The following is a 72,089-nucleotide window of genomic DNA, read 5'->3' as shown; positions in this document are numbered from 1 at the left end:
AGCATTTCCCACAGTCAGAGCAGAAGTAAGGCTTCTCTCCTGTGTGAATCTTCTGGTGAACTTTTAGCTCAGTTGATGTTTTAAAAGGTTTTCCACAGTCAGAGCAGACATAAGGCTTCTCTCCTGTGTGTGTATCTCTGATGTGTTTTTAAGGTGCCCAGATGAGAGAAACTTTTCCCACAATCAGAGCAGAAGAAAGGCTTCTCTCCTGTGTGTGTTCTCTGGTGAACTTTTTGCTCATTTGATGTTTTAAAACATTTTCCACAGTCAGAGCAGGAGTATGGCTTCTCCCCTGTATGTATACGTTCATGTGATTTTAAGTGGGAAAGTTGAGAGAAACTAGTTCCACAGTCAGGGCAGAAGAAAGGCTTCTCTCCTGTGTGTGTTCTCTGGTGAACTTTTAGCTGAGTTGATGTTTTGAAGCATTTTCCACAGTCAGAGCAGACGTAAGGCTTCTCTCCTGTGTGTATACTTTGATGTGTTTTTAGCTTTGATAGAAATGGGAAAATCTCTTCACAATGTGGGCAGTGATGAGACCTCTTAGCTCTCTGATCTTCCTGCTGTTGCTCTCTGGATGTTGAGAATGTCTCAACATGGTCTCCTGTGTGAACATCAGAAAAAGCAGTCAGTTGGTGTGATATAAATGTTAACAAATGTATTTTATGAATCCTTTTTACATCAGTAGTTGTCACAAAGTGCTTAACCTGTCTGCTCCCACCTCGACAACAGCCGGTGAAATTGCAAAAATTCAAAACAACAGAAATCCCATAATTAAAATTCCTCAAACATTCAAGAATTTAACACCATTTTAAAGATAAACATCTTGTAAATCCAGCCACAGTGTTAAATTTCAAATAGGCTTTGCGGCGAAAGCACACCAAATGATTATGTTAGGTCAGCACCGAGACACAGAAAACCATACAGCCATTTTCCAGCCAAGGAGAGGTCTCATAACAGTCAGAAATAGCGATTAAATTAATCACTAACCTTTGATGATCTTCATCAGATGGCACTCACAGGACTTCATGTTACACAATAAATGTGTGTTTTGTTCGATAAAGTTAATCTTTATGTGCAAAAACCTAATTTGAAATTGGTGTGTTGTGTTCAGAAATGCATTGTCTCAAACAAACATCCGATTAAAGTAAAGAGAGCCACATCAAAAAACAGAAATACTCATCATAAACATTGATAAAAGATACAAGTGTTAAACATACAAATACAGATAAATTTCTCATTAATGCAACCGCTGTGTCAGATTTCAAAAATGCTTTACGGCGAAAGCACACTCTGCGATTATGTTAGTTCAGCGACTTGACACAGAAACCCATACAGCCATTTTCCAACCAAGGAGAGCTTCACAAAAGTCAGAAATAGCAATTAAATTAATCACTATCCTTTGATGATCTTCATCTGGTGGCACTCCCAGGTCTCCATGTTAGACAACAAATTATCGTTTAGTTCGATAAAGTTAATCTTTATGTCCAAATACCTCCGTTTTGTTGGTGCGTTTATTTCAGAAATCTAAAAGGCACAATCCGCACTCTCAACACCAAGACAAAAAGTTTGAAAAAAGTACAATTAACTATAATAGAAACATGTCAAATGATGTTTAAAATCAATCCTCAGGTTGCTTTTAATAATAATCAATAATATTTCAACCGGACTAAAGCTTTGTCAATTGAAAAAGGTAAACAAGAAATGTACGCTCCCGATCACGTGCTTGGTTCAGGGATGGAAATTTCCACTGTCCTGTTATTGAAAGTGGTGTATCTCCCTCATTTTTCAGAGTAAAAGCCTGAAACAATTCCCAAAGACTGGTCACATGTTGAGGAAGACAGATTTCCACTGGGTCCTAAGTCTGGGCCACTCAATGACATTCAGAGACTTGTACTGAAGCCACTCCCACGTTGTCTTGGCTGTGTGCTTCGGGTCGTTGTCCTGTTGGAAGGTGAATCTTCACCCCAGTCTGAGGTCCCGAGTGCTCTCAAGTTGGTTTAATTAAAGGATCTCTCTATACTTTGCTACGTTGCATCTGTCCCTTGATCCTGACTAATCACCCAGTCCCTGCCACTGAAAAACATCCCCACAGCATGCTGCTGCCACCACCATGCTTCACCGTAGGGTTGGTGCCAGGTTTGCTCCAGACATGACGCTTGGCATTCAGGCCAAAGAGTTCAATCTTGGTTTCATCAGACCAGAGAATCTTGTTTCTCATGGTCAGAGTCATTTAGGTGCCTTTTGGCAAATTCCAAGCGGACAGTCATGTGCCTTTTACGGAGGAGTGGCTTCCGTCTGGGCACTCTACCATAAAGGCATGATTAGCGGAGTCCTGCAGAGATGGTTGTCCTTCTGGAAGATTCTCTCATCTCCATAGAGGAACTCTGGAGCTCTGACAGAGAAGAACCATCGGGTTCTTGGCCACCTCCCTGACCAAGGCCCTTCTCCCCCATTTGCTCAGTTTGGCCGGGTGGCCAGCTCTAGGAAGAGTCTTGGTGGTTCCAAACTTCTTCCATTGAAGAATAATGGAGGCCTCTGTGTTCTTGGGACCTTTAATGCTGCAGAAATGTTTTGGTACCTGTCTCCAGATCTGTGCCGACACAATCCTGTCATGGAGCTCTACGGACAAATCCTTCCACCTCATGACTTGGTTTTAACTCTGACATGCAGTGTCAAATGTGGGACCTGACATAGAGAGGTGTGTGCCTGTCCAAATCATGTCCAATCAATTGAATTTACCACAGGTGGACTCCAATCAAGTTGTAGAAACATCTCAAGGATAATCTCATAGCAAAAGGTCTGAAAACGTATGTAAATAAGCAATTTTTTTTTTTTTAAATTACATTTGCAAGACTTTCTAAAAACCTGTTTTGGCTTTGTCATTATGGGGTATTGTGTGTAGATTGACGAGGAAAAACATGTAATCAATTTTAGAAGAAGGCTGTAACGTACCAAAATGGGAGAAATGGGAAGGGGTCTGACAGTGCCCTCGGAAAGTATTCAGACCACTTTACTTTTTCCACATTGATATGTTACAGCCTTATTCTAAAATTAAATGTAAAAAAATCCTCAGCAATCAACACACAATACCCCATAATGACAAAGTAAAAACAGGTTTAGAGTTTTTTGCAAATTTATAAAAATTAACAAAAAAACAGAAAAACAAGACAAACTAAAAATTGAGTTCAGATGCTTCCTTTTTCCATTGATCATCCTTGAGATGTTTCTACAACTTGATATATAAAAAAATATTAAATATATACTACTGTTCAAAAGTTTGGAGTGACTTTGAAAGAAAAGCACATTGACTGTCCATTAAAATAACATCAAATTGATCAGAAATACAGTGTAGACATTGTTATTGCTGTAAATGACTATTGTAGCTGGAAACGGCAGATATCTTATGGAATATCTACATAGGCGAACAGAGGCCCATTATCAGCAACCATCACTCCTGTGATCCAATGGCATGTTGTGTTAGCTAATCTAAGTTTATCAATTAGAAAACCCTTTTGCAATTATGTTAGTACAGCTGAAAACCGTGGTGCTCAGTAAAGAAGCAATACAACTGGCCTTTGCAACTCTGCCTGGAAGGCCAGCATCCCGGAGTCTCCTCTTCGCTGTTGACGTTGAGACTGGTGTTAAGTGACCCCAAACTTTTGAAATGAACTCAGGTGCATCCTGTTTCCATTGATCATCATGGAGATGTTTCTACAACTTGATCTATAAAATATTAAATATATATGAATCAGATATAAACCATCAGGATGTGGTAGTCTACTGGTTATTGTTAACACTTCTCCAATCGTTGTTGAGATCTGATATTCTCGAGACGAAGGTCTATATCATATTTCTCAAATACTTTTCAGGCTAAATTCCAGCCGACCATGGAGAGAACAGTAATGTCTAACTACACCGAAAACAATACATCAATGCAACATGTAAAGTGTTGGTCCCATGTTTCATGAGCTGAAGTAAAAAAATCTCTAACAAACACAAAAAGCTTTGTGTGCACAAATATGTTAACATCCCTGTTAGTGAGCCTTTCCCCTTTACCAAGATAATCCATCCACCTGACAGGTGTGGCATATCAAGAAGCTGATTAAACAGCATAATCACTACACAGTTGCACCTTGTGCTGGGAACAATAAAAGGACACTTTAAAAGGTACAGTTGTTTTCCCAGAGAATGTAATGTTAATTTCTCTACCATAAGCTGCCTCCAACGTCGTATTAGAGTATTTGGCAGTACGTCCAACCAGCCTCACAATCATAGACCACGTGTAACAACGTCAGCCCAGGACCTGAGGTGGGTCTGCCTGCCAAGTGGGTGGGCCTATGCCTGCCAAGTGGGTGGGCCTATGCCTTCCAAGGCCCACCCATGGCTGCACCCCTGCCCAGTCATCTGAACTCGACAGGTTTGGGCCTAATTCATTTCCATTGACTGATGCCCTTATATATATATATATATATATTTTTTTTATTTATTCATTGTACATTTAACCTTTATTTAAGTAGGCAAACCAGTTAAGAACAATTCTTACTAACAATGACGGCCTTCCGGGGTAACAGTGGGTTAACTGTCTTGATCAGGGGCAGAACGACCGATTTTTACCTTGTCAGCTCAGGGATTCGATCCAGCAACCTTTCGGTTACTGGCCCAATGCTCTAACCACTAGGCTACCTGCCACCCCTTAAATGAACTATAACTCAGTAAAATCGCAGAATTTGTTGCATGTTGCGTTTATATTTATGTACACTATTTTAATTCAAGAAGCTGGTGAAGAGCTACAAAATGAAGTAAATATCCCCAATGGACTGAAAGAAGATGGAATTTCATCAAACTTATGAGCCCCCGAGTGGCACAGCGGTCTAAGGCACTGCATCTCAGTGCTAGAGGCGTCACTACAGACACCCTGGATAGATTCCAGGCTGTATCACAGCGGTCTAAGGCACTGCATCTCAGTGCTAGAGGCGTCACTACAGACACCCTGGATAGATTCCAGGCTGTATCACAACAGGCAGTGATTGGGAGTCCCATAGGGCGGTGCACAATTGGCCAAGTGTCATCCGGGTTTGGTCGGTGTAGGCCGTTGTTACGGATACAGTTATCCTGTGTGTGTGTGTATCCTGTGTGTGTGTGTTTTCTCTCCTTCTCCCCTCACAGGTGAAAACCATCACTCCCCAATCAGTCAATCAATCATCAATCAGAAGACACACCTCCTCCTGTTTCCTACCCTATCACAGTTCCTTCCCCATGGTTTAAAAACCCCATCATTTGTTTGCTCTGGAGCAATCTCTAGCTCAATCTCGAGCTCAATCTCGAGCTCAATCTCGAGCTCAATCTCGAGCTCAATCTCTCTGTAAATGCCATGTCTGTAGGTCTCTGTGTTTCACTCTCGCTTTGTGTCTTAAACTCTCTTTTTTTAAGCACCTCATAGCACTTTGTCATCACCTGTGAGTATTGTTTTTGGTTATGGTGTTTTTGTTGCTGGTGGGAAAAGGGGGAAACCAAGACAAGTCACCCATGGGCATACACTACCCGTAGGTGAACTTTGTTAAATACACTAGTTAGAACTGGGCGGACCACCCACTGTATTTTTGGTTAGTTAGCTGTTGTTAAAGTAGGCTAGTCTAGCTTAGGGGTGTTTTTGAATACTTATTGTTTCTTTTCTTGGGTCCAGCTCAGCCCCTTTTCCTGCTCCCCCCATTACTGTGTGTTTATAAATAAACCTAGAGTTTGACGGTAGATTTCAGTTGTCGTGGTTATTTCGTGCACACTTTTACTTTGTCACAATAATAATTTGCATGAGTTATGTTACGGGTCTCATTACCATCCCCCCTAGACTGTCGGGCCAAAAGGGATTCGTAACATAAGTGGGGGTTCGTCCGGGATCTGTCATAACTGACACCCATGCCGCTCATGTAGATTGTTGTAGTGGTATAGTTCAGTGTTGAGCGTCATAGCTGAAGTAGCATTAGTGTTTGCTATTTTCTTTGGCACTTGTGAAGTAGTGTAAAATGACTACTTTTGATTTGAGATCCTTTTGGATAACCCTTCGTGGAGGTTTTTGATATATGTCGTAGAGTTGATTTAATGACCTTGGCTGACCATTATTCAGTATCGATTCCGCAGAGTTTAGTTAAGGCGGAGGTTAAACGGCTAGTATTAAATGTATTGTTGGAAGAGCAGGTGCTTGTGTTACCGCTGCCTGAGCCTACTACCCCTGTAGGGGATGTTGCTGCTCCTGTAAGCCCATTGGTGTCTGATAATGAGGGCGAGGCTAAAACACCAGCCACATTGTCCCGTTTTGCTCCACTCTCCCCACTGTCAAATGGTGATGCCAGGAGGGATGTCCGTTTAGCACAGTTCCAACTGGAGGTGGAAGAGAGAGCCCAAATTAGGCAAGAGACTCTCCAGTTGGAGATGTGTAAAATAGAGGCAGAAAAAGAACGAGAACAACGGCATTTGGAGATGTGTAAAATTGAGGCAGACAGAGAACAAAGGCAGTTGGAGTTCAAAATGCGCCAGATGGAACTGGAGGCAGAGACAGCGAGGCTAGCCTCCGGTCCTACTGTGCCTGTTTGTGAGCCATCCTCACCTGCTGTGTCAAACACGTTTGACATTAGTAGGCAGATTGCCTTAGTACCTTTGTTCTTAGAGTCAGAGGTTGACTCCTATTTTTGTGTATTTGAGCGTATAGCCGTAGCATTGAAATGGCCTGAAGAGGTATGGTGCCTATTACTTCAGTGTAAATTAACTGGTAAAGCCCAAGAGGTTTTGTCAGCGTTACCTCTGGAGGACAGTTTGAATTACGAAGTGGTCAAAGCTACTGTTCTTCGTGCCTATGAGCTTGTGCCTGAGGCATACCGACAGAGATTTATAGGTCTCATAGAAAGTCTTCTAGTAAGACTTATGTGGAATTTGCTAGAGACAAGGGAAATCTGTTTGATAAATGGCATGCTGCTAGTAAGGTAACTAATTTCAACTCTCTCCGGGAGTTAATCTTGTTGGAAGAGTTTAAAAATTGCTTACCCGAACGCATTGTAGTTTACCTAAACGAACAGAAAGTATCCTCCCTGGCAGAAGCGTCTGTGTTGGCAGACGAGTTTGTGTTGACGCACAAGAGTGTGTTTTCGGCTCAAACCGAGAGTAGAGCCACTGAGTTTCCTACCTTTAGCCCTAGTCGGCCAGCAGTAGTATATCAAGCACGCCAAAAGAATGAGCGTCCCTGTTTCTATTGTCATAAAGTAGGACATATGATTAATGATTGCTTCTTGCTTAACCTCTTGCTTCTACTTGGGACGCTTGCGTCCCAACTAGAGCTCTGGAAATGCAAATGCGCTACGCTAAATGCTAATAGTATTAGTTCAAACTCAAAAGTTCATTAAAATACACATGCAGGGTATCAAATTAAAGCTACACTCGTTGTGAATCCAGGCAACAAGTCAGATTTTTAAAATGCTTTTCGGCGACAGCATGAGAAGCTATTATCTGATAGCATGCACCAATACACTACAACACAAAAGCACAGCAGGGGACGTAAACAAAATAATTAGCATTTCGGCGTTACACAAACCGCACAATAAAATAGAAAACAGTCATTACCTTTCACCATCTTCTTTGTTGGCACTCCTAGATGTCCCATAAACACTATTGGGTCTTTATTTCGATTAAATCGGGCCATATAAAGCCAAGATATCGTTATATGTAGACTGTGTGATAAACGAAAAAAACAGCGATTTCACAACGTAACGTCATTTTTTAAAATTCAAAAAGTAGACGATAAACTTTCACAAAACACTTCGAAATACGTTTGTAATGCTACTTTAGGTATTAGTAAACGTTAATAAGCGATAAAAATCATCCTTAGGCGATGTAAAAATCATTAGCTGTCGTCTTGGAAAAAATTTCACGAGAGAGCTCTTCCGGAATGATCTGGGCGGAGACCGGAGGTAAGTGGTGCCCCTGTTTCGGTTCAACCAAGAATCAAAGATGATTCAATTCACAAGACTCTAGACAACATGGGGATGCTGTGGGAGTTGAATGCTCGGTCTTATCTAATTCGGCTCACTTAACAATTGCTGGAAGTGGCGCAAGGATATTTATTTCCATTTTCTGTGATCAGGTTTTCCTGCGCTTTCCGATGTAACGCACGTTATGTTATAGCCACAGTCGTGATTTAACCAGTTTTAAAAACGTCCGAGGGTTTCCTATTCACACATTCTAACCATATGAACGTACTATATTCCTGGCATGAGTAGCAGGGCGCTGAAATGTTGCGCGATTTTTAACAAAATGTTCAAAAAAGTAGAGGGTCGACTTAAGAGGTTAAACGCAAACAAGGGATGCCTCTTCGTGCCAAGCCACCAACAGGTGTTGCTCTAATTCGTACGGTTAACCTGTTAGTCCTATAGGGGCAGTATTTCATTTTTGGATAAAAAGACGTGCCCGTTTTAAGCGCAATATTTTGTCACGAAAAGATGCTCGAATATGCTTGGAATTGATAGCTTTGGAAAGAAGACAGTCTTACGTTTCCAGAAATGCAAAGATTTTCACTGTGAGTCCCTTAGAACAAATGTTTCGGGCAAAACCAAGATGTATGACCGACCAGGAAATGCACAGGATTTCTGAGGCTACGTTTTCCATGATCGCCTTATATGGCTGTGAATGCGACAGGAATGAACGGACTCTTTCTCTTGTTTCCCCAAGGTCTCTGCAGCATTGTGACGTATTTGTAGGCATATCATTGGAAGATTGACCATAAGAGACTACATTTACCAGGTGTCCCGCTAGGTGTCTGCGTGGCAATTGGTGCGCAAAAGTCAGGTCCCGGTATTTTTCCATTCAAATCTCAGAACAAACCAGGCTACAAGGACGGTGCTTTCAATGGAGAGAAATATGACAAACCACCTTCAGGATTGATTCAAACAACGTTTTCCATGTTTCAGTCGATATTATGGAGTTAATTCGGAAAAAGTTCGACATGTAGGTGACTGAATTTTCGGTTAGTTTTGGTAGCCATATGCATAGTAACAAAGGGAACGATGTGTCCTACACAAGAATCTTTCAGGAAAAACTGGACATCTGCTATGTAACTGAGAGTCTCCTCATTGAAACATCTGAAGTTCTTCAAAGGTAAATTATTTTATTTGATTCCTTGGCTGGTTTTTGTGAATATGTTGCGTGCTAAATGCTAATGCTAACGCTAAGCTAGCTATCACCACTCTTACACAAATTAGTGATTTTCTCTGGTTCTAAAGCATATTTTGAAAATCTGAGACGACAGGATTGTTAAGAAAAGGATAAGCTTGAGAACAGGCATATTTATTTCGTTTCATTTGCGATTTTTAAAAATCGCTAACGTTGCGTTATGCTAATGAGCTTGAGGCTGTAGTAACGATACCGCATGCGGGATGGGGCGGACTAAGAGGTTAAGAGGTCGGCAACAAAACAGGTGCCTCAGGGTAACTGTAGTTTGAAAGTCTCAGTCCCCGACCGCAGTTATGAACCATTCATTTTCGAGGGGTTTGTGTCCCTAACGAATGACGAAGCGTCTCAGCGACCGGTTAAAATCCTTAGAGATACTGGTGCGGCGCAGTCGTTTATATTGTCTGATGTGTTGCCCTTATCTGACGATACATACTGTGGTTCCAGTGTGTTAGTGCAGGGTATTGAAATGGGTTTTGTCCCAGTGCCATTGCACTTTGTGAAAGTACAATCTGAGTTAATCAGTGGAATATTCAGAGTGGGGGTACGTCCTATGTTGCCAGTGAAAGGTGTGACCTTTATAATGGGTAACGATATTGCCGGAGGAAAGGTAGTACCCGTATTGGATAAAAGTGACCACTCTCTCTCTAATGAGCTGACACAGAGTTATCCACATGTGTTCCCCGCTTGTGCTGTCACTCGTGCTCAGGCACGACAAGAGGGTGACGTGATAGATTTGTCGAACACTGTACTGTTCAAAGAGGTTGATCAAGAAGATGGATTGTGTGATACCTCCGAGAAGCTGATCACCTCTGACAAACAGCCCAGGAAAGAATCAAAGAACGTTGAACTTATTGCTGATGCAATACAGTTACCAGTCACTCGTGAGCAGCTGATTGCTAACCAAAAGGTTGACAACAAGCTTGCTAAATGTTTTTCTAGTGTTGTCTCATTGGAAGATGTGAAGAAGAAGAACGTGGCTTACTTCATTGATGGTAATCTCCTCATGCGTAAATGGAAATCCCATGTTGACGCGGATGGAGATTGGAATGCTGTTTACCAAATAGTGATTCCTACAGCCTTTCGACAAAATGTGTTATCCCTTGCTCATGATCACCAGTGGTCTGGTCATTTAGGAATCACAAAAACTTATGATCGGATCCTTCGACATTTCTTTTGGCCGGGTTTAAAACAAGATGTGGCTCAGTTCTGTCGGACATGCCACACCTGTCAGATAACAGGAAAACCAAATCAGGTTATTCCTCCCGCTCCTCTTTGTCCCATACCTGTCATAGGTGAACCATTCGAGCATGTGGTGGTTGATCGTGTCGGACCGTTACCGAAGACAAAATCGGGTAACCAGTTTTTGTTAACGATAATGTGTATGGCTACAAGATACCCCGAGGCCATTCCTCTGAGAAGGATTACAGCCCCGGTAGTGAGTAAAGCCTTAATAAAATTCTTCACGACATTCGGGTTACCTAGGGTGGTACAAAGCGATCAAGGAACCAATTTCCTATCCAAGCTCTTCAGGCAGGTGTTAAAATCCTTGTCAATTACGCACTGTGTGTCAGCGCCTATCACCCAGAGTCTCAGGGTGCACTTGAAAGATGGCATCAGACACTGAAGTCTATGCTACGTAAATATTGTTTGGAATCTGAGAAAGATTGGGATGAGGGAGTTCCTCTAGTTTTGTTTGCTGCTCGTGAAACTGTGCAGGAGTCCCTAGGTTTCAGCCCGGCTGAACTGGTGTTTGGTCACACAGTGAGAGGACCAATGAAAGTCCTTAAAGAACAGTTCTTGTCCCAAGAGTTGTGTACCAGAGATGAGAATGTGTTGGACTACGTTAGTCGCTTTCGTGAGCGCCTACACCAAGCTTGTGCTCTCGCAAAGGAAGCTCTGTCTTCCTCACAGAGGAGCATGAAAAGACACTATGATAAAGAGGCTGTTTCTCGTCCACTACAGCCAGGTGACCAAGTACTGGTGTTATTACCTGTTCCAGGATCTTCACTGTCAGCTCGTTTCTCGGGTCCTTATTTAATTGAAAAGAAAATAAGTGAAACTGACTATGTGCTTCAAACTCCTGATAGACAACGCCGATCTCGTGTGTGTCACATTAACATGTTGAAAGCTTACCACACCCGACCCATCACACAGTTAGAGAGTTCAAAAACAGAGGAAGGTACTGCTGTCTCCTCTGCTACTACTGCTATGATAGTGGACTGTCATATTGATGATGTTGATGGCTTGGAGTTGCACAATACTCAGCAGCAGTGTGTTAGATTGCCCAACTCAGAAATGCTGCTGTCTATCCAATCCGGTCTGGTTCATTTAACGGATGGACAGGCCAATGATATTGTGAGGCTACTACACAGTTTTCCATGTCTCTTTAATGACGTTCCTACTCGCACAAATGTGTTGGAACATGACATTAATGTTGGAAATGCTACACCTATCAAGCAACACCCATATCGTATCAACGCTTCCAAGAGGAAGATAATGAGGGATGAGGTGAGATATTTGTTGGAGAATGACCTGGCTAAGCCAAGTTCAAGCCCTTGGAGTTCTCCTTGCATTCTGGTTCCTAAACCTGATGGTACGTCCAGGTTATGTACGGATTATCGAAAGGTAAATTCTGTCACAATGCCAGATTCGTTCCCGTTACCCCGACTGGACGACTGTATCGACACTATTGGTGCTGCTAAGTATGTAACCAAGTTAGACCTCTTAAAAGGTTACTGGCAGGTTCCGTTAACTTCACGTGCTTCTGAGATTTCTGCCTTTGTGACCCCAGACAACTTCCTACAGTACTCAGTCATGGCTTTTGGGATGCGAAATGCACAAGCCACTTTCCAACGAGTGGTTAACTCCGTATTAGCTGGCGTTCCTAATTGTAGTGCATACCTTGATGACCTAGTGATTTATTCGTCTGAGTGGTCAGATCATGTTGACTCGCTAAGGGTAGTATGTGAATGGTTGGCAGCTGCTTCTCTAACCCTGAACTTGGCAAAGTGCGAGTTTGGGAAGGCTACTGTTACCTATCTCGGTAAAGAGGTTGGCCATGGACAGGTGCGCCCTGTTGATGCCAAGGTCTTGGCTATAACTGCATTCCCTGCACCTACCACCAGACGAGAGCTACGCCGCTTTTTAGGGATGGTTGGCTACTACCGTAGCTTCTGTAAGAACTTCTCTGCGGTAGTTGCTCCATTGACCGATTTGCTTAGTCCAGCTAGATCATTTGTGTGGTCCCCTGATTGTAAGAGAGCTTTTGAATCAGCGAAAGCACTCTTATGTAGTACACCTGTACTTGCTGCTCCAGATTTTGAACAACCGTTCAAACTTGAGGTAGATGCTAGTGCCAGAGGTGCTGGTGCTGTTCTACTGCAGCAGGACAAGAGTGGAGTGGATCATCCCGTTTGTTATTTTTCACGTAAATTTAATAAATGTCAAACAAACTATGCGACAATAGAACAAGAAGCTCTTGCTTTGTTGTTGGCGCTGCAATACTTTGAAGTATATATTGGTTCCAGTGCCCTACCCGTGATTGTATATACTGACCATAACCCCTTAGTTTTCTCCACCGAATGTACAACCAGAACCAGCGCCTTATGCGTTGGGCGCTGATTGTACAAAATTATAATTTGGAGATCCGCCACAAAAAGGGTTCTGATAATGTGTTGGCAGATGCTTTGTCTCGTGTGTGAAAATGATTTCTGTATGTTTTGCAAGGTTGTTGCTTTGTTGTGAGTATTCTTTGAAATACTGTAGTCGCAACCCCTAGGGTTGCTCTTTTAAGGGTGGGAGTGTTACGGATACAGTTATCCTGTGTGTGTGTGTATCCTGTGTGTGTTTCTTTTCTCTCCTTCTCCCCTCACAGGTGAAAACCATCACTCCCCAATCAGTCAATCAATCATCAATCAGAAGACACACCTCCTCCTGTTTCCTACCCTATCACAGTTCCTTCCCCATGGTTTAAAAACCCCATCATTTGTTTGCTCTGGAGCAATCTCTCGCTCAATCTCTAGCTCAATCTCGAGCTCAATCTCGAGCTCAATCTCTCTGTAAATGCCATGTCTGTAGGTCTCTGTGTTTCACTCTCGCTTTGTGTCTTAAACTCTATTTTTTTAAGCACCTCATAGCATTTTGTCATCACCTGTGAGTATTGTTTTTGGTTATGGTGTTTGTGTGTTGCTGGTGGGAAAAGGGGGAAACCAAGACAAGTCGCCCATGGGCATACACTACCCGTAGGTGAACTTTGTTAAATACACTAGTTAGAACTGGGCGGACCACCCACTGTATTTTTGGTTAGTTAGTTAGCTGTTGTTAAAGTAGGCTAGTCTAGCTTAGGGGTGTTTTTGAATACTTATTGTTTCTTTTCTTGGGTCCAGCTCAGCCCCTTTTCCTGCTCCCCCCATTACCGTGTGTTTATAAATAAACCTAGAGTTTGACGGTAGATTTCTGTTGTCGTGGTTATTTCGTGCACACTTTTACTTTCTCACAATAATAATTTGCATGAGTTATGTTACGGGTCTCATTACCATCCCCCCTAGACTGTCGGGCCAAAAGGGATTCGTAACAGCCGTCATTGTAAATAATAATTGGTTCTTAAATGACTTGCCTAGTTAAATAAAGTTAAATTATAATAATAATAATAATAATAGTTAGGCTCTTTATGAGCATTAGCTGCTACTTCACTCAATCCCGTTTTTAAAAGTCTCCCTGTGTGACATTCCTTGAGACCAACCAGAAATGTATCCTTGGCCAAATATTCCCAGATTTTCATAAAAACAGCCGAACATGTTCTCTCGTTTCTGCGTCACCAAATGTTGTGTGAGACAAAAGAGTAGGCTTGGTGAGCATCAATCACTAGTTCGGTGCAGCAGACTGCAGGGGTGTAGTGCTGCAAGTGATGAGCCGCCACAATGGTGTTTGTTTAGTAAAGTTAGATCAATGTCTTGGACGATCACCTAATGATTAATTAGTAGTCCACATCACCAAATATTATAGCATAACATTACTGTTACAACAAAAACAACACCTCATATCTTAGGAGATTTTAGGATGGTTTACTGAATCGTCCCAAACTCAACAGCGCCATGAGGCAGAATGTGTTTTGATTAAAACAAAATACAGGAAGTCTATATAATTTAACACCATCTGCTCTAATTTTCTAACCAAACAGTAATTCAAGAAGATTTAAATGCATATTCCCATGAAATTGATTGAGATCAAACGATTGGCATGCAGACGCAGCTTCTCCTCTTCTTCATCTTTAATGATGACATTCAGCTCCAGTGTTTGACTGCAGTCTTCCAGATTCATTGATGCCATCTCTGGATCCTGCAGTGCAAACTGGGCTCCACTGTCACAATCAGGACCCAGTGACTGTAGGTTCAGACTCGGTGTTGAAGGAAAGAAGCAGGCTGGGTTTGTCCTCACTGTTGATGTTAACGGCCTCTTAATCTGAGTCGGCCTGTAGTTATGTAGACAAAAGGACACAAAAGTTAGTGTTGACAGTTCTGGCACTTTTTATTCTGTAAAAATATATTCTCTTTTTTCATTGTTCAATTATCTCATTTCAGTAGATCAGGTAGCTAATCCTTGACAAAACATTCATTCACATTAGACACAAAGTACACATTTTAAATTGCACAACATAAGTGCACTTAATCTACATTAGATTTCCTAAATTCACATAAATGCATAAAACAATTTAGGACAAGATTGCAGTATGATTTAGGCAGTACTATGTACAATTTTTATGAATAACCTTGTATTCCCTGTATTATTTCACTCACAAAAACCTATTTTATTTCCCATTCACACAATAGTAAGAATTATCAGGGTCATACAAAAGTCAAATTCAAGGACTTTTCAGGCACTAATATTAATTTACTTGAAGCCCTGTGCGAAAACCCTGAATTATAGATAAATATAGAAACAACTGAATGTGTCTGAATATTAGTACACATGTAAAAACTGATAATCATTACATTCAGCTTCAAAACTGTAGAGCAACTGAAATGTTCTCTCTCTGATGAGGCACTACCTGCACTGAAGTCTGTTGATGCAGACCTCCTATGGTATCATGGAGGTCAGCAAACAAACGTTTAAGGTCAATGTCTGTCTAATTCAGTACTAAGAAAATAAACCAAGAAATCCCTATTAACTTCTACCACACCCTCCCCTTCCCCAAAAACCCTCCCACACCCCCCAATAAACTATATCAATAGATCCCTTTCTGTGTTTGCAAACATTGGGGTCTTTATCATGCTGAGACAATCCACCCCCAGGTTATCCAGCTTATCAAAAACCATACCGACAGTAACATCTGTTACCCCCAACAACTCTGCTGCAGTTTACAAGATAACTTTCAACCTGGTATTTCTGCTTTACACAATCAAGTTGTTGATAACCTTAGAAAACTATTAAGTACATGTTGATATTTATGGACGCAAGATTTCTGAACAGGCCTCGAATGAATGCTAGTAGAAAGACCATTTCTGACAGTATTCACTATTAAACCATGGAAGCTCCATTGTCTGACAGCAGGTCATTTATGGGCCATGGAAGCTCCATCAGTCTGACAGTAGGTCCTCTTACTATGGGACCAGCCATGGAAGCTCCATTAGTCTGACAGTAGGTCCTCTTACTACAGGACCAGCCATGGAAGCTCCATCAGTCTGACAGTAGGTCCTCTTACTACAGGACCAACCATGGAAGCTCCATCAGTCTGACAGTAGGTCCTCTTACTACAGGACCAGCCATGGAAGCTCCATCAGTCTGACAGTAGGTCCTCTTACTACAGGACCAGCCATGGAAACTCCATGAATAATCTTGTCTTCACTGTATTAACCTCCATCAGTCTGCATTGTAGTTCCACCAGTCTGTCTTACAGCCTCTGCATATGATACATCATGACGGATTCTATATCTCTGAGCATCTCTCTGCACCTGGAATCCACCAAATGCTGCTCTTTGTCCTCCCCACAATTGCAACACTTCACCGTCACATTGCTCCAACATTCACCGTAATCATGTTCCCCACCACACTTGGCACATCTTTCCACTCAACAGCTACATGTCCCATTCTTTGGCATTTGAAAAAACACTGTGATGATTCACTGTGGCTGCTCCAGTTTCAACTGTTCTGCCTGCTGTCATGGAACCCTGACCTGTTCACCGGACGTGCTACCTGTCCCAGATCTGCTGTTTTCAACTGTCTAGAGACAGCAGGAGCGATAGAGACACTCTCAATGATTGACTATGAAAAGCCAACTGACATTTACTCCTGGGGTGCTGACCTGTTGCACCCTCGACAACCACTGTGATTATTATTATTTGACAATGCTGGTCATCTATGAATATTGGGACATCTTGGCCATGTTCTGTTATAATCTCCACCCAGCACAGCCAGAAGAGGACTGGCCACCCCTCATAGCCTGGTTCCTCTCAAGGTTTCTTCCTAGGTTCTGGCCTTTCTAGGGAGTTTTTCCTCGCCACTGTGCTTTTACACCTGCATTGCTTGCTGTATAGGGTTTTATGCTGGGTTTCTGTACAGCACTTTGTGACATCAGCTGATGTAACCCTCTTAAATCCATTTGACTGATCAACCTTTGAGGGTGCGTCAAATTTTCTGACATTGAAGCAACCACTCTGTCTGTACTTTTCAGACAAAACCTTTAACAATATCATCCATGGACAAGCTTTCACTTCTTTAACCCTCTTTCCTACTGATCAACCTTTGGGCTTCAACCACTCTGTCTCCAGGGTCATGTTCTTTAACAATATCATCCATGGACATAGATATTGGGACCTCAGAGATTATTACTCCCTTCAATGTAGCATCAGCTCCAGGGTCATGGCTTCTGAGCTTTGTCCCATTATGATTTTCCAATTGAAGAACCTTCCCTTGCTGAACCTGACTAGTACAAGATATTAACAATCTACCATGGACACGGATCCTGCCCAGCTGAACTTCACCTCTCTTTAAGGCCTTGGTTAATCAGGGTGTAAATGAGGCCCTGTGGTCTCCTCAAACACCACCCCAACTTTCCACTGTGACACATTATTACTCTAGTTCCCTACCATAGGCCTCTTTGGCATTTCTGAACTACATACACCACTGCTTCCAGTATCATTATCTCTGTTCTTTCTGTCTTTCCACTACAGACCATTCACATACTAGGCCCTCATCCTCCCACTCCATATCATCAGACCTGTCCCCCACATTGATAGCATTCCAGCACAGCTGTTGCTTCTCAAACTCTCTCTCCATTTCAATTGTTTCAGGGGTGTCTAACTCATTCCATTGAGGGCCGAGTCTCAGCAGGTTTTATTTGTTTCCTTTCAATTAAAACATAGACAATCAATTGAGCTGAGTTCCTCACTAATTAGTGTTGTTAATTCATTAATCAAGTACAAGGGTGGAGCGAAAACCCGCAGACACTTGGTCATCCATGGAATGAGTTTGACACGTGCTCCGATTCATCCGCATTAATCGACGCCATTCCATGCAGTTGGCATCTCTCTCCAAATGGTGAAGGATAACTTCAGCTAGCTTCTCTCTATTTTGACACTTCACCACACAGTCTCATGTCGCCATTTCCCCACGAGCAAACTCCTAGGAAGACGACCAAAACCGTTGAAGCCGCCATTTGACGAGCGTCGTCCGAACCATCCAGATCTCGCGAGCTTACATTAACGAAACAGTGCATGTAAACTCGCGAGATCAGGATGCTTCGGAGGCTATTTACCACTCATAAGCATCATTTTACACAAAACCAAGAACATGTAAAAACGAACTTAAATAAATGGAATCTTTATGAAATGACTAACGAAATTATGTACATACACTCAGACAAACCCAAAGTCTACCTATGTGACTTGAAAAATCGTTTTTAATCACCTTCTTCACTCACTCGATTTGACCCCAAAATAACACATACAATTAAAACCTTTACCAAACGTGATAATACATTGACGGATTTGTTACCTAACATAATATACATTCTTTAGACATTAGAAAGTTTAAAACATGCTATTACATACCTGTAATAATACATTTGAAACGGACACAACCACTATCGACATAACACAGTTCTGTCGTTTTCTACCCGGAACTTCCTGTTCCCAACTATGACAGTGCAACAGCGTCATCTTTCTTCTCTGGTATACTGACGTTTACACAATATAACGTGTCTGCCTCCACCTACTGTACGGTTAGTAAACTGTAGAAAGAAATGCATGTCCATTGTGGAAACAACGTCATCAAAACAAAATACAAAAATAGATAAATAAAACATCCCACTCCTTCAGTCACAGCCCGATTCAAATCACATCATTTCATATTTTCCTTGACTCAAGTATTTTTTCTTTAACTCATATGACAATTGGGTACTTTTTACACCACTGCCTGCAATGCTTTCTATATGAATTCCTGAACTCCCATAAACCTTTCAGCCGCACATACAATTTATCTCTACAATCGGTATCCGTCAACTGGTAAACGACATTATGAATCTCAACAGGCTGCTGGCCATCCACTGCCAGAGCTTCCTCAGCACCAATCGCTCTTTAAACTATTTCCCGCGCCTCCCAGTAGGAGAACTACTGTACAGTTTCTTGATGTGGATGTTCCCTGATATAATAAAAATGGATACATGCCATTGGTCAGTTTCGGTGTTATGAAACTGATGGAGACTATTTGTTAAATGTTTTGTTTATTTATTTAACTAGGCACAAAGCATACATAACAGGTTAGGATAATTAAAGTGGCAGGTTAGGACAATTAAAGTGGAGGTTAGGAGACTGAGGTTAAGGTTAGGAAAAGGGTGAGGGTTAGGGATTTGTTTACCATGCAGGTTTGGATAACTAACGTGGCAGGTTATGATAATTAACGGTGGTTAGGAGACTGAGATTAAGGTTAGGAAAAGGGTTAAGGTTAGGCTCAGCTACAATGCTACAGTTCTCAACAACTGTTGTCCCCAACGCAAAAGAAACGGTTAAGGACCAATGGGGAGCATCAATTGGTGTAAACTTGATACGATGAAACACCCGATATCAGAGAACGCCCCAAATTGCGGTCTGCAATTACCCCCTTCTCGGATCAAGGGGCCAGGCTTCCAGTCTACAAGCATGCATTCCACTGTGCTCAGAGGGCATTTTCGGTACTGCATTTCAGCTGAAGCACGGCCCAATTCCCATTCCCATTGACGGCCCCATAGCGAAGTCATTTTTTTTTTAAACAAGACAAATTACTCAGCAAGTTTGTAAACAAAACATCCATTGAATTATTCAAGTAATTGCCGTAGTCAGATTTTTTTCCCATCACTCACAGCCAAGGTTAACCATTTTAGATTCATGCTGTGAGGTGGGTGAGACTATGCCACATGCAGATGCTGAAGGGAAAACACACCTCTTGACCTGCTGTGTTTAATGTAGGTTAAGGTGCAGCCTCGTTTAAGGTGCAGCCTCGTCTCATAGACTCGATGTAACATACAAAAAAAAATGGGACTCTCAAAATAGTGTGATATGTAACCATAAAAACGTAATATAAGACAGACAGTTACTTAATAAATGGAATTTGGTGGTGCTGTACTGTAACAGCGAGCTGAGCCAGTTGAAAGTATTGACAACAGGGATATATTGTTGGTGACTGTGCTCCTTCATTAGTTTTGTGGTTTTTATTAATTTATTTCTGGTACCCTCCTACCTGAGAGGCATGAGGCCTGTGTGGCGTTGCACTGTTAAAATCATCCCAGTGTGGAGATGAAACACATGTGTGTTGCAAAGCCACATGCTCTGTCCTCTCTGCTCTACCTAGGGTTTTCAATGTGGGTAATACAGAGATAATACTAATACCGAGAGAACCACTGCTCTACCTAGGTGTTTTAATGTGGGTAATACAGAGATAATACTCATACCGAGATAACCACTGCTCTACCTAGGTGTTTTAATGTGGGTAATACTAATACAGAGATAATACTAATAGAGATAACCACTAATCTACCTAGGTGACTTAATGTGGATAATACTAATACAGAGATAACCATTGGACATGCATTTTCCATTATGCCATTGTGTTTACCACTTCAGATCCTTAAATTGTAGTTTAAAGCATATACAGGGCATTATACAAGACCCCTTGACTTTTTCCATATATTGTTACGTTACAGCCATATACAAAAAAAAATTATACCGCTCATCAATATACACACAATACCCCATAATGACATAGCGAAAAAAAGGTTTTTATACATTTTAGCAAATTTCTAAAAATGAATCCTCATTTGCATAAATATTCAGACCATTTGCTCTGAGACTCAAAATTCAGCTCAAGTGCATCCTGTTTCCATTGATCATCCTTCAGATGTTTCTACATTGGAGTCCTCCTGTGGTAAATTCAAATGATTGGACATGATTGGAAAAGCACACACCTGTCAAAATAGTTGACAATGCAAGTCAAAGCAAAAACCAAGCAATGAGGTCTAAGAAATGTTCTGTCGAGCTTCGAGACAGGTTTGTGGTGAGGTACAGATCTGGAGAAGAGTAGAAAAACATTTCTCAAATCTCTGTTGGCTGGGCTCCCAGCTTGTGCCATCCAACTCCTGCCCCACGTTGGGCACAAACATTTTAAGGGCTCCCGAGAAGCGCAGCGGTCTTAGGCAATGCATCTCAGTGCAAGAGGTATCACTACAGTCCCTGGTTCGAATCCAGGCTCAATCACATCCGGCCATGATTAAGAGTCCCAAAGGGAAGTGCACAATTGGCCCAGCATATTCCGGGTTTGGCTGGGGAAGGCCTTAATTGTAAATAAGAATTTGTTCTTAACTGACTTACCTAATTAAATAAATAAATAATTAAAGTGGGATGCATGCCAGAAAAGCCACTAAACAATACATTAACTGCACAATAACGGTGCCCACAAACTGTTAGGACCCAACAGCATAGTCCCAACATCTTACCACTGCTACACCTGGCTATCAGCGGAGCCTTGTCTGTCATCAAAACAGTTCATTAGGCCTCATTTACTGCCTTTTAAAATAACATGGCTGACTTGCTTAAACAAATGTGGTTTCTACTGACAATTGAGATGTTCAAACTATGGCATAAGGGGATGAAAAGCGGATAAGAGGCAATCCGTAATTTCGATTAAGACATCAATGAGTGAGCTATGACGGACATATTCAATATAACTATTTGTGCAGCCCTTTTGAAATGCAAAGCGACAAAATTCAGAACATGGGCCATTCTTACAGTGTTCTCCCTGTACGCCAAGTCAGAACCGTAGGATAAATAAAGGGGCATATAAGCAGACAATGAAAACCCTTACAATATTCAATGATGACTCTAAAACAGTTTATTGGCTACATGTGAACCACCAAGTCAGAGCAGTGGGCAAAATTAAGAGGTGAAAATAGACCAAATTATTAGGGTGAGGCACATGGGCTACTGACATCTTACTACACAACATAGACTTAGTATTACTTTCTTAGCTACCGTATACACATGTCCCTGGCATATTACATAATTTATGCACCAGCATACAAGACATTTTTGGACTCACCTTGTTGTGCTGTGCTCACTTGAACAGGAAGGTGGCGCGGCAGTCCTTCGTGGGCATTTTTTGTCCTCAAACTTTGTCATCAAAGTCTGGCATTCTCTGGATTTATGGTGCTTTCAAGACAACTGGGAACTCAGGAAAAAAAACTGATGACGTCAGTGATCTTCAGGTCGAAGCTGTAGAAAGAGGCCCAAGTTCCCAATTTACAATTCCGAGTTGGATGAAAGTTCAAAACATATTTTCCCAGTCGTAGCTTGTTACTCTCTGAGTTCCCAGTTGTATTGAACTCACTCAAGTAAGATTTTGAAGTACTGAGTTATGTTGTTTTGAGCACGGCACAAATCAAGCTTCATTGACAGCATGGCCAATGTTGAATGTTTACCATTTTAAACTAGGAAAATAACCCCTTAATCTTAGATTTGAGACCACAGAGCCACTCCAATGAATTGTAGGCTAATGATTGCTTTGCAATGTTTGCAGTTAGCCACTGATACTTTCCAAACCACTCATGGCTGAATTTGCAATTTGTTGTGTAATGATTATGTCCAATGGCCGATGAGCACCGATACATTTTATCAATAATTTCTCATTATTTTTCTTCATATGACAAAGATTAAAAAGGATTTGCCAGTAGATTGTCGACTTGATTCATGATGATGTTGCTAGCTCAGATTTTGAAAGTATGATGTTGACATGATCAGTCCAATCAAAGCGACTGTGAATATCACATGATTTGACGTTATTTTATCTGTGGACAATGACCTTGAGCCTTCATGGATGGGCACTTCTAATGTAGCTCTACGGCAGCACCCAAGGGGCTTGAATTTTCCATTTCTACCCTTAGACTTGGTAGTGACGTATTGTCCCCATGAATGACAGAACACTGAGCCAATCACGGCACAACGCTCCGTATTTTCTGCTGGCTTGCCCCACCTCCACAGAAGGCAATGAGCTAGGCTGAAAGACCTGCATTTTGGAGCTGCCTTACTCAAGAAAACAAAAGAGACCATTTTTGTTTGTGGATTTATTAATAACTCAATTATACGTTTTTTTTTTTTACATTGGTTGCAAACAGATCATTTTTTTTCACACTTTATCGCTATAACTGTGGGGCTCAAAACAGGTGGCTCACCTGCCCTGAATGATGGGTCGCCACTGAACTTATCTAGAACACTGCAGTCCATCTGGGTGTTTAACCTTCCCAAGTTCCCCCATGTCACCCTGCTCCTCCGTACATTCCACTGGCTTCCAGTCGAAGCTCACATCCACGACAAGACAATGGTGTTTACTCACGGTGCAGCAAGAGGAACTGCCACATCCCTACCTTCAGGCTTAAACCCTGTATCCCAACCCGAGCACTCAGTTCTGCCACCTCTGGTCTCATGGCCGTCCCACTGCTACAGGAGGTCAAGCTCCCTCTCAGCCCAGTCAAAGCACTTCTCTGTCCTGGCACCCCAATGGTGGCACCAGCTTCCCTCTGATGCCAGTGAAGCAGAGTCTCTGCCCATCTGCCCCAAAAGGTCTGAAACCCTTCGTCTTTAAAGAGTACCCCCCACCAAAATACAAATATTAATAATAATAATGTGACACTGACTAATTGAGGAGAAATAATAATAATAATGTAATGGTGACATGACTAATTGAGAGAAAATTTACTGTGATATGTGGTTGTCTCACCTGGCTATCTTAAGATGAATGTACTTAATGTGCTGGTGACATCACAGGGTCAGAGAGAACTCCTGACTGTAGTCATACAAAAACACTACAGGCACTAATATGAAGAACAGCCCATAAGAACCATTCATACTGTCAGATCTAATATGAAGAACTGAATACAACCATAAGAACCATTCATACTGTCAGATCTAATATGAAGAACTGAATACAACCATAAGAACCATTCATACTGTCAGATCTAATATGAAGAACTGAATACAACCATAAGAACCATTCATACTGTCAGATCTAATATGAAGAACTGAATACAACCATAAGAACCATTCATACTGTCAGATCTAATAGGAAAAACTGAATACAACCATAAGAACCATTCATACTGTCAGATCTAATAGGAAAAACTGAATACAACCATAAGAACCATTCATACTGTCAATAGAAAAACTAAGAACCATTCATACTGTCAGATCTAATATGAAGAACTGAATACTAAGAGAAGAAGAGGTTGACCAGTACATATTCATGTAACTTTATTTCTCATTGGCAGATCAATAAAGTTTGCTTCAATGCAGTTATCCAAACACATTCATGATCAGTAACTAAAATAACTCATCTAGTTTTAAAGACAATTAATAAACACATGTATTCATTTCATAAACTGTGTATCATTAAACAAAGTTGTAAAATAATCACCCCCCAAACTAATAGTGAAAAGTGATCATCACACCATCTCTATCTGATACATGTTAGGGGCGGAAGGTTGCCTAGTGGTTAGAGCGTTGGGTCAGTAACCAAAAGGTTGCTTGATCGAATCCCTGAGCTGAAAAGGTAAAAAATCTGTTGTTTTGACTCTGAACAAGGCAGTTAACCCACTGTTCCTAGGCCATCATTGTAAATAAGATTTTGTTCTTAACTGACTTGCCTAGTTAAATAAAAGTTTAATAAAAAAAGTGTCTAATAGCTCCTTCACACAGAATACTGCAGAGGGACAACCTGGTCTCAGAGCAAAACGTATTTTATATGACAAAAACATACATTCCACTCCATTTGTATGTTAGGTTACATTACATTGGCCTACCAATAAAAACTGAACTAAAATATAAACTAAACATGTAAAGTGTTGGTTTCATGAGCTGAAATGCAATGTTCCATATGCACAAAAAGCTAATTTCTCTCAAATGTTGTGCACAACCCTGTTTATATCCTTGTCAGTGAGCATTTCAGCCTTTGTCAAGATAATCCATCCACCTAACAGGTGTGGCATATCAAGATGCTGATAAAACAGCAATATCATTACACAGGTGCACCTTGTGCTGGGGGACAATAAAAGGACACACAATGTCACAGATGTCTCAAGTTTAGGGAACGTGCACAATAGACATAGAAATACTTATTTTCCACCATAATTTGCAAATAAATTCATTAAAAATCCTACAATGTGATTTTCTGGATTTTTGAAGTGTACCTATGATGAAAATTACAGGCCTCTCTCATCTTTTTAAGTGGGAGAACTTGCACAATTGGTGGCTGACTATATACCTTTTTGCCCCATTGTATACATGTTTTTAAGTGGGAAGATTTAGAGAAGCTAGTTCCACACTCAGAGCAGTAATACGGCTTCTCTCCTGTGTGAGTCTTCTGATGAACTTTTAGCTCAGTTGATGTTTTGAAGCATTTTCCACAGTCAGAGCAGACGTAAGGCAGTGGGTATAAGTCTCACCAGTGTGTATAAGTTGGTGTGTTTTTAAGGTGCCCAGATGAGAGAAACTCACCCCACAGTCAGAGCAGACGTAAGGCTTCTCTCCGGTGTGTATAAGTTGGTGTGTTTTTAAGGTGCCCAGATGAGAGAAACTCGCCCCACAGTCAGAGCAGAAGAAAGGCTTCTCTCCTGTGTGAGTCCTCTGATGAACTTTGAGCTGAGTTGATGTTTTAAAACCTTTAACACAGTCAGGGCAGAAGAAAGGCTTCTCTCCTGTGTGTGTTCTCTGGTGAACTTTTAGCTCATTTGATGTTTTAAAACATTTCCCACAGTCAGAGCAGTAATAAGGCTTCTCTCCTGTGTGTGTTCTCTGATGAACTTTTAGATGAGTTGATGTTGTGAAGCATTTTCCACAGTCAGAGCAGACGTAAGGCTTCTCACCAGTGTGTATAAGTTGGTGTGTTTTTAAGTGGGAAAATTTAGAGAAACTAGTTCCACACTCAGAGCAGGAATACGGCTTCTCTCCTGTGTGAGTCTTCTGGTGAATTTTTAGCTCAGATGATGTTTTGAAGCATTTCCCACAGTCAGAGCAGACGTAAGGCTTCTCACCAGTGTGTATAAGTTGGTGTGTTTTTAAGGTGCCCAGATGAGAGAAACTCACCCCACAGTCAGAGCAGAAGAAAGGCTTCTCTCCTGTGTACGTCTTCTGATGAACTTTTAGCTGAGTTGATGTTTTAAAACCTTTTCCACAGTCAGAGCAGTAATAAGGCTTCTCTCCTGTGTGTGTTGTCTGGTGAACTTTTAGCTCATTTGATGTTTTAAAACGTTTTCCACAGTCAGAGCAGGAGTATGGCTTCTCTCCTGTGTGTGTTCTCTGATGAACTTTTAGATGAGTTGATGTTGTGAAGCATTTTCCACAGTCAGAGCAGACGTAAGGCTTCTCTCCTGTGTGTGTTCTCTGGTGAACGTTTAGCTCATATAATGTTTTGAAACATTTTCCACAGTCAGAGCAGGAATAAGGCTTCTCCCCTGTATGTATACGTTCATGTGATTTTAAGTGGGAAAGTTGAGAGAAACTAGTTCCACAGTCAGGGCAGAAGAAAGGCTTCTCTCCTGTGTGTGTTGTCTGATGAACTTTTAGCTCATTTGATGTTTTAAAACATTTTCCACAGTCAGAGCAGGAATAAGGCTTCGCTCCTGTGTGTATACGTTGGTGTGTTTTTAAGGTGCCCAGATGAGAGAAACTCGCCCCACAGTCAGAGCAGAAGAAAGGCTTCTCTCCTGTATGTATACGTTCATGTGTTTTTAAGTGGGAAAATTTAGAGAAACTAGTTCCACAGTCAGAGCAGAAATATGGCTTCTCTCCTGTGTGTGTTCTCTGATGAACTTTTAGCTCAGTTGATGTTTTGAAGCATTTTCCACATTCAGAGCAGACGTAAGGCTTCTCTCCTGTATGTATAAGTTGGTGTGTTTTTAAGGTGCTCAGATGAGAGAAACTCGCCCCACAGTCAGAGCAGAAGAAAGGCTTCTCTCCTGTGTGAGTCCTCTGATGAACTTTTAGCTGAGTTGTTGTTTTAAAACGTTTTCCACAGTCAGAGCAATAATAAGGCTTCTCTCCTGTGTGTGTTGCCTGGTGAACTTTTAGCTCATTTGATGTTTTAAAACATTTTCCACAGTCAGAGCAGTAATAAGGCTTCTCTCCTGTATGAGTTCTCTGATGAACTTTTAGATGAGTTGATGTTGTGAAGCATTTTCCACAGTCAGAGCAGGAGTAAGGCTTCTCTCCTGTGTGTGTTCTCTGGTGAACTTTTAGCTCATATAATGTTTTAAAACATTTTCCACAGTCAGAGCAGGAGTATGGCTTCTCCCCTGTATGTATACGTTCATGTGATTTTAAGTGGGAAAGTTGAGAGAAACTAGTTCCACAGTCAGGGCAGAAGAAAGGCTTCTCTCCTGTGTGTGTTGTCTGATGAACTTTTAGCTCATTTGATGTTTTAAAACATTTTCCACAGTCAGAGCAGTAATAAGGCTTCTCTCCTGTATGAGTTCTCTGATGAACTTTTAGATGAGTTGATGTTGTGAAGCATTTTCCACAGTCAGAGCAGACGTAAGGCTTCTCTCCTGTGTGTGTTCTCTGGTGAACTTTTAGGTCATATAATGTTTTAAAACGTTTTCCACAGGCAGAGCAGGAGTATGGCTTCTCCCCTGTATGTAGACGTTCATGTGATTTTAAGTGGGAAAGTTGAGAGAAACGAGTTCCACAGTCAGGGCAGAAGAAAGGCTTCTCTCCTGTGTGTGTTCTCTGATGAAGTTTTAGCACCGTTGATGTTTTGAAGCATTTTCCACAGTCAGAGCAGGAGTAAGGCTTCTCTCCTGTGTGTATTTTTAGGTGTATTTTTAGCTTTGATAGAAATGGGAAAATCTGTTCACAATGTGGGCAGTGATGAGACCTCTTAGCTGTCTGATCTTCCTGCTGTTGCTCTCTGGATGTAGAGAATGTCTCAACATGGTATCCTGTGTGAACATCAGAAGAACCAGTCAGTTGGTGTGATATACATGTTAATCAAATGTATTTTATGAAGCCCTTTTTACATCAGTAGTTGTCACAAAGTGCTTAACCTGTCTGGTTCAAATCCCATAATGAAAAATTCCTCAAACATACAACACCATTTTAAAGATACACATCTTGTAAATCCAGCCACAGTGTCCGATTTCAAATAGGATTCACGGCGAAAGCACACTTTGCGATTATGTTAGGTCAGCGACTAGACACAGAAAACCATACAGCCATTTTCCAACCAAGGAGAGTTTCACAAAAGTCAGAAATAGCCTTAAAATGAATCACTTACCTTTGATGATCTTCATCTGGTGGCACTCCCAGGTCTCCATGTTAGACAACAAATGTTTGTTTTGCTCGATAAAGTTCATCTTTATGTCCAAATACCTCCGTTTTGTTGGTGCGTTTAGTTCAGAAATCCAAAGGCACAATGCGCACTCTCGAAAAGTCATTAAGTACAATAAAAGATGGTAGAAACATGTCAAACGATGTTTAAAATCAATCTTTACGTTGCTTTTGTCATAAATAATCAATAATATTTCAACCGGACAAAAGCTTCGTCAATGGAAAAACGTAAACAAGAAACGCGCGCTCTCGATCACGTGCCTGGCTCATATGGATGGAAATTTCCACTGTCCTCTCATTGAAAGCGGTGTATCTCCCTCATTTTTCAGAGTAAAAGCCTGAAACAATGCCTAAAGACTGGTCACATGTTGAGGAAGCCATAGAGATCTGAAACAATGCCTAAAGACTGGTCACATGTTGAGGAAGACTGGGTCTTTGTATGGTGGATAGGCTTTCAATGGAAAAACAGCCATTCAAAATAATAGTACTTCCTGGTTGGATTTTCCTCAGGTTTTCGCCTGTCATATCAGTTCTGTTATACTCAGACATTATTTTAACAGTGTTTTCTATCCAAATCGACTAATTATATGCATATCCTAGCTTATGGGCCCGAGTAGCAGGCAGTTTAATTTGGGCACGCTTTTCATCCAAAATTCCAAATGCTGCCCCCTACCCTAGTGAAGTTAACTTCTTTGGGGTAGGGGGCAGTATTGGGTAGCTTGTATGAAAAATGTGCCCAAATTAAGCTGCCTGCTACTCAGCCGAAAAAGCTAGAATATGCATATAAATAGAACATTTGGATAGAAAACACTCTGAAGTTTCTAAAACTGTTTGAATGATGTCTGTGAGTATAACAGAACTCATATGGCAGGCAAAATCCTGAGAAAAATCCTACCAGGAAGTGGGAAATCTGAGGTTTGTAGTTATTCAACTCAGCTCCTATTGAAGATACATCTTCCACTAGATGTCAACAGTATTTAGAACCTGTTTTGAGGATTCTACTCTAAAGAAGGGGCTCATAAGGGCTCTATGAGTGAGTGGTCTGGCGCACTCACGTGAAAGGTAGCTACGTTCCACTTCATTTGTACAGACAAAGGAATTGTCCGGTTGGAACATTAATGAAGATTTATGTTAAAAACACCCTAAAGATTGATTCTAAACATCGTTTGACATGTTGCTACGGACTGTAACTGAACTTTTTTTGACTTTTCGTCTGAAACTAGTGAACGCGCTTGGTGAGTTTAGATTGTGTACTGAACGCGCCAACAAAAGGAGCTATTTAGAAATAAATTATGTACATTATCGAACAGAACAAGCACTTATTGTGGACCTGGGATTCCTGGGAGTGCATTCTGATGAAGATCATCAAAGGTAAGTGAATATTTATCATGTTATTCTGACATCTCTTGACTCCAACATGGCGGAAATGAGTTTGGCTTGATTTTGTTGTCTGAGCGCCGTACTCAGATTATGCTTTTTTGGTAAAGTTTTTAAAAAATCGGACACAGCGGTTGCATTAAGGAGAAGCGTATCTATAATTCCGTGCATAATTATTGTATTTTCATCAAGATTTATTATGAGCATTTCTGTAATTGATGTGGCTACTGAACGTAACGCTCCTATGTAAACTCAGATTTTTGGATATAAATATGAACTTTACCGAACAAAACATACATGTATTGTGTAACATGATGTCCTAGGAGTGTCATCTGATGAAGATAATCAAAGGTAGGTGATTAATTTTATCGATATTTCTGCTTTTTGTGACTCCACTCTTTGGTTGGAAAATGGCTGAATGCTTTCTGTGACTTGGCTCTGACCTAACATAACGATATGTTCTGCTTTCGCCGAAAAGCGTTTTTGAAATCGGACACTGTGGTTGGATTAACGACAATTGTATCTTTAAAATGGTGTAAAATACTTGTATGTTTGAGGAATATTAATTATGGGATTTCTGTTGTTTTAAATTTGGCACCCTGCAGTTTCACTGGCAGTGGAAAGGTCCCAAACGGTCCCAGAGAGGTTAACAGAAACCCAGCCTAAAATCCCCAAAGAGCAAGCAATGCAGATGTAGAAGCACAGTGGCCACAAAAAAACTCCCTAGAAAGCAGGAAGAAACCGAGAGAGGAACCAGGCTCAGAGTGGTGACCAGTCCTCTTCTGGCCATACCGGGTGACAGAGCAGAGTGGTTAGAGCAACCGAAAGGTTGCAAGATCGAATCTGAAGATAAAAATCTGTCGTTCTGCCCCTGAAAAAGGCAGTTAACCCAATGTTCCTAGGCCATCATTGAAAATAAGAATTTGTTCTTAACTGACTTGCCTATGTCCAAACGCTAGCAGGACACCTACGACAACATCCGGGGAAATTGCAGAGCGCGATTTTCAAAATACAAAAATCGGAATATTAAACATTCATGAAAATACAAGTGTTTTACATAATTTAAAAGCTTCTTGTTAATCCAACTGCGTTGTCAAATTTGAAAAAGGCTTTACGGAGAAAGCATACCATGTGATTATCTGAGGACAGCACCCCACATCAAAATACTTTTTCAACCAGCACAGGCGTCACAAAATCACAGACAGCAATTTAAAAAATCACTTACCTTTGAAGATCTTCCTCTGATTGCAATCCCAAGGGCCCCAGCTACACAATGAATGGTCGTTTTGTTCGATAATGTCCTTCATTATATCCCAAAAATATCAGTTTAGATGGCGCGCTTGATTCAGTAGGTCACTCGTTCAACATGCACACAAACGAATCTTAAAGGTTACCGGTAAAGTAAAGTCCAAAAAAGTCAAACGACGTTTCTAATTAATCTTCAGGTATTCTAATATGTAAATAAACAATAATATTTAAGACGGAGAATAGTGTGTTCAATAGCAAAGATAAATAAGAAGAGCGCACTCTCGTTGATGCGCGCAATGACTACTTTTCTAATGGGGGACATCTTGGAAAAACTACAAATACAAATGTTTCAAAAAACAAGCATGAAACCCTCCTAAAGACTGTTGACATCTAGTGGAAGCCATAGGAACTGCAACCTGGGTCCTATCTATTTGTATATCCCATAGGCAAGCATTGAAAAAACCGGTGACCTCAAATAATGAATATTCCAGATGGATTTTCCTCAAGGTTTTCGCCTGCCATATCAGTTCTTTTCTAGTCACATACATTATTTTAACAGTTTTAGAAACTTCAGAGTGTTTTCTATCCAATGCTATCAAGTATATGCATATCCTAGCTTCTGGGCAGTTTACTTTGGGCACGTCAGTCATCGGAAATTCCGGGCAATAACCAGTATGCTAAGAAAGTTAAATAAAGGTTAAACATTTTTTTTTTAAATACACTACGAATAGTGGTGAAATAAATGAATAAATTCTAAAGTTACAAATGTCCATGTTTTTGAAAGAATAGCACATTTTTTGTCCAATCAAAGTGATCAGAAATACAGTGTAGACATTGTTAATGTTGTAAATGACTATTGTAGCTGGAAACGGCTGAAGATCTCGTACAATGCTGTGTACTACTCTCTTCACAGAACAGCGCAAACAGTCTAACCAGAATAGTGTCTAGAAGGCCAGCATCCCGGAGTCGCCTCTTCACTGTTGACATTGAGACTGGTGTTTTGCGGGTACTATTTAATGAAGCTGCCAGTTGAGGACTTGTGAGACGTCTGTTTCTCAAACTAGACACTCTAAAATACTTGTCCTCTTGCCCAGTTGTGCACCGGGGCCTCCCACTCCTCTTTCTATTCTGGTTAGAGCCAGTTTGCACTGTTCTGTGAAGGGAGTAGTACACAGAACTGCACGAGATCTTCAGTTTCTTGGAAATTTCTCATATGGAATAGCCTTCATTTCTCAGAACAAGAATAGACTGATGACTTTCAGAAGAAAGGTCTTTGTTTTTGGCCATTTTGAGCCTGTAATCGAACCAACAAATGACTCAGATACTCAACTAGTCTAAAAAAGGAATGTTTTATTGCTTCTTTAATCAGCACCACAGTTTTCAGCTGTGCTAACATAATTGCAAAAGGGTTTTGTAATGATCAATTAGCCCTTTAAAATGATAAACTTGTATTAGCTAACACAACATGCATTTGGATCATAGGAGTGATGGTTGCTGATAATGTGCCTCTGTACACCTATGCAGATATTCCCTTTTTAAAAATGATCCGTTTCCAGCTACAAAAGTCATTTACAACATTAACAACATCTACACTGTATTAATGGTCAATTTGATGTAATTTTAATGGACAAAAAAACATACTTTTCTTTCAAAAACAAGGACATTTCCAAGTCACCCTAAACTTTCCAACGGTAGTGTATGTATTCATTTCAGTAATCTGTATGGGAAGGGGAATCAAACTATTCTAAAACTGGGTAGGAATCAAAAACTAATAAGAGGCAAAAGTCGTGAAAATTATGAGCTTCCTACACTCAACATCACAAGGGTGATAGTCATTACTTTAAACACACAAATTCTACTAAAATATTTCACCCTGAAACTGTATCACTGTGTGTGAAATCCATTAGACACATAAGACTATAAGTTGGTAATATGTGCAACGTTGGCAGGGTAGAATTAGAACATAGTGTTCCTTACAGGACATTCTGTCCCCACCCGGAGTGGAGAAACTGTTAGTCTTGCAGAAAATCATGAAACATGTTGTAGAATATGATAAACAATGTAAGTGTACAGTGGAACAATACAGCCATCCTAAAGCGGGGTGGGGTTCTCAACTGATATATAAAAGATGGGCTCTGAACTTGAGAGGGCAGAGCTCTCTGAATAAAGAACTGATCATTTGTATGCTGGGGCTCTGTTTATTAAAACTTAGAGCCTTACAACCTCTAGGATACAGATGGAGTTATACAATAGTTCAGTTAGAACATTGGGATAGAAATTCTCGTGACAAAGGGTTAGTAACTACACAGACTCATTTCATAGAACTTCAAAACACTGGCAGTTTGTCTATTCCACTTTTTTAGTCTACACTCTGATCACTCCAGATAGCCCAGTGAATAAAACAAATGCTGGCAATACTGTTGTCATCCATACAAGTCTTAGTAGCATGAAATAACATCTACAATGCATTCAAAAAGTATTCAGACCCCTTGACCTTTTCCACATTTTTTTTACATTAGTCTTATTCTAAAATTTATTAAATTGTTTTTTTTTCCCCTCATCAATCTACACACAATACCCCATAATGACATCACAATACCCCATAATGACAAAGCAAAAACAGTTTTTTAGAAATAACTGAAATATTACATTTACGTAAGTATTCAGACCCTTCACACAATAGTTAGTTGAAGCACCTCTGGCAGCAATTACAGCCTTGAGTCTGGTTGGGTATGAAGCTACAAGCTTGGCACACTTGTATTTGGGGAGTTTCTCCCATTCTTCTCTGCAGATCCTCTCAAGCTCTGCCAGGTTGGATGGAGAACGTCTCTGCAAAGCTATTTTCAGGTCTCTCCAGAGATGTTTGATCGGGTTCAAGTCCGGGCTCTAGCTGGGCCACTCAATGACATTCAGAAACGTGTACCGAAGCCACTCCCAAGTTGTCTTGGCCAAAGAGTTCAATCTTGGTTTCATCAGACCAGAGAATCTTGTTTCTCATGGTCAGAGTCCTTTAGGTGCCTTTTGGCAAACTCAAAGCGGACTGTCATGTGCCTTTTACTGATGAGTGGCTTCTGTCTGGGCACTCTACCATAAAGGCCTGATTAGTGGAGTGCTGCAGAGATGGTTGTCCTTCTGGAAGATTCTCTCATCTCCATAGAGGAACTCTGTAGCTCTGTCAGAGTGACCATCGGGTTCTTGGCCACCTCCCCGAACAAGGCCCTTCTCCCTCGATTGCTCAGTTTGGCCGGGTGGCCAGCTCTAGGAAGAGGCTTGGTGGTTCCAAACTTCTTCCATTGAAGAATGATGGAGGCCTCTGTGTTCTTGGGGACATTTAATGCAGCAGAAACGTTTCGGTATCGGTCCCCAGATCTGTGCCGACATAATCCTGTCTCTGAGCTCTACAGACAAATCCATCGACCTCATGGCTTGGTTTTTACTCTGACATGCACTGTCAACTGTGGGACCTGACATAGACAGGTGTGTGCCTGTCCAAATCATGTCCAATCAATTGAATTTACCACAGGTGGACTCCAATCAAGTTGTAGAAACATCTCAAGGATAATCTCATAGCAAAGGGTCTGAAAACTTAAAAACATAAATAAGCAATTGTATTTTTTTTTTACATTTGCAAGAATTTCTGAAAACCTGTTTTGGCTTTGTTATTATGGGGTATTGTGTGTAGATTGACGAGGAAAAACATGTAATCAATTTTAGAATAAGGCTGTAACGTACCAAAATGGGAGAAATGGGAAGGGGTCTGACAGTGCCCTCGGAAACCCTGGACCTTTTCCATGTTTTGTTATGTTACAGCCTTATTCCAAAATGAAATTAAAAAATATCCTCAGCAATCTACACACCCTCATAATGACAAAGCTAAAACAGGTTTAGAGATTTTTGCAAATTTATATATTAAAAAAAAAAAAAAGAAGAACAAGACAGACTCAAAATTGAGTTCAGATGCATCCTTTTTCCATTGATCATCCTTGAGATGTTTCTACAACTTGATCTATACAACATATGAAATATACACTACTATTCAAAAGTTTGGGGTCACTTAGAAATGTCCTTGTTTTAAAAGAAAAGCACATTGTTTGTCCATTAAAATAACATCAAATTGATCAGAAATACAGTGTAGACATTGTTATTGTTGTAAATGACTATTGTAGCTGGAAATGGCAGATATTTTATGGAATATCTACAAAGGTGTACAGAGGCCCATTATCAGCAACCATCACTCCTGTGATCCAATGGCATGTTGTGTTAGCTAATCCAAGTTTATCATTAAAAAACACTTTTGAAATTATGTTAGCACACCTGAAAAGTGTCCCAAACTCAACACCCCAGATGCTAATATATGCATATTATTATTAGCATTGGATAGAAAACACTCTGAAGTTTCTAAAACTGTTTGAATGATGTCTGTGAGTATAACATACCTCATATGGCAGGCAAAAACCTGAGAAGAAATCAAAACAGGAAGTGAAAAATTGATTTTCAAAACAGTGCCTATTGAATTCACAGTGAGATATGGATGAGGTTGCACTTCCTAGGGCTTCCACTAGATGTCCCCGTCTTTAGAAACTGATTTGAGGATTCTACTATAAAGGAGGGGCTCGAGAGCTCTTTGAGAAAGTGGTCTGGCAAAGAGCCCCGGTCTCATGACACTTGCTCCCGACAGAGTTAGCTCTCGTTACAATGCTTTTCTTCAGACAATGAAATTCTCCGGTTGGAAACTTATTGATGATTTATGTTAAAAACATCCTAAAGATTGATTGCATTCATCATTTGACTTGTTTCTACAGACTGTAACGGAAAAATGGCTGTGTTTTTTTGACTTGGCTATGACCTAACATAATCATATGTTGTGCTTTCGCTGTAAATCATTTTTTAAATCGGACACCATGGGTAGATTAAGTGACCCCAAACTTTTGAATTGAGCTCAGGTGCATCCTGTTTCCATTGATCATCATTGAGATGTTTCGACAACTTGATATATAAAAATATTAAATATATATGTATCAGATATAAATCATCAGGATGTGACAGTCCACTGGTTATGTTCAACACTTCTCCAATCGTTGCCTAGTTAAATAAAGGTTAATAATAATAGTCAGGCTCTCCATGCGCATTAGCTGCTACTTCTCTCAATCCCGTATTAAAAAGTCTCCCTGTGTGACATTCCTTGAGACCAACCAGAAATGTTTCCTTGGCCAAATATTCCCAGATTGTCATGAAAACAACATGTTCTCTCGTTTCTGCATCACCAAATGTTGTGAGACGACAAAAGAGTAGGCTAGGTGAGCATCAATCACTAGTTCGGTGCAGCAGACTGCAGGTGTGTAGTGCTGCAAGAGCGATGAGCCGCCACAATGGTGTTTTTTAGTAAAGTTAGATCAATGTCTTGGACGATCACCTAATGATTAATTAGTAGTCCACATCACCAAATATTATAGCATAACATTACTTTTACAACAAAAACAACACCAACTTTCTTAGGAGATTTTAGGATGGTTTGCTGAATCGTCCCAAACTCAACAGCGCCATGAGGCAGAATGTGCTTTGATTAAAACAAAATACAGGAAGTCTATGTAATTTAACACCATCTGCTCTAATTTGCTCACCAAACAGTAATCCAAGAAGATTTAAATGCATATTCCCATGAAACTGATTGAGATCAAACGATTGGCATGCAGACGCAGCTTGGTCATTTCACTGGTAAAACGTGAAGAATTATAATTCAATATTGACAGTGATGATGCCATGGCCTATTTTGAAATGAGGTATGCCTAACTTAGTGATTGAGGGTATTAAACATTTTCAACGTTCTTGAGACAATGTGTGGGCAAAGGCAGGCGTTACAAGTTTAAATAGTTTTTGCTTCGCTGTGAAGTCTTGAGTTGTTCAGGGATGTGTGATGTCAGAATTACAGAATTCAACCTAGCAATAGACTGGTCATAACTTATGGAGGTCTAATTTATGAAGATAACTTATAGATAGAACCAGCTCTTACCATGACTAACAGTTGTCCTAATGTTCTCCTCCTCTTCTTCATCTTTAATGTTGACATTCAGCTCCAGTGTTTGACTGCAGTCTTCCAGCTTCACTGATGCCATCTCTGGATCCTGCAGAGCAAACTGGTCTCCACTGTCACAATCAGGACCCAGTGACTGTAGGTTTCTACTCAGTGTGGAAGGAGAGTGGCAGGCTGGGTTTGTCCTCACTGTTGATGTTACCGGCCTCAGACTTAATCTGAGTCGGTCTGTAGTAATAAAGACAAACGGACACAAAAGTTATTTTCTTGACAGTTCTGGCACTTTATTCTGTAAAAATATTTTCTTGTTCAATTATCTCATTTCAGTAGATCAGGTAGCTAATCCTTGACAAAACATTCACTCACATTAGAAACATTTTAAATTGCACAACATAAGTGCACTTAATCTACAGTAGATTTCCTAAATTCACATAAATGCATAAATGACTCAAAAACCATTTAGTACAAGATCACAGTATGTTTCAGGCAGCACTATGTACTATTTTATGAATAACCTTGTCTTCACTGTATTATTTCACTCACAAAAACCAAATGTATTTCCCATTCACACCATATTAAGAATTATCAGGGGTCATACAGTGGCAAGTCAAATTCAAGGACTTTCAAGCACTAATATTTATTTACTTGAAGCCCTGTGTAAAAACCCTGAATTATAGATAAATATAGAAACAACTGAATGTGTCTGAATATTAGTACACATGTAAAGAACTGATAATCATTACATTCAGCTTCAAAACTGTAGAGCAACTGAAATGTTCTCTCTCTGATGAGGCACTACCTGCACTGAAGTCCGTTGATGCAGACCTCCTATGGTATCATGGAGGTCCGCAAACAAATGTTTAAGGTGCAGGTCTGTCTAATTCTGTACTAAGAAAATAAAACAAGAAATCCCTATTAACTTCTACCACACCCTCCCCTTCCCCAAAAACCCTCCACACCCCCCAATAAACTATATCAATAGATCCCTTTCTTTCAATATTAAAGTATCCTTTGTCACAGTGCATTTATGAACGCATGATTTCTGAACAGGCCTCGAAACCATGTCAGGACTAATAGAAAGACCAGTTCTAACAGTAGGTCCTCTTACTACGGGACCAACCATGGAAGCTCCATCAGTCTGACAGCAGGTCCTCTTACTACGGGACCAACCATGACACAGTAGGTCCTCTTACTACAGGACCAACCATGGAAGCTCCATCAGTCTGACAGTAGGTCCTCTTACTACACCAACCATGGAAGCTCCATCAGTCTGACAGTGAGTCCTCTTACTACAGGACCAACCATGGAAGCTCCATCAGTCTGACAGTAGGTCCTCTTACTACAGGACCAACCATGGAAGCTCCATCAGTCTGACAGTAGGTCCTCTTACTACGGGACCAACCATGGAAGCTCCATCAGTCTGACAGTAGGTCCTCTTACTACAGGACCAACCATGGAAGCTCCATCAGTCTGACAGTAGGTCCTCTTCCATCAGTCTGACTAGGTCCTCTTAGGACCAACCATGGAAGCTCCATCAGTCTGACAGCAGGTCCTCTTACTACGGGACCAACCATGGAAGCTCCATCAGTCTGACAGTAGGTCCTCTTACTACGGGACCAGCCATGGAAGCTCCATCAGTCTGACAGTAGGTCCTCTTACTATGGGACCAACCATGGAAGCTCCATCAGTCTGACAGCAGGTCCTCTTACTACGGGACCATCCATGGAAGCTCCATCAGTCTGACAGTAGGTCCTCTTACTACGGGACCAGCCATGGAAGCTCCATCGGTCTACACTGTAGTTCCAAAAGTCTGTCTTACAGCCTCTGCATATGATACGTCATGACAGATTCTATATATCTGAGCATCTCTCTGCACCTGGCATCCACCAAATGCTGCTCTGTGTCCTCCACACAATTGCAACACTTAACTGTCACATTGCTCCAACATTCACTGTAATCATGTTCCCCACCACACTTGGCACATCTTTTCACTCAACAGCTACATGTTCCATTCTTCGGCATTTAAAAACACTGTGATGATTCACCGTTGCTGCTCCAGTTTCAACTGTTCTTCTATGTAACCCAGACCTGTTCATCGGACGTGCTACCTGTCCCAGACCTGCTGTTTTCAACTCTCTAGAGACAGCAGGAGCAGAAGAGAATGATAGGCTATGATCAAGCCAACTGACATTTACTCCTGATGCTGACCTGCAATGAAACCACTGTGATTATTATTATTTGACCCTGCTGGTCAACTGACATTTCCACACAGCCAGAGGTCATTGCCTGGTTCTGACCTCTTCCACTGGCCTTTCTAGGGAGTTTTTCCTAGCCACTGTGCTTCAACACCTGCATGATTGCAGTTTGGGGTTTTATTGGGTTTCTGTACCACTTTGGTCATCTATGAATATAAATACATTTGATTGCAAAATCAGCCAGAAGAGGACTGGCCACCCTTCTCAAAGCCTGGTTCCTCTCTAATTTCTTCCTGGACTTTTCCAAGTTCTGGCCTTCTGGCCTTTTCAACCACTCTGTCTCCCTTCACATGGTCTTTAACAATATTTCCATGGACATAGATATTGGGACCTCAGCATTATTACTCCCTTCAATTTAGCATCAGCTCCAGGGTCATGGCTTCTGAGCTTCGTCCCATTATGATTTTCCAATTGAAGAATCTTCCCTTGCTGAACCTGACTTCAGCACAAGATATTAACAATCTACCAATTTCATCCATTTTTATTTCACCTTTATTTAACCAGGTAGGCTAGTTCAGAACAAGTTCTCATTTACACTTCCCTTGGAACCTGCCAGCCCAGTTTAACTTCACCTTTATTTTTATGGCCTTGGTTAATCAGGGTCATTTAATGAGGCCCTGTGGTCTCCTCAAACACCATCCCAACTTTCCACATTATTACACATCATTACTCTAGCTCCCTACCTTGGGCCTCTAGTTACTATACTACATGCGCCTCTGCTTCCAGTATCATTATATCTGTTCTTCCTATGTCTTTCCACTACAGACCATTCACATACTAGGCCCTCATCCTCCCACTCCATGTCATCAGTACTGTCCCCCACATTGATCGCATTCCAGCACAGCTGTTGCTTCACAAACTCTCTCTCCATTTCCATTGTTTCAGGGGTGTCAAACTCATTCCACTGAGGGCCGAGTCTCTGCGTTTTTTTTTTTTCGTTCAATGAAAACATAGACAATCAGTTGAGGTGAGTTCCTCACTAATTAGTGACCTCAATGCATTAATCAAGTACAAGGGTGGAGCGGAAACCCACAGACACTTGGTCATCCATGTAATGAGTTTTATACGTGCTCCGATTCATCCGCATTAATCGACGCCATTCCATGCAGTTGGCCTCTCTCTCTCCAAATGGTGAAGGATAACTTCAGCTAGTTTCCCTCTATTTTGACACTTCTTCACACACCCTCTTGTCGCCATTTCACCACGAGCAAACTTCAAGAAAAAGGACCAAAACCGTTGAAGAACGCCATTTGACGAGCCTTGTCCGAACCATCCAGATCTCGCGAGCTTACATGAACGAAAAAGTGTATGTAAACTCGCGAGATCAGGATGGTTCGGACGAGGCTATTTACCAGCTCATAAGCATCATTTTACACAAAACCAAGAACATGTAAAAACGAACTCAAAGTGGACTTTGACGAAATGATGTACATACACTCAAGACAAACCCAAAGTCTAGCTTAGTGACTTGAAAAATCGTTTTAAATCACGTTCTTCACTCACTCGGTTTGACCCCAAAATAACACATACAATTAAAACCTTTAACAAACGTGATAATACCTTGACGGATTTGTTACCTAGCATATTATATATTCTTTCGACATTAGAAACTTTAAACGTGCTATTTACATACCTACAATAATACATTTGAAACGGACACAACCACTATCGACATAACACAGTTCTGTTGTTTTCTTCCCGGCACTTCCTGTTCCCAAATGCGACAACGTCAACTTTTTCTCTGGTGTACTTACACAAATATAACGTGTCTGCCGCCACCTACTGTACGGTTAGTAAACTGTTAAAATAAATACATGTCAATCGCGGAAACAACGACTTTAAAGCAAAATACAAAAATAGATAAATAAAAACATCCCTCTCCTTCAGTCACAGTCCTATTCAAATCACATCCCTACAGTCTCATGGGCCTCGTAGGGAGGAACATCTTCTGTCAGTATTCCCTGCAATTAGTGGTGTAAAGTACTTAAGTACAAATATTTTAAGTACTGCATAAGGAGGTTTTGGGGTATCTGTACTTTACTTTTGATATTTTTGACAACTTCTACTTTTACTCCACTACATTCCTAAAGAAAAAAGAAAATAATGTACTTTCAACTCCAAACATTTCCCTGACACCCAAAAGTACTCGTTACATTTTTTAATGATTAGCAGGACAGGAAACAATTTCAATTCGCGCATCGTGCCAGAGTGCGCTTGGTCGTTCGTAAATTCAGAGCGTTGTCAGACTGTCAGTTCGTATCGCTCTCGGAGCGTTCAGAGCCACACTGGACGCTCTGGCGGAGGAGGAGGGTTGATTCAAGCGTTCTGACCTCACAACGGCAGTCAAGCATCCAAGATAACTGGTTAACATTGGCTAGCTTGCTAGCTACTTTCAGTACAAATGAGAGAACTCTGACCATTTTACTCGCCTTAGCAGAGCTGGTTAGGCTGCGTTCATGTTATCCAGAGCATTGGTGACTTTAACTGTGCTTCAGGCAACAATTTAATTACGCTTTTTTGCCGACGTTTCTGTCACCGGCCGTATTCACGGCTTGTTAAGCTTTGGTGGTTGATCAATTATTCTGTCCTCTGGCACTCAGACCAGAGTCCTCTGAAATCGGAGTATATAGCCAGAGCGAATTTAGAAACGCAGGCTATGTCTGAGTGTTGGAGTGTGCCCCTGACTATCCGAACATTTAAATTACAAGAAAATCGTTTATATAATGGCTTTGAAATTATTTTTACTTTTACCTTTGATACTACATTTATTTGTATATGTAACAGTATAACTTTAGACTGTCCCCTCGCCCATACTCGGGCGCAAACTAGGGACCCTCTGCACACATCAACAACAACAGTTACCCATCGCCCCACAAAAGCCGCAGCAGTACAGTTCATCTAATAGGATTGTAAGTATATGCATGTCCCTTAAGGTCCTTGTGTAATTGTAATGTGATATTGTACCCCCTAGCTCGATTGTCTATTGTTTATAATCTATGTATGCTTGTGTTCCCTCATGTGCTTTATGTATTGATTTGATATAAAAAAATAATAATAAAAAATAAAATAAAAATGTCGTAGTGGGGAACAGGAAATTCCGGGTCGAAACGACAGAACTGTGTTGTTTTGTCGATAGTGGTTGTGTCCGTTTCAAATGTATCATTGTAGGTATGTAATAGCATGTTTAAACTTGCTAATGTTGAGAGAATATATAATACGATAGGTAAAAAATCAGTCAAGGTATTATCACGTTTGGTAAAGGTTTTAATTGTATGTGTTATTTTGGGGTCAAACTGAGTGAGTGAAGAACGTGTAAAAAAATATTTTACAAGTCGCATAACTAGACTTTGGGTTTATCTGAGTGTATGTACATAATTTCGTGAAAGTCATTTCATAAAGATTCCACTTATTTGAGGTCGTTTGTACATGTTCTTGGTTTTGTGTAAAATGTTGTTTATGAGCTGTTAAATAGCCTCGTCCGAACCATCCTGTTCTCGCGAGTTTACATACACTGTTTCGTTAATGTAAGCTCGCGAGATCAGGATGGTTCAGACGAGGCATGTCAAATGGCGGCTTCAACGGTTTCCGTCGTCTTTCAAGGAGTTTGCTCGTGGTGAAATGGCGACATGAGGCTGTGTGATGGAGTGTCAAAATAGAGGGAAGCTAACTGAAGTTATCCTTCACCATTTGGTGAGAGAGGCCAACTGCATGGAATGGCGTCGATTAATGCGGATGAATCGGTGCACGTGTCAAACTCATTCCATGGAGGACCAAGTGCCTGCTTGTTTTAGCTCCGTATTGATTAATGAATTAAGGTCACTATTTAGAAAGAAACTCCCCTCATCTGATTGTCTAGGTTTTAATTGAAAGGAAAAAAGGAACACCTGATGAGAATTGGCCCTCAATGGAATTTTTATTTTATTTTATTTCACCTTTATTTAACCAGGTAGGCTAGTTGAGAACAAGTTCTCATTTGCAACTGCGACCTGGCCAAGATAAAGCATAGCAGTGTGAACAGACAACACAGAGTTACACATGGAGTAAACAATTAACAAGTCAATAACACAGTAGAAAAAAAGGGGGAGTCTATATACAATGTGTGCAAAAGGCATGAGGAGGTAGGCGAATAATACAATTATGCAGATTAACACTGGGGTGATAAATGATCAGATGGTCATGTACAGGTAGAGATATTGGTGTGCAAAAGAGCAGAAAAGTAAATAAATAAATTTAAAAAACAGTATGGGAATGAGGTAGGTGAAAATGGGTGGGCTATTTACCAATAGACTATGTACAGCTGCAGCGATCGGTTAGCTGCTCGGATAGCTGATGTTTGAAGTTGGTGAGGGAGATAAAAGTCTCCAACTTCAGCGATTTTTGCAGTTCGTTCCAGTCACAGGCAGCAGAGTACTGGAACGAAGGCGGCCAAATGAGGTGTTGGCTTTAGGAATGATCAGTGAGATACACCTGCTGGAGCGTGTGCTACGGATGGGTGTTGCCATCGTGACCAGTGAACTGAGATAAGGCGGAGCTTTACCTAGCATGGACTTGTAGATGACCTGGAGCCAGTGGGTCTGGCGACGAATATGTAGCGAGGGCCAGCCGACTAGAGCATACAAGTCGCAGTGGTGGGTGGTATAAGGTGCTTTGGTGACAAAACGGATGGCACTATGATAGACTGCATCCAGTTTGCTGAGTAGAGTGTTGGAAGCCATTTTGTAGATGACATCGCCGAAATCGAGGATCGGTAGGATAGTCAGTTTTACTAGGGTAAGCTTGGCGGCGTGAGTGAAGGAGGCTTTGTTGCGGAATAGAAAGCAGACTCTTGATTTGATTTTCGATTGGAGATGTTTGATGTGAGTCTGGAAGGAGAGTTTGCAGTCTAGCCAGACACCTAGGTACTTATAGATGTCCACATATTCAAGGTCGGAACCATCCAGGGTGGTGATGCTAGTCGGGCATGCGGGTGCAGGCAGCGATCGGTTGAAAAGCATGCATTTGGTTTTACTCGCGTTTAAGAGCAGTTGGAGGCCACGGAAGGAGTGCTGTATGGCATTGAAGCTCGTTTGGAGGTTAGATAGCACAGTGTCCAATGACGGGCCGAAAGTATATAGAATGGTGTCGTTTGCGTAGAGGTGGATCAGGGAATCGCCCGCAGCAAGAGCAACATCATTGATATATACAGAGAAAAGAGTCGGCCCGAGAATTGAACCCTGTGGCACCCCCATAGAGACTGCCAGAGGACCGGACAGCATGCCCTCCGATTTGACACACTGAACTCTGTCTGCAAAGTAATTGGTGAACCAGGCAAGGCAGTCATCCGAGAAACCGAGGCTATTGAGTCTGCCGATAAGAATATGATGATTGACAGAGTCGAAAGCCTTGGCGAGGTCGATGAAGACGGCTGCACAGTACTGTCTTTTATCGATGGCGGTTATGATATCGTTTAGTACCTTGAGCGTGGCTGAGGTGCACCCGTGACCGGCTCGGAAACCAGATTGCACAGCGGAGAAGGTACGGTGGGATTCGAGATGGTCAGTGACCTGTTTGTTGACTTGGCTTTCGAAGACCTTAGATAGGCAGGGCAGGATGGATATAGGTCTATAGCAGTTAGGGTCCAGGGTGTCTCCCCCTTTGAAGAGGGGGATGACTGCGGCAGCTTTCCAATCCTTGGGGATCTCAGACGATATGAAAGAGAGGTTGAACAGGATGGTAATAGGGGTTGCGACAATGGCGGCAGATAGTTTCAGAAATAGAGGGTCCAGATTGTCAAGCCCAGCTGATTTGTACGGGTCTAGGTTTTGCAGCTCTTTCAGAACATCTGCTATCTGGATTTGGGTAAAGGAGAACCTGGAGAGGCTTGGGCGAGGAGCTGCGGGGGGGGCGAAGCTGTTGGCCGAGGTTGGAGTAGCCAGGCGGAAGGCATGGCCAGCCGTTGAGAAGTGCTTATTGAAGCTTTCAATAATCATGGATTTATCGGTGGAGACCGTGCAGTGGGCAGCTGGGAGGAGGTGCTCTTGTTCTCCATGGACTTCACAGTGTCCCAGAACTTTTTGGAGTTGGAGCTACAGGATGCAAACTTCTGCCTGAAGAAGCTGGCCTTAGCTTTCCTGACTGACTGCGTGTATTGGTTCCTGACTTCCCTGAACAGTTGCATATCACGGGGGCTATTCGATGCTATTGCAGTCCGCCACAGGATGTTTTTGTGCTGGTCGAGGGCAGTCAGGTCTGGAGTGAACCAAGGGCTGTATCTGTTCTTGGTTCTGCATTTTTGAACGGAGCATGCTTATCTAAAATGGTGAGGAAGTTACTTTTAAAGAATGACCAGGCATCCTCAACTGACGGGATGAGGTCAATGTCCTTCCAGGATACCCGGGCCAGGTCGATTAGAAAGGCCTGCTCACAGAAGTGTTTTAGGGAGCGTTTGACAGTGATGAGGGGTGGCCGTTTGACTGCGGCTCCGTGGCGGATACAGGCAATGAGGCAGTGATCGCTGAGATCCTGGTTGAAGACAGGGGAGGTGTATTTGGAGGGCCAGTTGGTCAAGATGACGTCTATGAGGGTGCCCTTGTTTACAGAGTTAGGGTTGTACCTGGTGGGTTCCTTGATGATTTGAGTGAGATTGAGGGCATCTAGCTTACATTGTAGGACTGCCGGGGTGTTAAGCATATCCCAGTTTAGGTCACCTAACAGAACAAACTCTGAAGCTAGATGGGGGGCGATCAATTCACAAATGGTGTCCAGGGCACAGCTGGGGAGCTGAGGGTGGCCGGTAGCAGGCGGCAACAGTGAGAGACTTATTTCTGGAGAGGGTAATTTTCAAAATTAGTAGTTCGAACTGTTTGGGTATGGACCTGGAAAGTATGACATTACTTTGCAGGCTATCTCTGCAGTAGACTGCAACTCCGCCCCCTTTGGTAGTTCTATCTTGACGGAAGATGTTATAGTTGGGTATGGAAATCTCTGAATTTTTGGTGGCCTTCCTGAGCCAGGAAGTGCACAGACAGGGGTATGGTGGGGTGCGGGTACAGCGGAGGTAAGCCCAGGCACTGGGTGATGATGAGACAGGTAGTATCTCTGGACATGCTGGTTGTAATGGGTGAGGTCACCGCATGTGTGGGAGGTGGGACAAAGGAGGTAACAGGGGTATGCAGAGTGGGTCTAGGGGCTCCATTGTGAACTAAAACAATGATAACTAACCTGAACAACAGTATACAAGGCATATTGACATCTGAGAGAGACATACAGCGAGGCATACAGTAATCACAGGAGTTGAATTTGGAAAGCTAGCTAAAAACAGTAGGCGAGGCTAATCCGCTAGCACAACAAACAGCAGGTAAAATGGCGTTGACTAGGCAACGAGGCCGACAGGTAAGACAAACAAGCAGAAAGGAGTACCGTGATTAATGGACAGTCCAGCGTGCGTCAGCTATGTAGCCAAGAGATCAGTGTCCAGGGGGCAGCGGTGGATGGGCAGGGGGGCTGGGCTGGCGAGTGTTATCCAGGTTTTTTTAAAAACGAACAATGACTAACTAGCTTGTAGCTAGTTAGCTGGTTAGCGTCTGGAGGTTCTTGAGTGTTTGAATGAGTTTTGCACCAATGAAACAATGGAAATGGAGAGTTTGAGAAGCAACAGCTGTGCTGGAATGCGATCAATGTGGGGACAGTTGTGATGATATGGAGCAGGAGGATGAGGGCCTAGTATGTGAATGTTCTGTAGTGGAAAGACATAGGAAGAACAGAGATAATGATACTGGAAGCAGGGGTGCATGTAGTATAGTAACTAGAGGCCCAAGGTAGGGAGCTAGAGTAATAATGTGGAAAGTTGGGATGGTGTTTGAGGAGACCACAGGGCCTCATTTACACCCTGATTAACCAAGGCCATAAAAAGAGGTGAAGTTAAACTGGGCCGCATCTGTGTAAATGAGAACTTGTTCTGAACTAGCCAACCTGGTTAAATAAAGGTGAAATAAAATATTGAAAGTGGTAGATTGTTAATATCTTGTACTAGTCAGGTTCAGCAAGGGAAGATTCTTCAAATGGGAAATCATAATGGGACGAAGCTCAGAAGCCATGACCCTGGAGCTGATGCTACATTGAAGGGAGTAATAATCTCTGCGGTCCCAATATCTATGGATGATATTGTTAAAGAACATGTGAAGGGAGACAGAGTGGTTGAAGCCTAAAGGTTGATCAGTAGGAAAGAGGGTTAAAGAAGTCACAAAGTGCTGTACAGAAACGCAGCCTAAAACAACAAATAGGAAGCAATTCAGGTGTTGAAGCACAGTGGCTAGGAAAAACTCCCTAGAAAGGCCAGAACCAAGGAAGAAACCTAGAGAGGAGCCAGGCTTTGAGGGGTGGCCAGTCCTCTTCTGGCTGTGCTGGATGGAGATATTCATAGATGACCAAGAGGGTCAAATAATAATAATCACAGTGGATGTCGAGGGTGCAACAGGTCAGCACCTCAGGAGTAAATGTCAGTTGGCTTTTCATTGCCGATCATTGAGAGTTTCTCTTCCGCTCCTGCTGTCTCTAGAGAGTTGGAAACAGCAGGTCTGGGACAGGTAGCACGTCTGGTGAACAGGTCAGGGTTCCATGACAGCAGGCAGAACAGTTGAAACTGGATCAGCAACGGTGAATCATCACAGTATTTTTAAGTGCCAAAGAATGGGACATGTAGCTGTTGAGTGAAAAGATGTGCCAAGTGTGGTGGGGAACTTGATTACGCTGAATGTTGGAGCAATGTGACAGTTAAGTGTTGCATTTGGTGGATGCCAGGTGCAGAGAGATGCTCAGAGATATATAATCTGTCTTGATGTATCATATGCAGAGGCTGTAAGACAGACTGGTGGAACTACAGTGCAGACTGATGGAGCTTCCATGGCTGGTCCCGTAATAAGAGGACCTACTGTCAGACTGATGGAGCTTCCATGGCTGGTCCCGTAGTAAGAGGACCTACTGTCAGAACTGGTCTTTCTACTAGTCCTGACATGGTTTCGAGGCCTGTTCAGAAATCTTGTGCCCATAAATATGCTGTGACTAAGGATTCTTTAATAGTGAATACAATTTACTTCATAGCATTCATTGGTAAGCTTATTAACATCTTGGATTGTGTAAAGCAGAAATATCTTGTAAACTGCAGCAGAGTTGTTTGGGGTAACAGATGTTACTGTCGGTATGGTTTTTAATAAGCTGGAAAACCTGGGGGTGGATTGTCTCAGCATGATATAGACCCCAATGTTTGTAAACACAGAAAGGGATCCATTGATATAGTATATTGATACCATAGGAGGTCTGCATCAACGGACTTCAGTGCAGGTAGTGCCTCATCAGAGAGAGAACATTTCAGTTGCTCTACAGTTTTGAAGCTGAATGTAATGATTATCAGTTATTTACATGTGTACTAATATTCAGACACATTCAGTTGTTTCTATATTTATCTACAATTCAGGGTTTTCACACGGTGCTTCAAGTAAATAAATATTAGTGCCTGAAAAAGTCCTTGAATTTGACTTGCCACTGTACGACCCCATATAATTCTTAATATGGTGTGAACGGGAAATACATTTGGTTTTTGTGAGTGAAATAATACAGTGAAGACAAGGTTATTCATAAAATAGTACATAGTGCTGCCTGAAACATACTGTGATCTTGTACTAAATGGTTTTTGAGTCATTTATGCATTTATGTGAATTTAGGAAATCTACTATAGATTAAGTGCACTTATGTTGTGCAATTTAAAATGTGTACTTTGTGTCTAATGTGATCTAATGTTTTGTCAAGGATTATCTACCTGATCTACTGAAATGAGATAATTGAACAAGAAAAAATAGAAAATATTTTTGCAGAATAAAGTGCCAGAACTGTCAAGAAAATAACTTTTGTGTCCGTTTGTCTTTATTACTACAGACCGACTCAGATTAAGTCTGAGGCCGTTAACATCAACAGTGAGGACAAACCCAGCCCGCCACTTTCCTTCCACACTGAGTAGAAACCTACAGTCACTGGGTCCTGATTGTGACAGTGGAGCCCAGTTTGCACTGCAGGATCCAGAGATGGCATCAGTGAAGCTGGAAGACTGCAGTCAAACACTGGAGCTGAATGTCAACATTAAAGATGAAGAAGTGGAGGAGAAGATTAGGACAACTGTTTGTCATGGTAAGAGCTGGTTCTATCTATAAATTATCTTATTAAATTAGACCTCCATAAGTTATGACCAGTCTATTGCTAGGTTGAATTCTGTAATTCTGACATCACACATCCCTGAACAACTCAAGACTTCACAGCAAAGCAAAAACAATTTAAACTTGTAACTCCTGTCTTTGCCCACACATTGTCTCAAGAACGTTGAAAATGTTTAATACCCTCAATCACCAAGTATAATTCTTCACGTTTTACCAGTGAAATGACCAAGCTGCGTCTGCATCCCAATAGTTTGATCTCAATCAATTCCATGGGAATATGCATTTAAATCTTCTTGAATTACTACTATTACATTCTACCTCATGGCGCTGTTGAGTTCGGGACGATTCAGCAAACCATCCTAAAATCTCGTAGGATATTAGTTTTTTTTGTTTGTTGTAACAGTAATGTTATGCTATAATATTTGGTGATGTGGACTACTAATTAATCATTAGGTGATCGTCCAAGTCATTGATCTAACTTTACTAAACAAACACCATTGTGGCGGCTCATCACTCTTGCAGCACTACACCCCTGCAGTCTGCTGCACCGAACTAGTGATTGATGCTCACCTAGCCTACTCTTTTGTCTCACACAACATTTGGTGACATAGAAACAAGAGAACATGTTTGGCTGTTATGAAAATCTGGGAATATTTGGCCAAGGAAACATTTCTGGTTGGTGTCAAGGAATGTCACACAGGGAGACTTTTTAAAACAGGATTGAGTGAAGTATTTCAACGATTTTACTGAGTTACAGTTCATATAAGGGGCGGCAGGTAGCCTAGTGGTTAGAGCGTTGGGCCAGTAACCTAAAGGTTGCTGGATGGAATCCCTGAGCTGACAAGGTAAAAATCTGTCGTTCTGCCCCTGATCAAGGCAGTTAACCCACTGTTACCCCGGAAGGCCGCCATTGTTAGTAAGAATTGTTCTGAACTGACTTGTCTAGTTAAATAAAGGTTCAAGTAAAGGGCAACCTTTCGGTTACTAGTCCAATGCTCTAACCACTAAGCTACCTGTCACCCGTTACAGCCAGAGAGACAACACTCTGAGCCTGGTTCCTCTCAGTTTCTTCCTAGGTTCCTGCTTTATAGGGAGTTTTTTTGTGGCCACTGAGCTTCTACACCTGCATTGCTTGCTCTTTGGTGGATTTTAGGCTGGGTTTCTGTTAAGCACTTTGTGACTGGGTTTCTGTTAAGCACTGTGACAACTACTGATGTAAAAAGGTCTTCATAAAATACATTTGACTGACATGAAAATCACACCAACTGACTGGTTCTTTTGATGTTCACACAGGATACCATGTTGAGACATTCTCTCCACTCAGAGATCAACAGCAGGAAGATCACAGAGCAAAGAGGTCTCATCACTGCCCACATTGTGAATATATTTTCCCATTTCTATCAAAGCTAAAAATACACCTAAAAATACACACAGGGGAGAAGCCTTACTCCTGCTCTGACTGTGGGGAGAGATTCTCTCAAAAGACCAACTTAAAAGCACACCTACAAATACATACAGGAGAGAAGCCTTACTCCTGCTCTGACTGTGGAACCTAAAATACATACAGGAGAGAAGCCTTACTCCTGCTCTGACTGTTTTCTCCCGATCGGATAACTTAAAATCACATGAACGTATACATACAGGAGAGATGCCATACTCCTGCTCTGACTGTGGAAAATTCTTCAAAACATCAACTGGGCTAACTGTTCATCAGAAAGCACACACAATAGAGAAGCCTTACTTCTGCTCTGACTGTGTAAAGTGCTTCAAAACATCAACTGAGCTAAAAGTTCATCAGAGAACACATACAGGAGAAAAGCCTTACTCCTGTTCTGACTGTGTAAAGTGCTTCAAAACATCAACTGAGCTAAAACTTCACCAGAGAACACACACAGGAGAGAAGCCATTCATCTGCTCTGACTGTGGGGTGAGTTTCTCTCGACTGGATACCTTAAAAACACACCAACGTATCCATACAGGAGAAAAGCCTTACTACTGCCCTGACTGTGGGGAGAGATTCTCTCAAAAGACCAACTTAAAAGCACACCAACTAATACATACAGGAGAGAAGCCTTACTCCTGCTCTGTATGTGTAAAATGCTTCAAAACATCAACTGAGCTAAAAGTACATCAGAGAACACACACAGGAGAGAAGCCTTACTTCTGCTCTGACTGTGGGAAGAGTTTCTCTCACCAGAGCAACTTAAAAACACCAACGTATACATTAACTTCATGTGGGTACCTGGGACGGTTGCATCGCACCTGGTCAACATCCGGTGAAATTGCAGAGTGACCAATTCAAATGTAATTACTATAAATATTTACATTTCATGAAATCACAAGTGTAATACATCAACATAAAGCTTGACTTGTTGTTAATCCAGCCGCCATGTCAGTTTTCAAAAAGGCTTTAAGGCGAAAGCAAACCATGCGATTATCTGAGGACGGCGCTCAGCACACAAAACATTACATACAGTTACCAGCCAAGTAGACTAGTCACGAAAGTCAGAAATATGATGATCTTCATATGGTTGCACTCACAAGATTCCCAGTTACACAATAAATGTTCATTTTGTTCGATAAAGTCCCTCTTTATATCTTGAAACCTCCATTTTGTTGGCACATTTTGTTCTGTAATCCAACGGCCCCAATGCGGTCACAAGAGGCAGACCAATTCCAAATAGTATCCGTAAAGTTTGTAGAAACATGTAAAACAATGTTTATAATCAATCCTCAGGTTGTTTTTAGCCTAAATAATCGATAATATTTAAACTGGCAACAGCGTCGTCAATATAAAAGAAAAACAAGAAAGTGCGCTCTGCAGGACCCAGCTCTGGGGACATCCCACTATCCACTGACTCAATGTGGTCATTCTCCCTCATTTTTCAGAATACAAGCCTGAAATAATGTCTAAAGACTGTTCATAACTAGTGGAAGCCATAGGGAACAGAATCTGGGTCCGATCCCTTTAAATGGTGGATAGGCTTTCATTGGAAAAACAGCCATTTCAAAATAATGGCACTTCCTCAATGGATTTTCCTCAAGTTTTTGCCTGCCTTTTCAGTTCTGTTATACTCACAGACAATATTTTTTAAGTTTTAGAAACTTTGGAGTGTTGTCTTTCCAATTCTACTAATTGTATGCATTTCCTAGCTTCTGGTCCTGAGTAGCAGGCAGTTTACTTTGGGAACGCTTTTAATCCGGAGGTGAAAATAGTTACCCCTAGCCTAGTGAGGTCAAGGAGAAAAGCCTCATCGGTTCTCTGACCAGCTAAGAATAAAGTCACTCCATCACTTAATTCTCATCTCATAAAAGAAGTTGTAATTGGATCAAATGAAGAAAGCGTAGAACACTGTAATCCTATTGGTTCTCACTGTGAGAGAACTGTGCAGAGGAAAGGGAGCGTTGTAGAATTTTAGCCTCTCTTTACTTTTACCAATCAGTGTGCACCTTGTCAGAGTGTTTGAATCTCATCATGGAGGACTTTAGCATTTTAGCTAATTACCAACTTGGCAACTACTTACTACTTTTTAGCTATTACTTAGCATGTTAGCTACCCATTCTCCTAAACCCATTTAACTCTATCTTAACTTCATGCGACGAGCAATCCCGGATCCGGGATCCTATTTATAGCCTCAAGCTCATTAGCATAACGCAACGTTAACTATTTATGAAAATCGCAAAGGAAATGAAATAAATATGCTAGCTCTCAAGCTTAGCCTTTTCTTAACAACACTGTCATCTCAGATTTTCAAAATATGCTTTTCAACCATAGCAAAACAAGCATTTGTTTAAGAGTATTGATAGCTAGCGTAGCATTTAGCGTAGCATTTAGCGGACAACATTTTCCCAAAAACCAGAAAAGCATTCAAATAAAATAATTTACCTTTGAAGAACTTCGGATGTTTTCAATGAGGAGACTCTCAGTTCAGTTTTTCCTGAAAGATTCTTTGTGTAGGAGAAAAATGCTCCGTTTTGTACATCACTTTTGGCTACCAAAAAAAAACGAAAATTCAGTCACCAAAACGCCAAACTTTTTTCCAAATTAACTCCATAATATCGACTGAAACATGGCAAACGTTGTTTAGAATCAATCCTCAAGGTGGTTTTCACATATCTCTTCATTGATATATCGTTCGTGGAAGTCTGCTTTCTTCTCTGAATTAAATGGAAAACTACTTGCAGCTGAGGTTTACGCACCAATTTCGACGCAGGACACCGGGCGGACACCTGGTAAATGTGGTCTTATGGTCAATCTTCCAATGATATGCCTACAAATACGTCACAATGCTGCAGACACCTTGGGGAAACTGCAGAAATTGTGGGCTCTCTCCTTGCGCATTCACAGCCATATAAGGAGACATTGGAAAACAGAGCTTCAAAAATGTTGCTCATTTCCTGTTTGAAGTTTCATCTTGGTTTCGCCTGTAGCATCAGTTCTGTGGCACTCACAGATAATATCTTTGCAGTTTTGGAAACGTCAGAGTGTTTTCTTTCCAAAGCTGTCAATTATATGCATAGTCGAGCGTCTTTTCGTGACAAAATATCTTGTTTAAAACGGGAACGTTTTTTTTATCCAAAAATGAAATACTGCCCCTAGAGTTCAAAGAGGTTAAACCCCTCACCCCTAACCAAGCTAACGTCAGCAACAACAAATTGGAATTCGTAACATATCTTACATATTACAAGTTCGTAACATATTCTATGAATAGCAATGCGTAAAATAACATACGAATTGTAATTCTTAACATACGATACGTCCTGCAAGTTGTATTATACTGAACAACAATCTAAACGTAACAATTTCAAAGATTTACAGTTTGTATAAGGAAATCAGTCAATTGAAATAAATGAGGCCCTAATCTATGTTAGGTTACATTACATTGGACCTCCAATATAAACTAAACGTGTAAAGTGTTGGTTTCATGAGCTGAAATAAAAAGATCCAGCACAAAAAGCTAATGTCTCTCAAATGTTGTGCACAACTTTGTTTATATATACTGTTAGTGAGCATTTCAGCCTTTGTCAAGATAATCCATCCACCTGACAGGTGTGGCATATCACGATGCTGATAAAACAGCATGGTCATTACACAGGTGCATCTTGTGCTGGGGGACAATAAAAGGCCACACAACACAATGTCACAGATGTCTCAAGTTCAGGGAATGTGCATTTCTCATGATGACTGCAGGAATGTCCACCAGAGCTGTTGCCAGAGAACTCTATATTTATATCTCTACCATAAGACACCTCTAATAATTAAGGGTTAGGGTTAGGGTTTGCTACTAACCCTAATAATAATAATTTTGCACGCCCACTTTTTCAGTTTTTGATTTGTTAAAAAAGTTTGAAATATCCAATAAATGTCGTTCCACTTCATGAATGTGTCCCACATGTTGTTGATTCTTCACAAAAAAATACAGTTTTATATCTTTATGTTTGAAGCCTGAAATGTGGCAAAAGGTCGCAAAGTTCAAGGGGGCCGAATACTTTCGCAAGGCACTGTATGTTCTGCTTTCGCCGAAAAGCGTTTTTGAAATCGGACACTGTGGTTGGATTAACGACAATTGTATCTTTAAAATGGTGTAAAATACTTGTATGTTTGAGGAATATTAATTATGGGATTTATGTTGTTTTGAATTTGGCGCCCTGCAGTTTCACTGGCAGTTGAAAGGTGGGACGCTCGCGTACCAAACGGTCCCAGAGAGGTTAACAGAAACCCAGCCTAAAATCCCCAAAGAGCAAGCAATGCAGATGTAGAAGCACAGTGGCCACAAAAAAACTCCCTAGAAAGCAGGAACCTAGGAAGAAACCGAGAGAGGAACCAGGCTCAGAGTGGTGACCAGACCACTCTTCTGGCCATACCGGGTGACAGGTAGCCTTGTGGTTAGAGCAACCGAAAGGTTGCAAGATCGAATCCCCGAGCTGACAAGGTAAAAATCTGTCGTTCTGCCCCTGAACAAGGCAGTTAACCCAATGTTCCTAGGCCATCATTGAAAATAAGAATTTGTTCTTAACTTAATCTCTTAACTGACTTGCCTATGTCCAAACGCTAGCAGGACACCTACAACAACATCCGGTGAAATTGCAGAGCGCGAAATTCAAAGTACAAAAATCGGAATATTAAACATTCATGAAAATAGAAGTGTCTTACATAATTTAAAAGCTTCTTGTTAATCCAACTGCGTTGTCAAATTTGAAAAAGGCTTTACGGAGAAAGTATACCATGCGATTATCTGAGGACAGCTCCCCACGTCAAAATACTTTTTCAACCAGCACAGGCGTCACAAAATCACAGACAGCAATTAAATAAATCACTTACCTTTGAAGATCTTCCTCTGATTGCAATCCCAAGGGTCCCAGCTACACAATGAATGGTTGTTTTGTTCGATAATATCCTTCATTATATCCCAAAAGTATCAGTTTAGATGGCGCGCTTGATTCAGTAGGTCACTCGTTCAACATGCACACAAACGAATCCTAAAGATTACTGGTAAAGATCGTTCAAAAAATTCAAACGAAGTTTCCAATTAATCCTCAGGTATTCTAATATGTAAATAAACAATAATATTTAAGACGGAGAATAGTGTGTTCAATAGCAAAGATAAATAACGAAGAGCGCACTCTCGTTGATGCGTGCAACATGACTACTTTTCTAATGGGGGACATCTTGGAAAAACTACAAATACTCATTTTTCAAAAAACAAGCATGAAACCCTTTCTAAAGACTGTTGACATCTAGTGGAAGCCAAAGGAACTGCAATCTGGGTCCTATCAATTTGAATATCCCATAGGCAAGCATTGAAAAATTCCGGATGGATTTTACTCAAGGTTTTCGCCTGTCATATCAGTTCTGTTATACCCACAGACATTATTTTTACAGTTTTAGAAACTTCAGAGTGTTTTCTATCCAATGCTATCAAGTATATGCATATCCTAGCTTCTGGGCAGTTTACTTTGGGCACGTCAGTCATCGGAAATTCCGGACAATAACCAGTATGCTAAGAAAGTTAAATAAAGGTTAAAAAATATATTATTTTTAAATACACTACGATTAGTGGTGAAATAAATGAATAAATTCTAAAGTTACAAATGTCCATGTTTTTGAAAGAATAGCACATTTTTTGTCCAATCAAAGTGATCAGAAATACAGTGTAGACATTGTTAATATTGTAAATGACTATTCTCTTCACAGAACAGCGCAAACAGTCTCTAACCAGAATAGTGTCTAGAAAGCAAGCATCCCGGAGTCGCCTCTTCACTGTTGACATTGAGACTGGTGTTTTGCGGGTACTATTTAATGAAGCTGCCAGTTGAGGACTTGTGAGACGTCTGTTTCTCAAACTAGACACTCTAAAATACTTGTCCTCTTGCCCAGTTGTGCACCGGGGCCTCCCACTCCTCTTTCTATTCTGGTGAGAGCCAGTTTGCACTGTTCTGTGAAGGGGGTAGTACACAGAACTGCACGAGATCTTCAGTTTCTTGGAAATTTCTCACATGGAATAGCCTTCATTTCTCAGAACAAGAATAGACTGACGACTTTCAGAAGAAAGGTCTTTGTTTCTGGCCATTTTGAGCCTGTAATCGAACCGACAAATGACCCAGATACTCAACTAGTCTAAAAAAGGACTGTTTTATAACATAATTGCAAAAGGTTTTGTAATGATCAATTAGCCCTTTAAAATGATAAACATGTATTAGCTAACACAACATGCCATTGGATCACAGGAGTGATGGTTGCTGATAATGGGCCTCTGTACACCTATGTACATATTCCATTTAAAAAAATAATCCTTTTCCAGCTACAAGTCATTTACAACATTAACAACGTCTCCACTGTATTAATGGTCAATTTGATGATATTTTAATGGACAAAAAAAAACATGCTTTTCTTTCAAAAACAAGGACATTTCTAAGTAACCCTAAATGTTTCAATGGTAGTGTATGTATTCATTTCAGTAGACTGTATGGGAATGGGAATAAAACTATTCTAAAACTGGGTAGGAGTCAAAAACTAATAAGAGGCAAAAGTGGTGAAAATGATGAGCTATACCATCCTCCACTCAACATCACAAGGGTGATAGTCATTACTTTAAACACAAATTCTACTAAGATATTTCACCCTGAAACTGTATCACTGTGTGTGAAATCATTTAGACACATAAGACTATAAGTTGGTAATATGTGCAGCATTGGCAGGATAGAATTAGAACACTGTGTCCCTTACAGGACATTCTGTCCCCACCCGGAGTGGAGAAACTGTTAGGCTTACAGAAAATCATGAAACATGTTGCAGAATATGATGAACAATGTAAGTGTACAGTGGAACAATACAGCCATCCAAAAGCGGGGTGGGGTTCTCGACTGATGTGTGTATAAAAGATGGGCTCTGAACTTGAGAGGGCAGAGCTCTCTGAATAAAGAACTGATCATTTGTATGCTGGGACTCTGTTTATTAAAACTTAGAGCCTTACAACCTCTAGGATACAGATGGAGTTATAAAATAGTTCAGTTAGAACATTGGGATAGAAATTCTCGTGACAAAGGGGATTAGTAACTACACAGACTCATTTCATAGAACTTCAAAACACTGGCAGTTTGTCTACTCCACTTCTTTAGTCTACACTCTGATCACTCCAGATAGCCCAGTGAATAAAACAAATGCTGGCAATACTGTTGTCATCCATACAAGTCTTAGCAGCATGAAATAACGTCTACAATGCATTCAAAAGGTATTCAGACCCCTTGGCTTTTTGTTTTTGTTACATTACAGTCTTATTCTAATTCTCATCAGTCGACACACAATACCCATAATGACAAGGGCAAAAACAGGTTTTTAGAAATAACATGAAATATTACATTTATGTAAGTATTCAGACCCTTTACACAATAGTTAGTTGAAGCACCTTTGGCATCGATTACAGCCTGTTGGGTATGAAGCTACAAGCTTGGCACAATTGTATTTGGGGAGTTTCTCCCATTCTTCTCTGCAGATCCTCTCAAGCTCATGGTCAGAGTCCTTTAGGTGCCTTTTGGCAAACTCCAAGTGGACTGTCATGTGCCTTTTACTGAGGAGTGACTTCCGTCTGGGCACTCTACCATAAAGACCTGATTAGTGGAGTCCTGCCGAGATGATTGTCCTTCTGGAAGATTCTCTCGTCTCCATAGAGGAACTCTGGAGCTCTGTCAGAGTGACCATCAGGGTTCTTGGCCACCTCCCTGACCAAGGCCCTTCTCCCCCGATTGCTCAGTTTGTCCGGGTGGCCCGCTCTAGGAAGAGTCTTGATGGTTCCAAACTTCTTCCATTGAAGAATGATGGAGGCCTCTGTGTTCTTGGGACCTTTAATGCTGCAGAAATGTTTTGGTACCTGTCTCCAGATCTGTGCCGACACAATCCTGTCAAGGAGCTAGACGGACAAATCCTTCCACCTCATGACTTGGTTTTAACTCTGACATGCAGGGTCAACTGTGGGACCTGACATAGACAGGTGTGTGCCTGTCCAAATCATGTCCAATCAATTGAATTTACCACAGGTGGACACCAAGTTGAAAAAACATCTCAAGGATCATCTCATAGCAAAAGGTCTGAAAACTTATGCAAATAAGCAATTATTATTATTTTTAATTGCATTTGCAAGACTTTCTAAAAACCTGTTTTGGCTTTGTCATTATGGGGTATTGTGATGTCATTATGGGATATTGTGTGTAGATTGACTAGGAAAAACATGTAATCAATTTTAGAAGAAGGCTGTAATGTACCAAAATGGGAGAAATGGGAAGGGGTCTGACAGTGCCCTCGGAAAGTATTCAGACCACTTGACTTTTTCCACATTGTTATGTTACAGCCTAATTCTATAATTAAATAAAAATATATCCTCAGCAATCTACACACAATACCCCATATTGACAAAGTGAAAACAGGATTAGACATTTTTGCAAATGTATAAAAATACATTTTTTTAAAACAAGAGACTCAAAATTGAGTTCAGATGCTTCCTGTTTCCAATGATCATCCTTGAGATGTTTCTACAACTTGATATATCCAAAATATTAAATATCCACTACTGTTCAAACATTTGGGGTCACTTAGAAATGTCCTTGTTTTGAAAGAAAACACATTGTTTGTCCATTAAAATAACATCAAATTGATCAGAAATACAGTGTAGACATTGTTATTGTTGTAAATGACTATTGTAGCTGGAAACGGCAGATATTTTATGGAATATCTACATAGGCGTACAGAGGCCCATTATCAGCAACCATCACTCCTGTGATCCAATGGCATGTTGTGTTAGCTAATCCAAGTTGATCATTTTAAAAGGCTAATTGATCATTAGAAAACCCTTTTGAGGGCCTCCCGGGTGGCGCAGTGGTTAAGGGCGCTGTACTGCAGCGCCAGCTGTGCCACCAGAGACTCTGTGTTAAGAAGCAGTGCGGCTTGGTTGGGTTGTGTATCGGAGGACGCATGACGTTCAACCTTCGTCTCTCCTGAGCCCAGGAGTTGTAGGGATGAGACAAGATAGAAGCTACTTAACAATTGGAATCCACGAAAAAGGGGTAAAAAAGAAAAGAAAACCCTTTTGAATTTATGTCGCTGAAAACTGTGTCGCTGAAAACTGTGGTTCTGACTAAAGAAGCAATAAAACTGGCCTTTACAACTCTGCCGAGAAGGCCAGCATCCCGGAGTCACTTCTTCACTGTTGACGTTGAGACTGGTGTTAAGTGACCCCAAACTTTTGAAATGAACTCAGGTGCATCCTGTTTCCATTGATCATCCTTGAGATGTTTCTACAAATTGATCTATTAAATATTAAATATATATGTATCAGATATAAATCATCAGGATGTGGTAGTCTACTGGTTATGTTCAACACTTCTCCAAACAGTGATTTTGACAGTGATGATGCCATGGCCTATTTTGAAATGAGGTATGCCTAATGCCTAACTTGGTGATTGAGGGTATTAAACATTTTCAACGTTCTTGAGACAATGTGTGGGCAAAGGCAGGCGTTACAAGTTTTTAAATGTTTTGCTTCGCTGTGAAGTCTTGAGTTGTTCAGGGATGTGTGATGTCAGAATTACAGAATTCAACCTAGCAATACACTGGTCATAACTTATGGAGGTCTAATATATGAAGATAATTTATAGATAGAACCAGCTCTTACCATGACTAACAATTGTCCCAATCTTCTCCTCCTCTTCTTCATCTTTAATGTTGACATTCAGCTCCAGTGTTGGACTGCAGTCTTCCAGCTTCACTGATGCCATCTCTGGATCCTGCAGTGCAAACTGGGCTCCACTGTCACAATCAGGACCCAGTGACTGTAGGTTTGGACTCAGTGTGGAAGGAGAGAAGCAGACTGGGTTTGTCCTCACTGTTGATGTTACCGGCCTCAGACTTAATCTGAGTCGGTCTGTAGTAATAAAGACAAGCGGACACAAAAGTTATTTTCTTGACAGTTCTGGCACTTTATTCTGTAAAAATATTTTCTATTTTTTCTTGTTCAATTATCTAATTTCAGTAGATCAGGTAGCTAATCCCTGACAAAACTTCATTCACATTAGACACAAAGTACACATTTTAAATTGCACAACATAAGTGCACTTAATCAATCGTAGATTTCCTAAATCCCACATAAATCCCTATTACCTTCTACCACACCCTCCCCTTCCCCAAAAACCCTCCCACACCCCCCAATAAACTTCATCAAGAGAACCCTTTCTGTGTTTGTAAACATTGAGGTTTATATCATGCTGAGACAACCCACCCCCAGGTTATCCAGCTTATCAAAAACCATACCGACAGTAACATCTGTTACCCCCAACAACTCTGCTGCAGTTTACAAGATAACTTTCAACCTGGTATTTCTGCTTTACACAATCCAAGTTGTTGATAAGCTTACCAATGAATGCTATGAAGTACATTTTATTTACAATTAAAGCATCCTTTGTCACAGCACATTTATGGGCACAAGATTTCTGAACAGACCACGAAACCATGTCAGGACTATTAGAAAGACCAGTTCTAACAGTAGGTCCTCTTACTACGGGACCAGCCATGGAAGCTCCATCAGTCTGACAGTAGGTCCTCTTACTACGGGACCAGCCATGGAAGCTCCATCAGTCTGACAGTAGGTCCTCTTACTACGGGACCAGCCATGGAAGCTCCATCAGTCTGACAGTCCTCTTAGGTCCTCTTGACTACCTCTTACTAGGACCAGCCATGGAAGCTCCATCAGTCTGACAGTCCTTACTCAGGACCAGCCATGGAAGCTCCATCAGTCTGACAGTAGGTCCTCTTACTACAGGACCAGCCATGGAAGCTCCATCAGTCTGACAGTAGGTCCTCTTACTACAGGACCAGCCATGGAAGCTCCATCAGTCTGACAGTAGGTCCTCTTACTACGGGACCAGCCATGGAAGCTCCATCAGTCTGACAGCCTCTGGACCAGCCATGATCCATCAGTCTGACAGTAGGTCCTCTTACTGGACCAGCCATGGAAGCTCCATCTGCTGACAGTGGCAACCACCAGCCATGGAAGCTCCATCAGTCTGACAGTAGGTCCTCTTACTACAGGACCAGCCATGGAAGCTCCATCAGTCCCAGACCTGCTGTTTTCAACTCTTACTAGAGACAGCAGGAGCACCTGGACCAGATGGAAGCTCCATCAGTCTGATCTTACTCCATGAAAAGCCAACTGGAAGCTCCACTCCTGAGGTCTGACAGTTGCAGGTCCTCTTACTCGACAACCACTGTGATTATTATTATTTGACCAGCTGCTGGTCATCTATGAACATTTGAACATCTTGGCATGGTTCTGTTATAATCTCCACCTGACAGCACAGGACCAGATGGAAGAGGACTGGTCCTCCCAGGACATGGAGCTCCATGTCTGTTCCTCTTACTACAGGACCAGCCATTCTTCCTAGGTTCTGGCCTTTCTAGGGAGTTTTTCCCAGCCATAGCCACTGTGCTTCTACACCTGCATTGCTTGCTGTTTGGGGTTTTAGGCTGCCATGTTTCTGGACAGCACTTTGTGACATCAGCTGATGTAAGAAGGGCTTTATAAATACATTTGATTGGTTGATTGATGAGGCTGGGTCAAAATCACTGACATTGAAGCTAAGGAATCCTATTCTGTACTTTTCCAGACAAAACCTTCTAACACCTCAACAGCACTGATAAGCTTTCACTTCTTTAACCCTCTTTCCTACTGATCAACCTTTAGGCTTCAACCACTCTGTCTCCCTTCACATGTTCTTTAACAATATCATCCATGGACATAGATATTGGGGAAGCTCCATCAGTCTGACCTCAGAGATTATTACTCCCTTCAATGTAGCATCAGCTCCAGGGTCATGGCTTCTGAGCTTTGTCCCATTATGATTTCCCATTTGAAGAATCTTCCCTTGCTGAACCTGACCAGCACAAGATATTAACAATCTACCACTTTCAATGTTTTATTTCACCTTTATTTAACCAGGTAGGCTAGTTCAGAACAAATTCTCATTTACACTGATGCACTGCATCCCAGTTTAACTTCACCTCTTTTTATGGCCTTGGTTCATCAGGGTGTAAATGAGGCCCTGTGGTCTTCAACTCTCTAGAACACCATCATCTGATGTTGAAAAGCCAACTGACATTTACTCCTGAGGTGCTGACCTGTTGCACCCTGACATTACCACCATTAAACCCTGCTACCATCTCCACCCAGAACAGCCAGAAGAGGACTGGCCACCCTCATAGCCTGGTTCCTCTAGTTTCTACCCAGGTTCTGGCTTTTCTTGGGAGTTTTTCCTAGCCACTGTTTCTACACATGATTGCTTGCTGTTTGGGGTTTTATTTGTGACATGTTCTTCATTTGACTTTTGATGATGGAAAAATAAGCTGAACACCACAATACCTTTAGGAACTGAGCAACTGTTCTAACTAGGCTGCATATCAGAACAGTACTGATCTATACATTGATCGCATTCCAGAGCTTCTAACACCTCAACAGCTGTTAGGCTGGGCAAGTTTAAACTCAACCACTCTCAATTTCCATCCATGGACAGATTGGGACCTGTTTCATTGTACATCAGCTATAAAGAATGTTTACATAAACTTGAATCAGTTCCTGTTCTGTCAAAGCACAAGATATTAACAATTTCCACTTTCATTTTTATGAGCCCACCTTCAACCAGGTAAAGTTTTTATTTTTTAGTTAACTTAGCTATGGCCTTGGTTTCAATGAGGCCCTATAAAAACACCATCCCAACTGACTCATCCCTACCTGATAATCAGATGAGATTTGTTCCAGACCACTAACTAGGCCCTCATTCTCGTGACCCCCATTGACATGCATCCAGCATTTAATCAAACCTCTTTTTCCATTTGGTTCATCAAACTCAATGAGGCCCTGGGTTTTAAACACCATCCCAAAACCTTAATTCATTAATCAAGTACAATGGTGGAGCTAAAACCCCGCATACACTTGGTCCTCCATGGAATGAGTTTGACAGGTGCTTCATCGCATTAATCGACTGCCATTACATGCAGTTGGCCTCTCTCTCCAAATGGTGAAGGATAACTTCAGTTAGCTTCTCTCTATTTTGACACTCCATCACACAGCCTCATGTCGCCATTTCACCACGAATAAACTCCTAGAAAAAAGACCCAAACCGTTCCCGCCATTTAACTTGCCTCGCGAGCTTTCATTAACGAAATAGTGCATGTAAACTCGCGAGAACAGGATGGTTCGGACGAGGCTATTTACCAGCTCATAAACAACATTTTACACAACACCAATAACATGTAAAAACGACCTCAAATAAGTGGAATCTTTATGAAATGACTTTCACGAAAGTATGTAAATACACTCAGATAAACCCAAAGTCTAGTTATGTGACTTGTAAAATATGTTTTAAACACGTTAAACACTCACTCGGTTTGACCCCAAAATAACACATACAAGTAAAACCATTACCAAACGTGATAATACCTTGACTGATTTGTTACCTATCGTATTATATATTCTCTCGACATTAGCAAGTTTAAACATGCTATTACATACCAACAATGATACATTTGAAACGGACACAACCACTATCGACCCAACAGCACAGTTCTGTCGTTTCGAACCGGAACTTCCTGTTCCCCACTACAACAGTGCATCAGCGTCATCTTCTTCTCTGGTATACTGACATTTACACAAATATAACGTGTCTGCCGCCACCTACTGTAAGGTTAGTAAACTGTAGAAGAAAATACATTTCCTTTGCGGAAAAGGGGAAGGGGAACAACGACATCAAAACAAAATACATAAATATATAAATAACAACATCCCACTCGTTCAGTCACAGTCCTAGTTTAAGTACTTTTGGGTGTCAGGGAAAATGTATGGAGTTTTGGGGTATCTGTACTTTACTTTTGATATTTTTGACAACTTCCACTTTTACTCCACTACATTCCTAAAGAAAATAAAGTACTTTTAACTCCATACATGTTCCCTGACACCCAAAAGGGGCGGCAGGGTAGCCTAGTGGTTAGAGCATTGGACTAGTAACCGAAAGGTTGCAAGTTCAAATCCCCTGAACAGGCAGTTAACCGACTGTTCCTAGGCCGTCGTTGAAAATAAGAGTAAAGAGAATAAGTACTTGTTAGATTTTGAATGATTAGCAGGACAGGACAATTGTTCAATTCGCGCATCTGATCTGTCGGACTCACTAAACAAATACTTTGTTAGTAAATTATGGATGTGATCTTAAAAAAACAATCTGGAGTGCCAGAGTGCGCTTGAGCGTTTGTAAATTCAGAGCATTGTCAGTTCGTTCAGAGCCATACTGGACGCTCTGGCGGAGGAGGAGGGTTGATTCAAGCGTTCTGACCTCTTCCAAGATAACTGGTTAGCATTGGCTTGCTTGCTAGCTACTTTCAGTTCAAATGAGAGAACTCTGACCATTTTACTCGCCTTAGCAGAGCTGGTTAGGCTGTGTTCATGTTATCCAGAGCATTGGTGACTTTAACTGTGCTACAGGCAACAATTTAATTACGCTTTTTTGCCGACGTTTACTGACACCGGCTGTATTCAAGGGACGTTGAGCGTTCGTTTTTCATCAATTATTCTTCCCTCTGGCACTCAGACCAGAGCGCTCTGAAATTGGAGTATATAGCCAGAGCGAATTTAGGAACGCAGGCTATGTCTGAGTGTTGGAGTGTGCCCCTGACTATCCGTACATTTAAACTACAAGAAAATCGTGCTGTCTATTTCGCTTAATATAATGAATTTGAAATTATTTATACTTTTACCGTTGATACTTAAGTATATTTTAGCAATTACATTTACATTTGATACTTATGTATATGTTAAACTAAATACTTTTAGACTTTTACTCAAGTAGTATTTTACTGGGTGGCTTTCACCTTTTCCTTGACTCAAGTATCTTTACTTTAACTCAAGTATGACAATTGGGTACTTTTTCCACCACTGGCTGCAATGTTTCCAATGTTAATTCCTGAACTCCCAAAAACCTTTCAGCCGCACATACAATTAATATTTACTATCGGTATCCTTCAACTGGTAAACGACATTATGAATCTCAACAGGCTGTGGGGGCATCCACTGCCAGAGCTTCCTCAGCACCAATCGCTCTTTAAACTATTTCCCGCGCCTCCCAGTAGGAGAACTACTGTACAGTTTCTTGATGTGGATGTTCCCTGAAAAATAAAAATTAATACATGACATTGGTCAGTTTCGGTGTTATGAAACTGATGGAGACTATTTGTAAAAAAATATATATATTTATTTAACTAGGCACAAAGCATATATAACAGGTTAGGATAATTAAAATGTCAGGTTAGGACAATTAAAGTGGATGTTAGGAGACTGATGTTAAGGTTAGGAAAAGGGTGAGGGTTAGGGATTTGTTTACCATGCAGGTTTGGATAACTAACGTGGCAGGTTATGATAATTAACGGTGGTTAGGAGACTGAGAATAAGGTTAGGAAAAGGGTTAAGGTTAGGCATAGCTACAATTCAACAGTTCTCAACAACTGTTGTTCCCAACGCAAAAGAAACGGCCACGGACCAATGGTGAGCATCAATTGGTGTAAACTTGATATCATGAAACACCCGATATTAGAGAACGCCCCTAATTGCGGTCTGCAATTACACCCTTCTCGGATCAAGGGGCAGGCTTCCAGTCTATAAGCATGCTTTCCACTGTGCTCAGAGGGCATTTGCGGTACTGCAGTTCAGCTGAAGCACGGCCCAATTCCCATTGACGGCCCCATAGCGAAGTCAATTTCTTTTTTAAACAAGACAAATTACTCATCAAATTTGGAAACAAAACATCCATTGAATTATTCAAGTAATTGCCTTAGTCATATTTTTTTCCCATCACTCACAGCAAAGGTTAACCATTTTAGATTCATGCTGTGAGGTGGGTGAGTTTATGCTACATGCAGATGCTGAAGGGAAAACACACCTCTTGACCTGCTGTGTATAATGTAGGTCAAGGTGCAGCCTCGTCTCATAGACTAGGTGTAACATAGTAAATATAAATCCGGGACTCTCAAAATAGTGTGATATGTTACATTATGGTTACATAAGACAGATGGTTACTTAATAAATGGAATTTGGTGGTGCTGTACTGTAACAGCGAGCTGAGCCATTTGAAAGTATTGACAACAGGGATATATTGTTGGTGACTGTGTGCTCCTTCATTAGTTTTGTGTTTTTTATTATTTTACTTCTGGTACCCTCCTGAGAGGCATGAGGCCTGTGTGGAGTTGCACTGTTAAAATCATCCCAGTGTGGAGATGAAACACCTGTGTGTTAGTTACAAAGCCACATGCTCTGTCCTCTCTGCTCTACCTAGGTGTTTTAATGTTGGTAATACAGAGATAATACTAATACAGAGATAACCACTGCTCTACCTAGGTGTTGTAATGTTGGTAATACTAATACAGAGATAATATTAAGAGATAACTACTACTCTACCTAGGTGATGATTTAATGTTGATAATACTAATACAAAGATAAGCATTGACATGCATTTTCCATTATGCCATTGTCTTTACCACTATAGATCTACACATTTGTAGTTTGAAGCCTATACAGGGCATTATGCAGTGGGGCAAAAAAGTATTTAGTCAGCCACTAATTGTGCAAGTTCTCCCACTTAAAAAGTGGGTGAGAGGCCTGTAATTTTCATCATAGGTACACTTCAACTATGACAGACAAAATGAGAAAAAAAAAAATCCAGAAAATCACATTGTAGGATTTTTAATGAATTTATTTGCAAATTATGGTGGAAAATAAGTATTTGGTCACCTACAAACAAACAAGATTTCTGGCTCTCTCAGACCTGTAACTTCTTCTTTAAGAGGCTCCTCTGTCCTCCACTCGTTACCTGTATTAATGGCACCTGTTTGAACTTGTTATCAGTCGTCCAGGTTAGGGAGGGCTTGGCCGGTAGGGATTTCCTTGTCTCATCACGCACCAGCGACTCCTATGGAGTCCAAGGTTGCCAGGTGCACGGTGTTTCCTCCGGCACATTGGTGAGGCTGGCTTCCAGGTTGGTTGGCGCTGTGTTAAGAAGCAGTGCGGCTTGGTTGGGTTGTGTATCGGAGGACGCATGACTTTTAACCTTCGTCTCTCCCGAGCCCGTACGGGAGTTGTAGCGATGAGACAAGATAGTAGCTACTAAACAATTGGATACCACGAAATTGGGGAGAAAAAGGGGCAGAAAAATATATATATAATTTTAAAAAAAATGTAAAAATAGTTGAAAGTACGATGTTGACATGATCAGTCCAATCAAAGCAACTGTAGATATCACATGATGTTATGTTATTTTATTTGTGGACAATGACCTTGAGCCTTCTTGGATGGGCACTTCTAATGTAACTCTATGGCAGCACCCAAGGGGCTTGAATTTTCAAGTTCTACCCTTAGACTTGGCAGTGAAGTCTTGTCCCCATGAATGACAGGACACTGAGCCAATCACGGCGCAAATGTCCGTATTTTCTGCGGGATTGCCCCACCTCCACAGAAAGCACTGAGCTGGCTGAAACACCTTCATTTTGGAGCTGCCTTACTCAAGAAAACAAAAAAAGAGACCATGTCTGTATGTGGCTTTAATAACAACAGCAGAGTCCCGGCCCATCTGCCCGAAAACGTCTGAAATCCTACATCTTTAAAGAGTAACCCCCCCCCAACCCCCAAAAATACAAGTAATATTAATGATGTGACACTTGTCCTACTTACACTGACTAATTGAGGAGAAATGTGTTTACTGTGATATGTGGTTGTCTCACTGTTAGTGGAATTCTAAATTCCTCTGTATTATTTCCCAATCAGAATTAAGTACTCCGTCAATGCATTTTATGGGATCGAACATTCATATTATTATTATAGGAATGGACAGAGCCCCAGTCTTAAACTCAGGTAACAGCGTTTATTTCAAGAGAGTACTGAAAAAATACAAAGAACCTTACATTTTAAAGAGACAACATAAAATGACATCAGCTTCATCTGTCACACCCTGGAAGAACGATCCACACCATAGAACCATGTCTTCAGGTCTGGATATCTTCTTCTAATAAAACAAACATTCCAATCCGTCTAAAAGACATCTTCTCCTCCACTAATGGAACATCAAAGACCATTCTTATCTGTCAGAAAAGATATATGCCCTCCTTCTCCCTTTCCCGAAGAACAGACAACATTTGTTTTACTTATATTTTCAGTAACAGCTTAACCAAGAACCCATAAGAACATTTCATACCATAACATAATAGTATTAAAATAAATGGTTCTTAAATAAATGTATACAACCATAATTAATCATTTCAACTATAATTTCTCCAACACTCACATGGCTATCTAAAGATGAATACTTTTCAACCATAAGAACCATTCATACTGTCAGATCTAATATGAAGAACTGAATACAACCATAAGAACCATTCATACTGTCAGATCTAATATGAAGAACTGAATACAACCATAAGAACCATTCATACTGTCAGATCTAATATGAAGAACTGAATACTAAATAGAAGAAGAGATTGACCAGTACATATTCATGTAACTTTATTTTTCATTGGCAGATCAATAAGGGTTTTCAATAGAGTTTTCCAAACACATTCATGATCAGTAACTAAAATAACTCATCTAGTTTGAAAGACAATTCATAAACACATGGATTAATTTCATAAACTGTGTATCATTAAATAAAGTTGTAAAATAATCCCCCCAAACTAGTGGTGAAAAGTGATCATCACACCATCTCTATCTGATACATGTTAGGGGCGGAAGGTAGACTTGTGGTTAGAGCATTGGGCCAGTAACCAAAAGGTCCCCGAGCTGACAAGGTAAAACTCTGTTGTTCTGCCAAGGCAGTTAACCCACTGTTCCTAGGCCATCATTGTAAATAAGAATTTGTTCTTAACAGACTTGCCTAGTTAAATAAAGTTTCAAAAAATGTTTTTTTTAAAGAAGTGTCTACTAGCTCATTCCCACAGAATACTGCAGAGGGACAACTTGGTCTCAGAGCAAAACGTATTATGTATTACAAAAACATCCGTGCCACTCCATTTAGTATGTTAGGTTACATTACAATACCAATATAAACTGAACTAAAATATAAACTAAACATGTAAAGTGTTGGTTTCATGAGCTGAAATAAAACATTCCAGCAATGTTCCATGTGCAGAAAAAGCTAATTTCTCTCAAATGTTGTGACCAACTTTGTTTACATCCCTGTTCGTGAGCATTTCAGCCTTTGTCAAGATAATCCATCCACCTGACAGGTGTGGCATATCAAGATGCTGATAAAACAGCATTATCATTACACAAGTGCACCTTGTGCTGGGGGACAATAAAAGGCCACACAACACAATGTCACATATATCTCAAATTCAGGGAATGTGCAATTGTCATGATGACTGCAGGAGAGAATTCAATATGTATCTCTCTACCATAAGCCACCTCTAACGTCCTTTTAGAGAATTTGGCAGTACATCCAACCGGCCTCACAACTGCAGATCACATGTAACCACGGCAGCCCAGGACCTCTTCACCTGCAGGATTGTCTGGGAGGGGGCTGAGTAGTATTTCTGTCTGTAATCAAGACCTTTTGTGGGGAAAAACTCATGCCGATTGAATGGGCCTGGCTCCCAAGTGGGCCTATGCACTCCCAACTCCCACCCATGGCGGAGCCCCTGCCCAGTCATGTGAAATCCATAGATTATGGCCTCTTATTTAAAATGACTGATTTCCTTATACAAACTATAAATCTTTGAAATTGTTGTGTTTAAATTGTTCAGTATAATACGACTTCTAGGATGAATCGTATGTTCCGAATTACAATTCTTACGTTATTTTACGCATTGCTATTCATACAATATGTTACGAACTTGTAATATGTATGATATGCGAACATACTAAGTAATAGCTAAAAAGTAGTAAGTAGTTGCAAAGTTGCATGCTAAGCTAACATGCTAAGTAATAGCTAAAAAAGTAGTAGCAAAGTTGCTGATTAGCTAAAATGCTACAGTCCTCCTTGATGAGATTCTAAACACAGCAGCCTTTGGCTAGAAGTTTGAGTTACACGCCCACCCTTCCACAGAGCAGGAGTAAGACTTCTCTCCTGTGTGACTACATTGGTGTGTTAAGTTGCTATGGTGAGAGAAACTCACGCAAAAGTCAGAGCAGACGTAAGCAGGCTTCTCTCATGCGTGTGTTCTCTGATGAACTATTAGCTCGTTGCTGTTTTGAAGCATTTTACACAAACAGAGCAGGAGTATGGCTTCTCTCCTTCATGTATATGTTGGTGTGCGTTTAAGGTATCCAGTCAAGAGAAACTAACCCCACAGTCAGAACAGGAGTAAGGCTTTTCTCCTGTACGTGTTCTCCGATGAACTTTTAGCTTAGTTGATGTTGTGAAGCATTTACACAGTCAGAGCAGTAATAAGGCTTCTCTCCTGTGGCTGTTCTCTGATGAACTGTTAGCACAGTTGACGTTTTAAAACGTTTTCCACAGTCAGAGCAGGAATAAGGCTTCGCTCCTGTGTGTATACGTTGGTGTGATTTTAAGGTGCCCAGCTGAGAGAAACTCGCCCCACAGTCAGAGCAGAAGAAAGGCTTCTCCCCTGTATGTATACGTTCATGTGATTTTAAGTTGGAAAGATGCGAGAAACTAGTTCCACAGTCAGAGCAGACGTAAGGCTTCTCTCCTGTGTGTGTTCTCTGGTGAACTTTTAGCTCATTTGATGTTTTAAAACATTTTCCACAGTCAGAGCAGGAATAAGGCTTCGCTCCTGTGTGTATACGTTGGTGTGATTTTAAGGTGCCCAGTGAAGAGAAACTCGCCCCACAGTCAGAGCAGGAGTAAGGCTTCACTCCTGTATGTATACGTTCATGTGATTTTAAGTTGGAAAGTTGCGAGAAACTAGTTCCACAGTCAGAGCAGACGTAAGGCTTCGCTCCTGTGTGTATACGTTGGTGTGTTTTCCACAGTCAGAGCAGACGTAAGGCTTCGCTCCTGTGTGTATACGTTGGTGTGTTTTTAAGGTGCCCAGCTGAGAGAAACTCGCCCCACAGTCAGAGCAGGAGTATGGCTTCTCTCCGGTGTGTGTTCTCTGATGAAGTTTTAGATCAGTTGATGTTGTGAAGCATTTTCCACAGTCTGAGCAGGAGTAAGGCTTCTCTCCTGTGTGTATTTTTAGGTGTATTTTTAGCTTTGATATAAATGGGAAAATCTCTTCACAATGTGGGCAGTGATGAGACCTCTTAGCTCTCTGATCTTCCTGCTGTTGCTCTCTGGATGTGGAGAATGTCTCAACATGATATCCTGTGTGAACATCAGAAAAAAACAGTCAGTTGATGTGATATACATGTTAATCAAATGTATTTTATGAAGCACTTTTTACATCAGTAGTTGTCACAAAGTGCTT

The 72,089-nt window shown here is 41.1% G+C and overlaps 1 protein-coding gene and 2 long non-coding RNA genes across 3 annotated transcripts; 1 reads left to right on the top strand and 2 right to left on the bottom strand.

Moving 5' to 3' along the window:
• Positions 1–25,001: 25,001 nt before the first annotated feature.
• Positions 25,002–64,306, bottom strand: LOC135568436 (zinc finger protein 585A-like). The gene is made up of 3 exons (XM_065015219.1): positions 64,201–64,306; positions 60,313–60,561; positions 25,002–27,664 (listed from the first exon to the last, which is right to left on the bottom strand). The coding sequence occupies exons 2-3, from the start codon at positions 60,413–60,415 to the stop codon at positions 25,101–25,103; spliced, it is 2,667 nt and encodes an 888-aa protein (XP_064871291.1). The 5' UTR covers positions 60,416–60,561; positions 64,201–64,306; the 3' UTR covers positions 25,002–25,100.
• Positions 41,872–50,690, top strand: LOC135568438 (uncharacterized). Its single transcript, XR_010462619.1, has 3 exons — positions 41,872–42,653; positions 48,873–49,121; positions 50,441–50,690. It is a non-coding gene; the product is annotated as an uncharacterized LOC135568438 (long non-coding RNA).
• A 4,902-nt stretch (positions 64,307–69,208) lies between the features above and the next one.
• On the bottom strand, positions 69,209–70,916 carry LOC135568437 (uncharacterized). The gene is made up of 2 exons (XR_010462618.1): positions 70,829–70,916; positions 69,209–70,783 (listed from the first exon to the last, which is right to left on the bottom strand). It is a non-coding gene; the product is annotated as an uncharacterized LOC135568437 (long non-coding RNA).
• Positions 70,917–72,089: the final 1,173 nt, after the last annotated feature.

Source organism: Oncorhynchus nerka, unplaced genomic scaffold, assembly GCF_034236695.1.
Source record: "Oncorhynchus nerka isolate Pitt River unplaced genomic scaffold, Oner_Uvic_2.0 unplaced_scaffold_1601, whole genome shotgun sequence".
In the NCBI taxonomy this organism is placed as follows: Eukaryota; Metazoa; Chordata; class Actinopteri; order Salmoniformes; family Salmonidae; genus Oncorhynchus; species Oncorhynchus nerka.
The sequence above is the reverse complement of the archived record's forward strand: the minus strand, read 5'-3'. Positions and strand labels throughout refer to the sequence as shown.

Excerpts from the sequence above, each read along its gene's own strand:
- LOC135568436 (XM_065015219.1), bottom strand. The coding sequence starts at position 60,415 with ATGGCATCAGTGAAGCTGGAAGACTGCAGTCCAACACTGGAGCTGAAT. Across the intron at positions 27,665-60,312 it reads TGGGACAATTGTTAGTCATG|GATACCATGTTGAGACATTC; the intron begins GTAAGAGCTGGT and ends ATGTTCACACAG.